The sequence below is a fragment of the Magallana gigas genome, chromosome 4 (genome assembly GCF_963853765.1).
Source record: "Magallana gigas chromosome 4, xbMagGiga1.1, whole genome shotgun sequence".
Classification (NCBI taxonomy): domain Eukaryota; kingdom Metazoa; phylum Mollusca; class Bivalvia; order Ostreida; family Ostreidae; genus Magallana; species Magallana gigas.
The window spans coordinates 52,928,494-52,982,492 of record NC_088856.1 but is presented as its reverse complement, the minus strand read 5'-3'; the positions used below and the strand labels follow the sequence as shown (position 1 = coordinate 52,982,492).

Here is a 53,999-nt window from a genome sequence, read left to right as displayed (position 1 = left end):
TATATCTACATTAACAATATATACATGTAATCTAAAACTACGCCTGATTATTTCGTTATTTTCTTTTTCCTTACTGTGTAAATTGTTAACATTTAGTTTGCCTATTTAATGAATCAGGTATTGTTATATCACTATTCAATAAATCAATTGACACCGTTAAGTATATAGGTACCAAATTTTAAAATGAAGTATAATTTTCTGATATGCTTGTGTGCGTTATTCATTTTTACCCATCGTTAACTTAGAGATGATTATAAGGTACTACCCCAGAATACAGGTTCTAATTATTTATGTAAGTTGAATTTTATTCCTGGACCTCTTCATTATGGATTGTTTTATAATTAGCTTTTTGGTTATAAAATGTAAAGAAATGTTCAGGCAGAGAGCTCATTGGTGGGCAATCAACTATTCGAACAAGATTTTCTGTGTGTATGTCTTGAAGAAAGATATCAATACGTATTAAAGTTTGCATTTTATTTTTAGACATTTTGACTTCCTACAAATACATGTATTATATTTGGAAACGCTACATGTCCTGTGCTTACTACCAGTTCAATGCTAATCAAGTCGCGCGATAAATGTACATTATGCTGAATTAACTCGTTGATACGTGTAGCTCACACATTAAACAAGTATATTCTGTGTTTGTTGTTTCTATTTGAAACATACTTAGAATATGAGTACTTTATGTTCTGGTGAGCCTAAAGGATATCATTTCTCCAGGGCACGACTTTACACATTGGCCTTGAATTTGAGCCCCGTTCGATATATCGAAAAATGATTTTAAAAATCTGTAAAAACACTCGGAAATGAATACGCCGTTAGATCATGTTCTTCTGACGTCAGTTTGACGGTAGAAATTCAAAACAACAAAAAGAATATTTAATGTAATAGCTCTGTGTGAAATATTAAATGGTAACATTTAAAATGGTTGATTTCTCTATTGTTCATGATGTTGATTAACCCAGTGTTCATTTTCAGGATACCATTTTTTTTTTTTCATCTTTCAATTTAATTGTAAATTTTTTTGAAATAATTTTAAGTTCAAAAATACATTTAAAAACTATTCACACATTTTTATTTTTCATTTTAAAATTTGTAAACAATTGTCATTTTGATATAAAATATTGATGAAATCAACTCTTTACATTTTGACGATTTTTATTCTAAATTTTAACATAATGTAATGTCCCACAAAAATGCTAATCGAATTTTGTTTTAAAAATATCAACCTTAGCATGTGGTATATGATATATATCAGAAAGAAGACTCTACTGCAGAAAGCGTCCCTACCCCTATTTTTTAAGACTTTTTGTCATGTGTCATGTAATTTTTTTTAAAAAGTCACGTGATAAACGTCCTGTCTCACATTGAATTTAGGACCTCGGTCAGTCACAGTGAATGGGAAATCTTGTTGCTATATCATATCTAGTCTACTAAACTAGTGTCAATACAAAATGAATTTAACAAATAAATTCTAATACTTAAGGGCCCGAGAATTCGGACTGGATTAGAAAAAAATCGAAACAACTGACCAGTTTAGATAAAAACCTATTTGGGCCCTACTAATATCAACGCGTAAAGTGAAGTGAAAAAAATATAACACGTATAAAAATAGTTTACTTTCAAGATTTATTTGGAGAGGAAAACAATACATTTAAGGCTTATTGTAAAGTTATCCTGTGCTTTCTCTTAACCTGAAACAGGGTAGTTTCCTACGTCATAGATGTTTCCTACAAATCCATAAGAATCGAGAGACCTGTAGCCATTGACGACCAAACCAAAGGGAGACGAATGCTTGATTTCTATTGATCCTGGAGAAACCTTAAGAGTGATAACATCATACGAAATGCCGACTATCATGACGTTTTCTTGTACAATTATCATGCTCGGGTCGACATTTTGCCCATTTATTAGAACACTCTGTGCCACATCTTTGAAGGCAATTACAGTGATGAAATTCTGTGGGTACCCGTCTGGGATCACCACCTTATACTGGGGTTTGTAGCTGTAGTACCCCGGGACAACAATCATGTACGGGTCGGCTGTATTCGCATCAACGTAATTCCCTCTTACAAAATTAGTTACCATTAGCGAACTATTGCTACTTTCAATGACAACGGTTTCGCTTATTGTTGAGTTTATGTCGTATGGTATGCCTTTAATGACATCCTGTGTAATTGTTTGGGACCCTTTTATAATAGTAATCGTTGTATTATATGCTGAAAGGATACGGATCAGTGAGCCATTACTGTTGATGTCCGCGGGGACAATAAAGAAATTTTCCCACTCGGCAGTGGGTGGGAGTTGTTCCATCATATGACTACAAGTCATTGATCCGGGAAACATATTGCATCTGTTTCCGGAGAAAACCGCTACTGGTTGAGAAGATTCAATAGTTGTTCCTGTCAGATCTGTATTGTGTCCAACTTGAAAAGTCTCGAGCTTATTCAGAGACATTTCCAAAGTGTCCGAATCGCTGTAATTTTTCCCGTTGATAGTAATAGGGGATGAGTTGTTCAGTAACTTGAATTTAATTGTAACGGTTGTGTCATCATTCAGAGAAGCAATGGCAAACACGCTAGAGTACACAGGAAATCGAGGGCGTAGTGGTTGAGTGGAGACCACCGTATAAGATGTAGAAAGCTTCTCTGTGGGCAAAATCATCGAACTGTCGTCAGAGGAATGGTAGTCGTTGTCAAAGAGCACCACGCTAACTGGCTCAGTAGATTTGATACGCACGGCTTTTGCCTCTTTTTGAAGTATTTGCCCTTGCAGTTCTGGCGGCAAAACGATTTTCAACTCAGACGTAAAGGTAACATTGCGATCGATTTGTGATTTTAAGGCGGGGTCTAGACTGTCAGAAGAAGAGAGCTGAACAGTTGTAGGGGAGTTGGTTGTAAGATAAACGTAGGATGGATGTTCGTCAGCATAGAAGTGGTTCCACATAATCAACAAAAGATATTCGTTTGTAAAACTTCCTCTAAAATCTAAAGCAAAAAAAAATATAACAAAAAAAACCTTGTACTGGTTGTTCAAGTTATGCAATGTCTTTAAATCAATCATGTAAAGCATTTATGATCATTCAATAATACATTGGGTATTGATTAGTTCAAATGTCATAACATAAGGAGAACATTACATAATGTATGTAGAATTTTAATTTTTTTTTTAGATCTTTAGATAATGTTTAATTAAATACCATGAATTTTAATCACGGAGAATTTTTTTCACATAACAAACAAAAAACCTGTATTATAAATTCTTGCCTGTGCAGTCTTGTCCAGACCAGTCTTCGGCGCACGTACAGATGTACGAATTTTCTGCGTCAGCACATAGCCCTCCATTTTGACACGGCATAGAAGAGCAAGCAGAAATTTTTACTAAAATTTATATATTATATATTTATTATTACAGATTTTATCAAATTACAGAAAAATTACAGACTGATTAGTGATCAATTGTTTCAAACAGTATATAAAGGACGTAAAGGACGGTTTTAGGGTGGAGCAAGCTTATAAAATATTTTGGTTAACTTAGGTACATTATTTTCCTATCCCACACACAAAAATTCTCTAATAATAATAGATTTCAAAACTAGAAATTCAAATATCTATCATTCCTGAAACTGTCAATTTTCTATCTTTAATCGTTTTTGCGAAAAAGGGAGGACAGGATCACTTTTTACAAAAAGAAAAACGAATATAACGGCCGACCGGAAGTGACGTCATCAACAAAAATGTACATGATAAAAGACCTTGATATTTTGTATTATTCGTGAAATTTTCATAAAAATCCACGGTAGCATATTTGAGATATTTGAGTTTTAAGAAAAATGTTAAGAAAAAAAAGAATAATAATAGTGAAAAATAGAGAAAAAGAAACCTAACAAAAACAATAGGGTCTTCCGTTGGAAACGGAAGACCCTAATAACACATAGTTGACAATGATGCTAGATATGTGTTATTCCTGCTGATTTCTTCCCAACGGTCGCGCGTAAAACATATCATTAAAGTTACTCGAACAAAATTTTATGACATTACTTTACCTGAGCAGTCCTCACCCATCCAGCCTGGTGAGCAGGAACACGTGTAGGAATTGGATGACGAGTCAGTGCACGTGCCTCCGTTCTGACAGGGATTACTGTAGCAGGGCATCTCTGTCTCTTGGGAAATTTACATAATAATTTGCGTAATAAAAATGGATGTGCAATACATTTATACGAAATGAATGTTTTGAATAATATATAATTTCGGGAAATCGAATATATCTTATATATTTATTAATAAGTAGGTAGGGTATATTCTCTAGAAAATAAGTATAGACCAGTCATATCTATTAGATATGCGCATTAATTTATAATACCCTCCCCTTCCCCCTGAAAAATCGATATAAAACTAATTTTGGTTATTTTGCAGGTAAAAAATATCAGAAGGATAACTGACTATACATATACTTACCCTGTGTGTCACAATGCGTCCCTGCCCAGCCAGATGAACACAAACAATAGCTAGAACCATCAGAATTGATGCATCTTTTCCCTTTATAGCAATATCGGCGGTCAATAAAGCACCCTCCTTTAGCTGTTAACATCAATCAAATCTATTTCGTTACTTGTGGTGTGTTACCATTTGAATTATAATCGGTTTTCCATTTATGCTTACTTTATTTAGAAGTTGAGATATTGACCAACTGTCTTTGTAGTCAAAGAAACTAAGTTCTCCTTGTTCAGGTGACCTCAGCATACACTAACTTCTTTTAATTAATACCACTTCATAATTATGAGTGACAATTTCACGAAACGAAGAAAATAAATCATTTCTCATTTTTCACATGATTATCTCAATTAACGGTGGATATCACTCATGGAATGAATTTTTGATATATTAATGTGTGTCCTTACTCCAGTGACGTCATAATTAAACACATAGCTTCAGGCGGATGATTGACGTAGAATGAAAAAGTAACGAAACCATTCAGTTGAAAAGTGTAACGTTAGATGTTGTTTTATATTTTTTTTTCCATGAATTGATAAAAACTCGAAAAGAGATGTTTGTTAATCTTTAAGGAACTAATTTTTACCGTGCGTAACGTTGTTGACGTCTTGTAGTAAGTGTGCTGGGCGACTCACGGATAGATCAACATGTATATTTTTCTAAATATAGGATCTTTTATGATTTGCGATGGTATATGATTTTTATCCAACTCGTTTTGTGTTTTCTATCCCCTCGCCAAGAGTTAGATATAAATCATATACCATCGCAAATCATAAACGATCTTATATTTATTCATTATGATGATCTATCAATCCTATATCAATCGATTGCGTAACAATGATCAATATATCTTTATTTAGTTGGTTATATTATGGTAGTCAGCAAATCAATCATCAATCGATTACAATAAAATGATATCAACAATTCATTAATCAATCGATTACAATAAGATGACATCAACAATTCATTAATCAATCGTTTATAAAACGATGATATCAACAAGTCACTAATCAATCGATTTTAAAACGATGATATCAACAATTCATTAATCAATCGATTATAATACGATGATATCAACAATTCATTAATCAATCGATTATAATACGATGATATCAACAAGTCATTAATCAGCGATTACTTACAATGATATCAACAATTTATTAATCAATCGATTATAATATGATGATATCAACAAGTCATTAATCAATCGATTACATTACGATGATATCAACAGGTCATTAATCAATCGATTACATTACGATGATATCAACAGGTCATTAATCAATCGATTATCATACGATGATATCAACAAGTCATTAATCAATCAATTACATTACGATGATATTAACAAGTCATTAATCAATCGATCATAATACGATGGTATCAACAAGGCATTAATCAATCGATTATAATACGATGAAATCAACAAATCAGTAATCAATCGATTATGATACGATGATATCAACAAGTCGTTAATCAATCGATTATATTACGATGGTATCAACAAGTCATTGATGAATCGATATCTTACGCTGATATCAACAAATATTAAATCAATCGATCATGATACGATGATATCGACAAGCCATTAATCAATCGATTATGATACGATGATATCAACAAGTCATTAATCAATCAATTTCATTACGATGATATCAACAAGTCATTAATTAATCAATTACATTACGATAATATAAATAACGCATTAATCAATCGATTATAATACGATGATATCAACAATTCATTAATCAATCGATTATAATACGATGATATCAATAAATCATTAATCAATTGATTATGATACGATGATATCAGTAAGTCATTAATCAATCGATTTCTTACGATGATATCAACAAGTCGTTAATCAATCGATCATGATACGATGATATCGACAAGCCATTAATCAATCGATTATGATACAATGATATCAACAAGTCATTAATGAATCGATTTCTTACGCTGATATCAACAAATATTAAATCAATCGATCATGATACGATGATATCGACAAGCCATTAATCAATCGATTATGATACGATGATATCAACAAGTCATTCATTAATCAGTTACATTACAATCATATCAACAAGTCATTAAACCAATCGATTATAATACGATGATATCAACAAGTCATTAATTAATCAATTACATTACGATGATATTAACAAGTCATTAATCACTCGATTATGATACGATGATATCAACAAGTCATCAATCAATCGATTATGATACGATGATATCAGCAAGTCATTAATCAATCGATTTCTTACGATGACATCATCAAGTCGTTAATCAATCGATCATGATACGATGATATCGACAAGCCATTAATCAATTGATTATGATACGATGATATCAACAAGTCACTATTCAATCGATTACTTACGATGTCATCAACAAGTTATCAATCAATCGATTATTTAATATGATATCAACAAGTCATTTATCAATCGATTACTTACGATGATATCAACAAGTCATTAACTAATCAATCGTTTATATTACGATGACATCAACAAGTCATTATTCAATCGATTATATTACGATGATCAACCATTATTCATCGAATACATTTCAATGATATCAACATATCACTCATTAATCGATTACATTTTGATGATATCAACAAATCAATTATCAATAAATTGCATTACGAAGATCAACCATAATTCATCGAATACGTTCGATTACTAACGAATCACTAATCAATCAATTACATTACTGGTTACATGCTTACCTCTTCTTTGTTCCTTGAACGCCAGAGATACTTCGAGAAAGAGAAGAAAACCCTACAAAATAAACAAAATGAACCCAAAATCTTTGTTTGATATAGACATTGTAAGCATTGTATAAAAAGTTGATACAAACATATTCAATATGTATTAAGTAAAAGATTTTCTTAGAGTTTTGCAAAAACCGACATAGTTTTGTTTTTATGCTAGATTTTTAATTGTTTTGTAGAACCACATCAGTTGCGTAGACATATTTTGGAAGGGGTTGAAACGAAACACAATATGAGTTGATACATACTTAATTACTTTTCGATGTTCAAATTTACTATAATGTCATCAATATACTGTGTATAACTCATGCCAACGGACTGAAGACGGATGTGAGGTAAAATGCAGTCTAACAAATCAAACCAAAGAAAATCAAAATGTTTCTTTTTTTCATTTTATTTCATCAAATCTAAAGTATAACGCTATATTTTTTTTATTTTTATTTTTAGAAAATTCATCATCTATGTATATATGAGTTAATTAAAACAACACTTCAATTTTTAAATATATCATATTGTGCTTATATTATTTGCATTTTCCTTTTCTTTTTCTTGGTTTTGTATGGACAAAAGTTGATTAAAAATATCTTAATCAAACAATTTTTTAAAGCAAGCTGGGGTTTCCTACAAATGAAACTGATATGAATTATGATACTAGTAGTAATCAATTCTTGAAGACAATTATGATTAAAAACAAATCTCTCTTACAAGTTATAACAGATACTCACAACAAAGGAATATAGCATCATTGTTGTCTTCTACCGATTACTGTTGAAAAATGCTCACTCTTCCCCATTATATAGACTGGCAAGTCACCATAAACTTTTCTGATTGGTCAAAAATCTCTAGATAATCAATTATGTTTATTGCTTTTTGTAATTGAATTATGATAATGTTCACTCCATATGCTGAAAATGGTAGAAAACAATTTATGAAATAATGAATATTTAAATTGAATGTGTGAAACATTTGTTCAATTAGCATTGTTATGATCACGTGGTGTATGTCTTGTTCGGGTTCCCTACAGTTCTGCTTGGTTTATCTTCCTCAATGTCTGTATATTTTCCATATTCAGCAATTGTCATTAATGTAACAATGTTACTACCCAATTCAAATAAAAAAGAAACCGTTCTGTCATATATTGTTTTAGGAATCTTTTTGTCTTACCGTGTTTATTTTGTTTCTTACTTTGTACTTCAAGTTTATACAAGCACGAGTTTCGGACATTAAGTTCAAGCATCGATCCTATTCATAGATTCATAAAGACAACCATCCTTCACAGAATGTCCTACTCAAGGAAAGGAAGTCTGCACCAGACGTTCTGAATAAAAATATAGATAGAAACTTTGGAATATTATGTTTTATCGACTTAACATGAACTTCAAATAGAAGACTTTATTTTGTCGTCTTATAAACCTAGAACTTGACCCAACAAAAACGAAAATCAAATCAAAAGTCGCATGAAAACCATTTGAAAATGAAAGCCAATAAAATTAAAATAAAATTGAATTCTACATTCATTACATTGTTTCAACATTTTTATTTTCCAATTTTTAAAAAATGTCTTTGGTATCATAGTTTATCAAAGCAAGATAAAACTAATTGTTTTGTAAAACATTAGGAAGAATATACAAATCGTGCAATCAGTTACCTGGTGACAAAATGCGTGAAATCTATTATAAAATTTCGTATATTACTTGTTTCCCTTTCAATAATCATAAAAGTAAAACATCTTTTTTGTCACCGTGTCAGCATAAATAAAGAGTCAATATTGTAGTACGCTCTTCTCGCCTCGTACTGCAACGAAGACCTACTCGTTGGAGCTTTGCTCTAATTCTTTTAATTTTTTTTTTTTACAGGGGGAAGGATCACAGCTACAAGTAATGGTTTTAAAGAATATTTAAAAGAGGTATGTTTGAAATTTTCCGATATATATTATTTCAAATTGGATAGCTAATAGGTAGATATAAAAAGATAACTAAAATATTAAGTTTTTTTTTCAATATTTCACTAACTGAAATATGTAGGCCTAATTAAAAGCAACATTTCAGTATAAACCGATAACTTGACCAAACAAAAACAAAAGTCAAAAGTCGCATAAAAACCATTTAAAAATGAAAGACCATGAAATTAAATTATATATTCATTACACTGTTTAAATTAACATTCTTATTTTCAATTTATAAAAAATGTCTTGTATATCATAGTCTATATAAGATAAAAAGCACCTAAAAATAATTGTTTTGTCAAACATTAAGAAGAATGTACAAATCATGAAATCAGTAGCTTAATTGTCATCCAAATCAAGCTGAATTTCTCTTCAGTGGTAAAATTGTTATTTGACAAAACATTTTATGCTTTGTCAGAGGTGCGTAATATTTCCATACATTTGGAAATTGAGTGACATGTTGTCTGTATGACGTTAGGTGATTTTTTTAACAAAAAGTCAACACCTCCGTGCCCAGTAGGTCAATATCGGGAGGGAGCTAGGGAGGTATGGGATTGTTCTGTCCTCAACTAAATTAATAGACTGTTGCCGAATTGTTTAACCATAATTTCTTCTATTATATTTAATATGTGGGGCGCCGGGCCGAATCGAGCACCAACTGCCACCGTGTGACATAAATTGTGCCTCCGAAATCTCTTGATAGCGATTCCGCACGGAATCCTTCCGAACTCCATGTGCCACTCACGACAAAGGCCCTTTTATTAATAGATAGGATCTTAGGGTAGTCTTCAAACAGAAATTTTATTTTTCTATGGTGTTTTTGTATTACCAATATAAGGTTTTTCGATAGTTTCTAAAACGTATCAATACGAATTAATTTGAGTAGCAAATTTTAATACTTATTTTACATTAATATTTGTTGTTGTATAATTATTATCAAGATAATTAAACAAGTGGATTTTTTAAATATATTGTCTTAAGTTCTGTAATATCAAGGGAGAGAAACTATTTGAATTTTATCACTCGGGCACGGAATTCCATTTCCACCGGAAGTTTACAACAAGATCTTGCACGTTGCTTGTTACAAATTGTTTTGTGTGGCATGTTCAAAACATTTCATTAAAACAATGAATGCTGAAGGTACCCAGGTGCTTTTGTCTGTAGAAGCGGAAGCTTATGTCGAACATTTAGTGAAATTTGGCATCAAAGATGTTGGAGGAAGAGAGTAAGTATTGATTTTATGAAGCGTTGTCATAGACGCTTGGTTTTTTGCTCCAAGTCTGTTTATACTGACGTTGAATAACAATTAAAAAAAATGATAAGAACTATCTAAATCGTTTTGATAATACATTTTGAATGAATTTAGAGTAGGCCAGAAAAGTAAAGGCATCATTTATGTATATTTACAGGTGTTTAAATTTAATATGAATGGAATTAAATGAATATTCAATAAATTCGTGTATCGTTGTTTGCAAATAAAAGTTACAGCCGGTTTAACTAAGCTTAGACTTTTGGCAGTACATGTGATTGTCAAACTCCAATTTCATGAAGACAGTGTCTTATAATCGCTGTGTCCAGTCATTGGCTACAAATATGAATTATACATTGGATGCAACAACATTTGTCCGACATCATCTGGGGCTGTATATTTCAGGTGAAACAGTGTCAATTTCACACAATTCGATCATATTGCAGACCTTCTGATTTTGACAGTCTATAAATATTGACATGCTTCTCTTAGTGAACTTTGTACACAAAATTTGACAGATCTCGAGCGCTATAATTAATGTACGTTTTGATGAGCAAACTAGATTGTTACCTCCCACCGAAAGTCCAAGCTATTGTTAAAATGGCTCTAAATGTGGTAGAGACAGGTAAATGGCATTCGTACTAGCTCTGGCTAGTGGGTTAACCCTTTAGCTGGATTAGTTAGAGTGCTGGACTGGCATGCCAGAGAACCCGCCGATTCAAACCCCAGCAGAGGCAAAAGTAAAGTGTTTTTTGTTACATTTGGTGCACACGTTGGGACTCGAACCCAAGACCATCAGATTTTTACTTTTTTTTTAAATTTAAGAAATATTTACCCATTACTCTCTATCTCTCTCTCTCTCTCTCTCTCTCTCTCTCTCATCTTGTGAGGTTTTCCCTTTTAATCGTGAACGTTATCACATGATTTACAGTTGGAGCAGACAGCATGAGAATATGGAGAAGCTCAACATGCAGGCAGTGCTTAATGCGACAGCTCAGGAAGATGAGTTCATCAAAGATTTCCTCATCTCGTGTGGCAAGGTCGGATTCAATTCATCAATAAGAATAGTTTTAGTGAAATATTCACTTATATAATTTATAAATACATGAGTATACATGTATGCTACAATTTTGTTTTTGACCTTTTTATGCAGTTTGTTCATTTATGGGTATTTCTGCTTATTTGAAACATCAGAGGGTTGAATTATGATTCATCATTGACCAATATTTAAGAAATACAGTTTTAACCTTCATTCCTATTGATTACATCAATTAACTGTTGAGAAAAAAAAAACAGTAGGAAAAAATTAGAAATATCATCTCAGTTTCATCAAATACAAAATATTTTTAACAGTGGATGCCTAAAATGATTTTTTGAATGTGATTTCAACAGCTCATTTGTCTAAGTTTTAAATGATTAAAAGAAATTAAAAAATTGTAGAGGACTTTAGCTACATAAGTATCTTTCATGTTTGATTTTTTTTTATTTCTGACTTCTTTTTCCTACAGGTCAACGTAGTTGTTCATGATCTGATCTTAACAGAAGTTTGGAAAGAGAAGATATTTCCCGTACTTGTTGACATGAACTTTGAACCCAAGACAACATTCCCTATATACATGGTGGTAAGTACTTTGTAAATTAATGCTATATGATTTTTATTCTCACGTTTGGTGAACTGTACGAATTAAATTAATATTCATTGCTTGAGGTTTGATAGTGTGAGGGGGGATTTGGGTGGAGTTGAACCATAGCAAAGCAACCAAGCATTCATGTAATGTACATGGATTATATTCTGTTCATGTAATGTATTCTACTGCAGTAACCATTGCAAAAATCAAATTAATGCTGAGTGAAAGTTAGATGATAGAAAACACAGTACATTGTAATACAGTATAGTTTTACTTGGACTAATATTTAAATGAATTCTTACTCAAATAATTAAGTTGCATGCCTTACTCAGTGTTTAATTCTTTTGGCATCTGGATATCCATTTCTCTTGAGAGAAAATAAACCATATGTCATGCTTAACCACAGCCTTATAACGCTCAAATCATTAGAAAATTTAATTCTTTGACATAGTGTGGAATCATTTAATTTTATGGGGGGGCCAATTTTCGTGGATTGTGGATTTTTTTGCTATTTGTGGGGATGTAATTTAATGGATGCGTCGGTTTTCAGTTTCAGTAAAAAAAAAAATCTTTTATAATTAGTTTTCATTGAGGATGTAAATTTGTGGGTGATGGCTACCAAAGAATACCACTAAAATTGAGCCACCACGAATTATAATGATTCCACAGTATCCTAACTGACATAAAATTTCTGAGATATTTAAATGAGAGATAACAGTGGAGTGACACCTCTCACACTTTGTTTACAGCTGTATGTGACAATTACATGATGAATGTTTTACGATTTGTTTGTAGCTATACCATGAGGCCACAGCAATCAATCTGCTCGAGACGACCATGTTTTATCGTGAGACCTGTGAAGCGGCCGACGATTGTCTGCCGGACCTCGTAGATTACTGCTACAGGAGACTGATTCAGCTGGCAGCCAGGTACATGTATATATATACTGTTATTATGAGGTCCTAGAAGACCTCTGTATCTACCTCACTACATGTATCCATCATTTAAAAGCCAGCAGCCAGGTACATGTATATATATACTGTTATTATGAGGTCCTAGAAGACCTCTTTATATACCTCACTACATGTATCTATCATTTAAAAGCCAGCAGCCAGGTTAAACTAAATGATTTTACGTATACTTGGTATTGTCAATAAATTTAACTTGTCATTTGTTAGAAATGAATAACTGTAAGTTTTATGTTATGCCATATGATATATTAAACTTAGAGAAATTCAGATTGTTAAACCTAACTATTTCCTTTTTTTTTGGCAAATGGTTACTATAGTTTCAACTTATTAACCAGATTGCGAGTTGGATTTTGTTAGATTATAAGATTTCTAATAATTTGTAATTTTAGTGATTTATCTTCATTATCCACACATATTTACATGTAGTATATTAATGGAAAAAAGAAGAATTTGTTAAAAAATGAATTGCTGATGGTGGATTGTTGTGTATATAAGGTCTGAAGAGGAGGAGGAGGAGGATGAACCGAATGACCCCACCCTGTCCCCCGAGACCCACACTGGAAACATGGAGGTAGGACCACGGTACCGTGTGGTGATTACACCAGGAGAGAGTAGGGGGGGAGGGGTTAAGTCATCCCTGTTACATGATGATAAAACGGGGCACTGGCCCGGGGCCATAAAACTTAGATGAGCTTACTTTTGATCTATGTCTCACTTTTACAAAGGAAATACAAAGGAAAAGTGAGACTGAGATCAAGAGTGAGCTCATCTAAGTTTTACAGCCCCAGGGCCAGGTATATGATGACAAAACATGGAAAAGTCAATTAATAACTGAGTTATATGGAAGTCACTAGCTATTGTAACTTTTATATTATGATGAAACTTGGAAGTAAGTTTTATTTATACATGATCATGATAAAACTCAACTAGGCAGTGAGTCAGTAAGTGTTATATGATTATAAACAACAATAACAGAGCACTGTAATACTGTAAACAATAGATTTGTAATCAGTTGTTAGATATCAATCTCCACGTAAAATTAGGAGTGGGCCCAATTGCGGATTTTAAAACCTTGCTGTAATTTTTTGACAGTTGAGAATTATATAAAATTATGATATATAATTAAGCATAACCAATTTTATTTTCCTGTGATTTTATACAGAGCAAGTGAAACTGAAAATAAGTATATGAACATAAAATATTAAGGTATGTCCAGTAATTGAAGAACTGAATTTGTAGCCATAACTATCATATAAATTGCACATATTGTTACCATAACTGTAAATTCCTTATTTTACGCAAGTACTTGATTCCATGATTCAACCGTTCTGCATCAAACCCGAGAATATAAAATCGCAAACGCCAAAAATATATCATAAGTTATCTAGTTTACATCCCTCCAAAAATTAAAAGCGAGATTTTAAAATCTGTGAAATGCCCTTCTCACAATTTTACGCGGATATTAATTCCTCATGATTAATTAGGAATCTACAGTTACTGTATCAAAACAATATTTAACTGGTTGACTTGTGTGTAGTTTAGAATACAGCTAATTTTATGGCAAAATGAACTGAAATTAAGTTATTTTTTTTCTTGTTTTGAACTAGGAATTGCAAAAACAGGAGAAGAAGTTGAATTTTGAGATTTGTCTCAAGGCAGTATCTCTACTGAGATATATAACAGACGACTTGGAGAGGTGAGTCGATTCTGTCGCAGATCTTTTTGCTACAAATACTGATTATCTAGCAGCTCAGTTGCAAAATTAATTTGTCTCAAACCATTTTCTAACGAAAATCATTGCAAATTTAAGTTGGTTTATAGCAGATCAGTTGGTGTATGGTTTAATCTTAGTCTCATGATAAGATTAAGTTTTTGAATTCTTATATGCATGGAATAGTTTGTGTGTTTCAAGGTTCTGTTTTTTTTGTATAGCCTTCCTTTGAGTGTCATGACCCGAATGTTGAACACCCTGGACATTCCCATCCTGCTGGTTCAACTGGTAGAGAACCCACCCTGGACCAAAAGGAAAGATGGTAAGAGAGAGAGAGAGAGAGAGAGAGAGAGAGAGAGAGAGAGAGAGAGAGAGAGATGAACCCACCATGGACCCAACAGAAAGATGTATAGAGAGAGAGAAAGAGAGAGAGAGAGAGAAATGAAGGAAAAACAAGAAAGGGAGGGGTAAGACAAGAGAAAGAAGGATGAATTTTTGCTGAGTAAATCCTCTACAGCTCTGAATAAGCTGCTTAAATACATCACTAGCTGGGAGACAACAAATCCTAACATTTGTACCATGCAGTGTGTTGTTCAGGGTTGGCATGTTTTCAGAGAAGTACATTAAGTGTAATATTGGTGGAAAGTGTATGAATGTAGAGCCAAAAGAATTGATACAATAGAACTGTATATGTATATTACTATAACAGTAACGTGATATAAAGATCGGTGCCAGACACATATCATCAGATCAAATGAGACAGATTTATAGATTTTATGAGTTGCATGATGTCATTTCGTTTGAGCAATCATTTTCTTTTTGTAGGAAAAGTATTCAAATTCATTGACAGCAAATGGCAGGAGTTGGATTTTCAGGAGAGTTTCAAAATCACAAAGATTGAGGGACAAGTAAGTATCAGCACTCCTAACTGTTATGTCATTAAATAAAGATTTGAGGGAAACGCCCCTGATGGTATTCAATTCAAGACACAACGTCCCAAGGTGGCGTTTAAATGTTTTGTTTAAATGTTTGTATCAGTTGATTTATTGAAATGTTTGGTACAGTATTAGCAAAAAAATAGTATCAAAAATTAATTATAATTTCAACAAGCTCAAAACTATTAGAAAAATAAATGTAAAAAAAATGCAAGGGGTACATCTTGCAATTTTTATGCAGATGTTTATTACTAACAACTGATAGGGAAATTAACAGTATGGGTAAATGTTCCAAATGCAATAAACATTTAACTGCATTAGACTGACCAATCGGTTACCTTTTTGTTGTAGGTGTGGCTAGCATTGTATACCTTACTGATGAATGGAAAATGTCAACAGAAATATGACCTCAATACTAACAGAAAAAACAGCATCCTTAAGGTAACCACCAATCACTGTACAGATAGAACATCATCCTTAAGGTAACCACCAATTACTGTACAGATAGAACATCATCCTTAAGGTAACCACCAATCACTGTACAGATAGAACATCATCCTTAAGGTAACCACCAATCACTGTACAGATAAAACATCATCCTTAAGGTAACCATCAATTACTTTACAGATAGAACACCACCCTTAAGGTAACTATCAACTACTGTACAGAGAGTACATTATCCTTAAGGTAACCACCAATCACTGTGCAGATAGAACATCATCCTTAAGGTAACCATCAATTACTTTACAGATAGAACACCACCCTTAAGGTAACCACCAATCACTGTGCAGATAGAACATCATCCTTAAGGTAACTATCAAACACTGTACAGATAGAACACCACCCTTAAGGTAACCACCAATCACTGTACAGATAGAACATCATCCTTAAGGTAACCACCAAACACTGTACAGTTAGAACATCATCCTTAAGGTAACCACCAATCACTGTACAGATAGAACATCATCCTTAAGGTAACTATCAACTACTGTACAGAGAGTACATCATCCTTAGGTAACTTTCAATTACCACTGTACAGAGAGTACATCATCCTTAAGGTAACCACTTAACACTGTACAGAGAGAACATCATCCTTAAGGTAACCACTTACCACTGTATAGAGAGAACATCATTCTTAAGGTAACCACCATTCACTTTACAATAAGAACATCCTTAAGGTAACCATCAATTACTATACAGAAAGAACAGCTTCCTTTAGGTAATCACCATTCACTTTTTAACAAGAAAAGCATCCTTAAGGTAACCACTGACCACTGTACAGAAAGAACAGCTTCCTTAAGGTAACCATCAATTACTGTACAGAGAGGACATCATCCTTAAGGTAACCACTTACCACTGTACAGAAAGATCCGTAAAGTAACCACAGATTAATTTAACCATTAATCACTGCACAGCAAGAACAGCATCCTTATAAAGGTAACCAACGTTCACTATACAGAATGAACAGAATCCATAAGGTAACAAGTAATAATTGTACAAAAAGAATAGCAACATTTAGGAAACCATCATGAATCACTGCACAGAAAGAGGCCAGCTACTGCAAAAACATTAGAATATGTGGGGGATAATTATTATGAATTTTGTTGGTAAATGGCCTTACCCTGGAATGTTCATTCCATGTGAATTTTTTAAACATTGTATTCATTTATCAAATACACAAGTAAATCCAACAAATAATTGCAAACGGCGCATGAAAGTTTCCACCCTTTGAACAGTGATGGATCATGATTTTGGCAAATATGTGGATTAATTTGCCCTAATTTGTAATATAACTATGTATAATGCACCATTTGTTGAAATTACATGTTTGATGGGTGACCAGTACTGAAAGATCACAAATCTATAAAGCCTCAAACGTTTTTTTGTTAGGTATTTCTAAAAATAGAATAGTCATTATCAGTGGACCTGTATGTACAGGTAACGACCTCTACCTGCACATTTCTTTACACACCTATCTTATCATTGTATCCTCTACCAGGTAAACTGTATAATTGTATTGATACCTGTATACATGTAAAATAGTACAGGTAACCAAGGTCTACCTGGTCCGTGAGTGCAAGGCAGGTAATGACCTAGATAATGAATGGCCCTATCTCCCACACTTCAAATCACTCGTCTGTTTGTCTGTGTGCACTTCCCTTCATCTTTTGTCCATGACTCTTGATTCACTTCATTTATTTAGTTCTGCTCAGTTTTGGCCTTGGAAGCTTGATATGTAGATGACTATATATAAAGCCTTATTCTTGATATCTTTGAGAAAGAAGCAGTTATTGCTGTGTAAACATGCTTGTTAGATTGAGGAGCATATGATTAATCATATACATGTAATACATTGTGCGCAGTTGACTTATAAGAAAAAAGGTGAGATTTTACTGCTGTAATGTTTGGCATTCATTTTAGAAAATAATCATCAAAATTTGTTTGAAAACTTATTAATGTAGATTAATATATGTGACAGTCACTTTTTAGCTCACCTAATTCAAAGGTTCAAGTGAGCTTATCTGATCACCTGTTGTCTGTCATCTATCCATCATCTGTCCATCCTGTCTGCTTGTCTGTCAACCCATCTATCTGTCTGTCCAAAGCAAAAATTTCTGTTGCTTTTTTCTCAGCAACTATTTATTGCAGATGCTTGAATTTTAACACACTCTTTTTTAAGGCATGCCATATTGTGGGATTCATTTTTGTATTAATCGGACATCAACTTCCTGTTAAATGAACACTTTTTGTTTAAGGTACTTCACTACACCGAGACTTATACTTTTTAAGACACTACGTCACAAGATGGCGATTTAAATGTTTTGTTAAACTGTTTGTATCAATCGATTCAGATGTATATTGTCATAGCTCAGTGGTTAAAGTATCAGACTTGTGAACCGCAGGTCATGAGTTCGAATCCACCTGGGGCTTTTGTTTATGTTTACTGTATGAAATTTTTGAAAACATCATTTTTTATCTAAAATTGTACATTTTTTCGCCTATTTGACATATTTACTTTTTATCCATCGATGCTTTCTGTCATAATCAAGTAATTTTTTGCTGATTTGAGAAACAATTTCATGGTGTAGTGAGGCACCTTAAGCTTAAATTTTCAAATAGATTTTTGTCAAAGATTTCTCACCAACTATCAATTGGGGCTTATTTGACTTGACTTAAGCCTTTCTCACTCCCCTGTGGAGCATAGGCCACAGACAATTCTTTTCCACTTCTCTCTGTCCTTTGCTAGTTAGTGGATGGTGTTCCAGCTGTGTCCTTTCTCGGCCATTTCGTTTTCAAGGACTCTTCTCCAGGTTAGTCGTGGTCTTCCCCTTTTCCTCTTCCCTTGTGGTGTACATTGGAGGGCTTGACAGGTGATGTTAGATCTGCCTTCCCTTAGTGTATGACCAATCCATTTCCATTTTCTCTTTTTAATTTCTTGTGGAAAAGGGATTTGGTTAGTTCTTCTCCAAAGGTCTTCATTTGTTATTTTGTTCGGCCACCATATCTGAAGGATGTTTCTCAGACATCTGTTTACAAAGGATTGGAGTTTTCTGCTGTTGGCCATTGTGAGGCTCTATGTTTCCGACCCATAAAGTAGCACTGATTTTATGTTGCTATCAAATATCCTGAGTTTGGTCTTGATTGTTATGTACTTGGACTTCCATACTTTTCTTAGCATACCAAATGCAGTATATGCCTTTGCTAGGCGTGATTTTACATCTTCCTCTGTGCCTTTACTATCGTTAACAATACTTCCTAAATATATGAATGATGTAACATACATCAAGTTGAGTGTTATCAATTTCTATGCTGTTGATGTTGTTTGTGTTTATTCTCATTAGTTTTGTTTTTTCTTCGTTAGTTCAGAGCCCAGTCTTTGATGCATTTTCTACTAAGATTGATGTTTTTTCTTGCATTTAGGCATATGTATGGGATAAAAGAGCCTAGTCATCAGCAAAATCTAGGTCTTCAAGTTGGTTCATAAGGTTCCACTGGATTCCATTTCTTTTCCCTGCTCTTGTTTCTCTCATAATCCAGTCAATGGCCAAAAGAAACAAAAAGGGGGAGAGCAAGCAACCTTGTTGTACACCTGTTTTGATTTCAAAATCTTTACTTGTATCTCCTCCATGTATCACCTGGTATTTCATGCCACTATGTATATTTTTTATCAAAGTTATAAGTTTTGTTGGTATACCATAGTGGTCAATTAGTTTCCATAAAATTTCTGTATCTAGACTGTCAAATGCTTTTTCAAAGTCTATAAAGTTGACATAGAGGGAGCTGCATCAATTGTAGATGCTTGAAATTTTAACACTCTCTTTTTTAAGGAAGGCAATACGGTTGGTTAATTTTTTAACAAATTTGATGTAAACTTCCTATTAAATTTCTTCTTTGCTTATTTATTAATTCACATCAGGGCGGAGGTATCACTAGGGAGCATTGGGTCACAGATATCTTGTTTTTTACAGTTGAGGTCCCACTTGAATGAGGTGATGTTGGACCAGCTTCCAATCCTTGTGGAGATGCAGAGGTACCTGGAGCACCTTTCAATGATGGACCCTCCTGCCCCCGCCCGGGAACTCATTCTAGAACAGGTGCCCCCTTATCTAACTCAAAGTTCAATGATCTATCCATGTTTTATTTTAGTGTGTAAATATGCAAATTTTTAGAGGTTAATATATAAGCACAAGTTTTTGTGTATCATGCATTTATGGTAATGTAAATTATTATTTTGATTAATGTTTTTCTGGTTTTATGAATCGCCTTAATACAGGGTGTCTCAAAATATGTCATACAATTTGAAATTTGTATAAATAATATTTGGCCAAAACTTGTAAATTTTGAGTCAAATAAAAAGTGAAATCATTTAATTTTTTCCCACATAAAATTTTGGAAGAAAAATGTGCTTTTCTGTAAAATTAACTACCGGGGTATATAATTTTGCATTATAAATTGCATTATATTTCTTTGGTTGATGCTAAAACAGACAAGAGAGCAGGAATCTTTCAAAATTTTTTAGATTGTTTTATCAAAAACAGACTCCAGATATAGTTGTACAATTATGAAAAAGAATACCCTGGAGAAAAACAACTTAACAAACAACAGATTCTTTAAATGCCAGTAGTGAGATCTGAGAAAATGAGGTCCATACAGGGGCTGTGTGAGAAATTTTACTCATTGACTTGTAGCTGTCATTAATGAAAAAAAAGTCTCAGATATCATTGGGAGCACTCGGTAAATTTGATGTGTTTTTATAAACAAAGCCAAATTTGTCAAAAACGTATGAATGTTTGTGAAATTTGTTGAGTGAAAATTTCCACCATATACATTTGTGAAAATGTATTTGTTTTTTTTTTATTAAATAAATTCAATCAAAAGTTATTCAAAGAGAAATTGGTATCAGATACTCTGGGACACCCTGTACAATGCCTAATATATAAACTTTGTGATGCAGTATTAAAATATATTGCTAGAGTTCCATTTGCAGATCAGTAATTTTTACCATTGGTGCGAATGATTTACCCCATACAATATTGTTGATGATATGCAGCCAATAGGTGTAGCCATAGTGACAGGCTTAGATACCCAATAGGTGTAGCCATAGTGACAGGCTTAGATACCCAATAGATGTAGCCATAGTGACAGGCTTAGATACCCAAAAGGTGTGACCATAATGACATGTTTCCTTTGACAGGTGCCTGAGATCAGAGAGAAGATACTGACAGACAACAAAGGGAAGTGGAAAAAGATTGCCAAGAAGCAGTCTCAGACATGTTTCAATCCCTCCACGGCTGATGTCCAGGCCCAGGCTAAACGGTTGGTTGTCAGCAGTCTACTGTCCTTAAAATTCCTACAATCTTTTAACTGCTGCATGAAGCTACATCATGTCTCTTCACCGTACATACCCACATACTCCACTGTAGCTACATCATGTCTCTTCCCCATACATACCCACATACTCCACTGTAGCTATCTCATGTCTCTTTAGCATACCTGCCCACATACTTTACTACTGTAGCTACATCATGTCTCTTTACCATATATACTTACGTACTCCACTGTAGCTAAATCACGTCTCATCACCATACCTGCCCACATAGTCCACTGTAGCTACATCGTTTCTTCACCATATATACCCACATACTTAGCTGTAGCTACATCGTTTCTTCACCATAACTGCCCACATACTCCACTGTAGTTACATCACGTCTCTTCACCTAACTGCCCACATACTTAGCTGTAGCTACATCGTTTCTTCACCATAACTGCCCACATACTCCACTGTAGCTACATCACGTCTCTTCACCGTACATACTTACATCCTAAGCTGTAGCTACATCAAGTCTCTTCATCATACCTGCCCACATACTCCACTGTGGCTACATCACGTCTCATCACCATACATACTTACATACTCCAATGTAGCTTCATCATGTCTCTACAGCATACCTACCCACATACTTTACTGTGGCTACATCATGTCTCTTTAGCATACATACCCACATACATAGCTGTAGCTACATCATGTCTCTTTACCAAACATACCCACATACTCCAATGTCAACATCTTTTACCAATTGTCATTTTGTTTTAGCACATACGATTTTGGGCATAAATTGGTTGTTTTACATGTTAGCATGGATTTGAAGTAGCATATATATTAAGTTCATACATATATATGCATGACATTTTGCTATGTACTTGATTTAGCAAAAGCCATGACATCTTTCTCAAAAGACTTTAAATTAGAATACATATCCAAATGTAATACATTTACAGTAGTACAGATATATACACTGCTCGTATTATAATGTTACAGGTGGGCAGACACCTATAACTTTGACGTACTGGAGGGACTGCTGACTGACCCCCCTAAGTGTGCAGTGTGTGGGGCGGAGGCCACCAAGAGGTGTTCACGATGCCAGAACGAGTGGTACTGTCGCAGGTGAGACACAATCGATACATGTCAATACAATGTACATTTTATAACAGACACACACAGTCATGTGATAACAATACTGTAGATTCCTCATTAAACGCGAAAGATTAATATCTGCAAAAAATTGCGAGAAGCAGTACATCTTAAATGAAAAGTTGCGGATTTTAAAATATTGAGCTTATTTTTCAGACAGATACAAACTTAATGGAACTATGATAAAAATTCGGCATTTGGGATTTTATGTTCTTGCGATTTGATACAAGATGTTTGAATCACGGAATTAAGTTTCCATGTAAAAAAAAAAGGAATCTACAGTATCATATAACATTGAAACACAGTCATGTCATGTGATTATAATGTACGTTATATTTAGTTGCTTTTCAAATTTAGATATACTGCTTAAAATCTAGGATATTCTGTAATTGCTATGAAAAGTTGCTGTGAATAATTGCTCCCAAAGCGCAACTTAATTCATTGCGGATTTTGTTAACCACCTTAAGTTTGTAAAATTGCAGCTCTGTATGTGACATTAGTATACATTGCAATTTTAATTCATTATGATTAGGTTGAAACTAAGATGAGATTACAGAATGGTCTAAATATTATTACAAAACTATATTACACCATGTCAAAACTGTGGTAACAATTCTTTGACAAATGATGTAATAACAGATGATAGATTATAATTATTACAATAAGTGTATGAAGTGATTGATGAAGTATGTGTTCAGTTAATACATGTAATACTTTTAATTTTTCCACAATTAGGACTATTGATTTTAAATGTTTTCACCAAAGTGTTCATGTTTCACTTTTTTGTCTCCAATATCGTGTTTTATACTTAAAGTAATTTTCTTTTTCATTTTTCAGAGAGTGTCAGGTTTCTCATTGGAAAAAGCACAAGACTGCATGTGATCTCATTGTTGAAACTAATGAATCTGTGAAAGCCAAAGGATAACTATAGTGAATGTAGGGGAGATAACCAAGTCCAAGAAAGGGAGATAAACAGGCAATAATCAGAACACTGGCTCTAAGATCTCGGGTGACATAATGATTACTGCATGTTGTTTGTCATCCAAACCAAACCAAAGCATGAAACATTCCAATATATAAAAAGGGCTGATGTGGTTGTATGCATGTTGTCAACACTTTTTTAAAAGTTTATTGACGACGAAAAATTCATTACTATAAATCATGTTGCAGTTTCCTCTCAAAGAGGAGGTCATGATTGTGAGCTTTTATTTATTTTTTACTCATAAATGTACAGATATTTATCGTTTTTCATCAGGAATAAAATCTTACAAAAGTTTGTCCTATATTTTTTCCTCACATTTATGAGTATACCCGTGTCAGGGTTGTAAACCATGGCCAAACTTTATGATCCTCCCCCATCTCTCTGGGTCTGGTGGAAGGACAGTTGAAAGAGATCATCACATAGCAATGTAATTAAATTTACTCAATACCATTCAAGATTATAGGCGAAAAATGATCATTGATGCAGTCTTTTAATTGAATATTCGATCAATCCATGTCAATCTCTCTTAGTCTAAAATACAAAGAAGTTAAAACTTATGTGTGAATGTTCAAATTAATGAAATTTGATCAAGATGCCATGGTGGACTCCAGATCAAGAACTGCAGAAAACGAGTGTGTGTGTGTGTGTGGGGGGGGGGGGGGGGGCACTGATCGTAAGATGTGTTCTTAGAGACTCAGAAATAAGTATATGAAGACACACTGTCAGACAGACTTTGGTGGGATATGTTCTGCTCAGGCCAGGCATCTGGTAAAATACACATAATATACTTATAAATTATTGATAATGTATATTATTGTACCCTTATTGAGATTTGGACCAGTGTGAAAAATTCCACCTTTCCACCAATTTTGAAAATCTTGCACCACCACGCAATAATTTAGTGATTATATGAGTAGAATGTGTGTACCAGAGACATGTATGCGTGCGTGATTATTTCAGACAATGCAGTTTTATATTATATATTGTTATACTTTCATGTTAAATACTGAAATCTGATTGGTTAAGACGCAGTTAAAAATATTTTCTATTACCCGCAGCGTTATATTAGTAACGCACTTAGCAACGGGTAACATTAAAAAATGTTACATGCGCGAAAATTATGCGCGTACGGTTCGCTGTATAATTCACGTTATTCCTATATAAAAGCAGTAAAATTTTCTTAAAAATTAAGACATTCAGTATAACAAAATAAATAGTGCCTGTTTGGGAGGATAACAGTTGAAATTGACACCCCTCGAAAACCATTGTCAAACTCCGCTTCGCGTCGGTTGACAATGGTTTTCTCGGGGTGTCAATTTCAACTGTTACCCTCCCAAACAGGCACTATTTATATATTATTATCTGTACATTATAAACTCCTGTGATTTATGCAAATTGTGGGTGCATTGCCTCAAGGGATGGAAGCACTTACTCGGTATTTCTGAATATTACTGGATTATATAATCAAAGTTATACGGTTGAATTAACACATGATTTGTGTACCCACGGTCTATAACATTATCTCAATTAAACGGATTATTCAAACAATCAATGATGGCTTTCAGGTAGGAGTATTCATTCATTATCTCTTTAATTAATTAATCTTGCTAATTAAATACTTGTAATGAAGTTGTAAATTGTAACAATTGAGTCAACAATTTATCTTACAAATAATTACAATTCCATGGCATATATCTTGGTTCCCTCACATTAAGTACATGCAAGCATGATCGAATGCAATATTTTCAGTATATATGTCATCAATACAAAAGTCAATTTAAGCTGTTTATAAAAAAATCAATGATTAGCATGTACACTTACAAATAATTTTAATAACCATATAATCGGGATTTTAAAAGATTTTTTCTGGTAAAAAAAAAGAAAGTTTAAACACAATGCCATATGGTATATACCAGCCTTACATTGTAGGTTTAATGAAGAGCAATACCAGTGGGCATGCAAGTTGTATAAAGGCAATAAAAAACAAATTCATTAGAATCTACTTGTATTTTTTTTCAGATGTCGTCCTTCCTCCATAATATGCCTGGCTCTAACTTTCTGCATAGTTGTGTTAGTCTACCTTCACTTGACTTCACCTGAAGAGGTGTCAGCTCTCAACACAAATGCAACCAAAAATAAAAAATACACAAGTCAACTGAAAAATACAGACACATTCAAAGAAGCAATAAGCAAGAAATTATCAGAGTTGCGTAAAAAAATTCCAGTAGTTGCAAGAGACAAGAACAACCGACCGAAGCAAGATGGGGGAATGAATGAGCCTGGTTCAGAATATGTTGATGTAGTACAAGGAGATGGCGGTGCCTCCCTGGGGACAAAGATTTTGAACCTGTTTCAGTATTACGTTGGCCAGACCAGGAAGCTGTTTGATCCAGGTATGGACAAATCAGAGGTTGAAGAGGAAGTAGAAGCATTTAGGGAGTGGCACTCGTTAAGGAAGTCCTAAAAGGAAGTCCTAATTAAATGTCCTGAATAGACTTGGATTGATATGTTAATTTGTTGTATTATACATCATCATGTGATTTACAGCTTCGTGATAATTTTTACATCATATCCTGTGATCTACGTAATCAGGAAATTATGGATTAATGTACACAGCTAATATAATATAACATTATAAACATATAAACTGGAGAAATATATTGTGGTTTCTTATTAAAGGATTATTATTATGTGATTTGAAGGAGTCATGCATTAAATAACATGTTTCACCATATGACTTGAATGAATCATGATTGGGATACTTTTAAAGTATCATCACATAACTATGGGTATCTTGTGATGAAGTGGAATCAAAACACAATTTCACTAGACATCTAAAAGGGCCTTGTTTAAATAATGGAAGCTAGGATAAAAAGCATTTCAGAGGACTTTGCTTTGACCTTGACCTAAAAGAATTCTAATTGGCATAGAACTTTAATAATTCAAACTCACTATACCCAATACCAACAGGCATTTTGGGGGTTTTATCTGAGCAAGATTAATTAAGCGGATGAAAAATAATTAATGTTCTAAAATTGGATTTTAGAGGTCTGCCATGACCTTCAGATATGACCTAGCTAGAGTACTGAACTTGCATGCCAGAGGACCAGGGATCAAACCCCAGCAGAGGCAATATATGTCTTTGTTATATTCAGTAGTATATTCTCACTATATAACTCTATACAGACAAATAGGCAATAACTGTAATATTTGCTCGTCCGAAAAATATTGACCGGTCAATATTTTTTTGATATTGACCGGCTAGGAATAATATCTAGAGAACATTCCCTCTATTTCAGATAATCGCCTCTGATTTGTTGACTCGTAAACGATGACGTAAATAACTCTTCGCGATTCCAAGACAAGGTGACGAAATAATAGACAGTCAGTCAAGGCAAGTAAACAACTGACGCGCAATGCGACGGTTTGCTATCATACCGGATATAAAGATTTGCGAATTCCTGTGAAGTAAAATAAGGTAGAACATATGTATGTTAATTCTTATGGTCGGCGGAATATCACCAGTGACCATTTGATGCTGAGGATATTTTGGAAATGAACTTTGCATAAAATTGAATTCGTGAATTTTTTGTTGAGCTGAGAAAATTACGGCGATCTGTTTTCAATTACTTTCTTAAATTTTGGTTTGTTTCTTCATATAACAAAACAAATGTTGACTGTGTTTTCGGGCAACATTGATTATATTAGCCCCCTTGGGACGAATATATATTGCCCTCCGCTTCACGTCGGGCAATATTTCGTCCCTTGGGGGCTAATATAATCAATGTTGCCCTCAACCCCAGTCAATATTTGTATACTGTTACAAATGCATCAAAATAATGCTCATTTATATGTATTAGCACAAAACATTTTATCAAATTTTTACATGAAGCTTTAGGTGCATCATAAACATTCGGTATAGTGCAAAGACTGAATAATGCAAAAATTGCTGGATATCTCAAATGGAATCAACTGTGATTGGCTATTGAATGATGAACACAAAAATAATGCAAAATTAATCAAATAATAAATCACAAATGAATTTTTATGCGATATTTATTTAAAGCATAATAAAGATTATGAAATACATTGACAATTATTCTTACTAATGACTTACAATCAAAAGTCGCCCGTATAATATATATATATATATATATATATATATATATATTATATATATATATATATATATATATATATATATATATATATATATATATATATATATATATATATATATATATATATATATATATATCTTTTAAAGGGTAAAATTAAGTATAGAAGTATCACATATCCTAATAAAAAATGTTACAGACAATATATCTCAGAACTTAATAAAGAATATCCAAAAATAAAACAAAAGGAATCTCTATAACCTGAAGGCCATACAAAATAATAAACAAATTGTCCCAAGCAGATGTATCTCATAAGGCTCTACAAAACATACTGAGTAAACATAGATTCTAACTTTCTTTAAGGCATTTCCCCACATAGATTCCCAATTAAACAGTTTAAGCTATATATAAACACAGTACTAAGTTATTATTTAAACATTGAATAATCTTTCCATAGGTGCAAGAACACACCTCATGCTTATTTTTTCACAACATGCAACACAAAACTATTGAAGCCAAGGGACTTGGACACGCTTTGAGCTCAAAATTTTCAATTTGATTTTTTATTTTTAATGTTTAGAATTGTTAATATGGGTAATTTTAATGCTTTGTCAAAATTTGAAAGTCAAATATTGAGTTATAAGCAAGATACAGAGTTTGGAGTTCTTTGTTTTGTAAAAAAAAAAAAGAGCTTGCGCCTTATTATTGTGTTTTATTGGTATATAATTCAACCAAATATTGCTTTCTTCTGTTGATAATATTATTTATGATCACATTGAATCAGTTTACCTTGTTTAATTGCCACAAGGGTTTTTGTTAAAGAAATGTTTATTCCATACTTTACATTTCTTGTAAACAAATATAAGACTCAAGCTTTGTTTACAAAACAATGAATTCTTAACCTCTGTTTCTCTCTTATAAATTGACTTCTAACATTAAATTTTTGTCTATCATTCATATTGCGCAGGTAAACCATTTTTTGCATAAAAGAAATATGAAATAAAAGTTTTATATAAAATCTTGTTCAAGTCTCTTTAACATTTACAAAAAATAACTCACAACATACATAAAACCAAAGAATTTATGTAATATGGGGCTGGGAGAATTATCACAATTTATGGATTTCAATTAAGGAATAAGGAATCATTCTTGGAGTATTATGAGGTGATCATTTTGGTCAGGCGTGATCAAATACAATAAAGTGTTAAAGATCCCACCCTGACCGAAATTATCACCTCATAATATTCAAAAAGTGATTCCTATTAACATATATATATATATAATTTTTAGCAATTGTATGATGAAATATTTGAACGTACATAAGCAAACCCCCCTTGCGCCCCGATCATACGATATTTGAATTTATTGGACTGTATAGTACAAAATCAATACGTAGTGTTATCACAGGCAAAGACACTGAAAAATGTAAATATCAGTGAATAGCACACAAGTACTGACAATTATGTTTGAACAAGTATTCAAATAATAATTTTTACACAAGAAAATAATATATTCTTTTTTTTTAAATAAGAAAATCATCTAGTATGAAAAACTAATCTTATTCCAGTTGCTCGACATTACAAAATACTTCATACAACATAGACAATGCACAAAAACTCCAAACTAACATTATATTATATTGTGTTACAGATTAATTTTCTTCTTTAACTGCATATACTTCGAATACATATAAGTTTAACTTAATACAATCTTTAGGTACATGTAACCATCTACATAACTGTTGATTTCCCAATAAAGAAATCACAACAAACCACTATACAAATAAAGCAACTTATTCTTAATATAATAAATAATAAAATCTAACGCCTAAATGTCAAAGTTCATGGCACACCATTTTATCACCAAATTGAATGTTTATGGAATGTATTTATTGGATATCAGACATTGAAAACAAAAACCCCCCACAAAATAACAACATATTAACCCCTCCTTCAACACTTCACAAATAATTGACTGAAACACATTTATTGAGTACAACAAGGATTGCATATTGTCTGAAACCATTCAGAAACATTGACAAAGGCCACACCAATATAATTTCTTGTTTGTCGGACCATACATGCTTGTATTTTAATAAAACTCTACAAAGGATATAATTATTTCCCCCATCCGGAAATTCTGTGCTGTTTCCTGTTCTATTTCTGCTCTATTTTTCGTATTTTAAATAGTTTTGATATATAAATCAAACAAGTATAAAAGATATAACCATCCACAAAAATTTATTTATATACCGCCTAAAAATTTTGCCTACAAAAAAAATAATTTTAATATTTAATCGCTCGCCTGCACGTTCCTTTTTTCATTGGATGTTCAATGAACAAGAAATTATATTGGTGTGGCCAAATTTACACATATTTTACCCAAGCTGGAATGAACACACAATATGTGTTAATAGAAATCAAAATATAACTCACACTAATGAAATAGGATGCTTCTACAACAAAAGCTAAATTGCTCACTGATATAACAGGGACATTAACTTACCCAAATTAAAGTATAAATTCTGATTATACAGTGCAAAGATTATATGTATAAAATAGTTTGTTAATAATTATGTCAGAATTTGAAATTTTCCTTGGAAGATATCGCAAAAGTTTTCATTGTTACAATTTAATTGCTGCATATCATACAAAAAAAGATCCTAGCTGAGAAAGTTTACTTGGAGAGAAAACTCAGAATTTCAAGTAATTTAAAATTCCATTGCTGTAAATTATAATCTCTATTACATGTACAGTAAAACTCGGTTATAGCAAAGTCCTATGGACCAGTGGATTTATTCAGTTATATCTGTAATTTATTAATTCTGTATAACGAATTTGTAATAATAAGTCCAACGATTTCCCTATATATACAGCTTACTCCACTTATATTGAACTCGCTTATTTTGAAATTCCGCTTATTTTGAAATAGAAATAAATCCCCAGTTTTTACCTCTCATATTCTTTGCATTGATTTCACGGATATAATGAAATCGGTTATTTTGAAATATCGCTTATATTGAAGCCACTGATCGGTCCCCAAAGGTGATAATTAGTTGTTTTTATAACGGTTATATTGAAGTTCTCCCTGGTGGCTGTCGTCACGGTTGGTGACAGTAATTATGCCAGACTGACCGGTTGATATACAAAGGTGTGAATTGATAAGTTCTCTTCATGTGTGTTTTTATACTTTTATCAAAAAGTAAAATTTATTCACTGTTTAATTTTTTGTTTTTACGAATACGGATGTATTGAGGCTAGACGTAATATGGAAACCCCACGGAAAAGAAATACCTTATCTCCGGACGCTAAATACAAACTAGTTATGGCTATTGATGAAAGAACAAAGCCTAAATTCGAAATAGCTAAGGATTTTGAGATAATCGCGTGTACACTTACGATGATATACAAGCAGCGTTCAGCAATATTTGAAGCGTTTGAGTGCGGTGATTTTTCTTTAACTTTTTTTAAAACGTAAAAGAATGCGATCCGAGATTATGATGAGGTTTAAGATAGTAACAAAACAAAACTTTCGGATATAATTTTAATCAAACTTTCAAGGAATAATGTTCCATGTAATCCGTTTATTGTAATAGATAAATAATGATTTAATGATTTGTTCGGGTTTGGTTTTCTATGCTTAAATCGGGATTGAACTTTCAAAAATGGCGGCTTCACGTCAGTCAATATCGCTTATATTGAAATACGGATATATTGAAATAATTTGCATGGTCCCCTGAATTTCAATATATCCGGAGTAGGCTGTATATATATATATATATATTTTACATGTTTTCTTCAAGATGATTACCGGTTGTGGTTACTGAGGCATTAAATAAAGTACTTTCTTTAGAAACCTTAAATAAATGGATGGTAAACATATATCCTTTTTTGCATGTTTTGTGAGATTAAATTCATTCAAACAATGAGATTTCACTCTATCCATGTTTGCATTAAATGATCGAGTTTTACTGTACATGTCCTAAATAATGCATTTAAAACTTTGAGGTATTAAGTGAGAAAGTTGGTGCTATACTTAAAACTGTCCTAGTTTTTGACCCCGAGCATTCGGAACACCCAGGCATGTTTACATGGCATCGTCCCGTCAGCAAACTCGGGTAGCATGATAGTGATTCCTCCCTGTCCCCCGGGGGAGAACTTCACTTGTTGGCGGTATCCCAGCAGGTACACCACCCCAGAGCTGTCCATTTTTGGGGCCCCCAGCTGAAGTTTGCCGTTGGTTGGCCAGTCCAGGACTATAGCATAGACTGCCGTGGTACTGCTTATCTTAGTCTTGGTATACCTGTCCAATCAGAAAACAGCTAGTGCATTATGGGAGGAAATCAAATATCGGGTACATGAAATCAAGGTCAGAATTTTAGAATGTATTAATAACATCTCAGAATATTATATATTGAACAACTTGTGTGTTTTGTGATGGGATGGAAGAAATAATGACGGACCAGATCGGGACTCCAACCTGGCCCCCTGAATGCACTAGTCCATGTACCTTTTGAGCTACCTTGCTATTACAACAAAATTTTGTACTATGGATGTCAGAAAATATTAGTGATGGAGACAAACAAGCAATGTTTGGATGACAGATGTTATAGGTATCAACGTACAAACATTTCAAAACAAAATCAACAAGACGGAAGCAGCTGGGTGTCAGGACAATTGACGATTTTATCAAAGTGAGGAAAAAGAGGGATACTAACAACTCAGTCCAGGTAGAGCAGCTATTATCCCTTTAAAGCAAAGTGCAAAAAATTGTAAAGAAAATTGGAACATTCGTCATGATTGTAAAGAAAAAGTTGAAGGACTGCAAAACAAAATCATGCATAGTGCCCAAGTTTACCTGTTGCCCTTTTACAGTTGATGAATATTGAATCTATGATAAGTGTACATATTATATATTTGGAAGCTGAGGTAGGGGCTAAAAATTCAAAATAGTTATCACCATTAGCTTAGTTGTATCTCTATATTCTCTAATCCATTCATTTTAGAATGTATTTTTTTCTAAAAGGCCTACTATAGTTTATTGTGATGCAGACAGAACATATTCAAAACTGAAAGCAATATAAGCTGCAATTTTCATGTTGAAATTTTTTTTTGAAGAAAATGTTATTTTCTACTAAGGCCAGCATTTTTTGAAATTTCGATTTACAAACCCGCCGACCCTATTTTTTTAAAAATTCAAATAAAAATAAAAGGACCAGAACTAGCTATTAATTTTATTTTTTCCTCCGACCCGAAATTTTCTTTCTGGTAAAAATAAAAATAATGTTGATGCAATCACGTACGTGTAGTCTGAATTATTGTTTTTCATGCATTGATTAAAAAGACCAAGTTCTTTCCGATCAAGTCACAGGCACTAGAAGTCACAAAAAAAACACCATTGGGCCTACTCCTGTTTGCTTTCGTCCAACCCTACAATTTACGACCCTATTAAGTTTTGTGATCGGCAACTTAGCCAGAATTTCCTCAAGAAAGCGAAGTTGAAGTCTTTTTCTATCACAATTCCGTAAATTAAAAAAAAAAAACCTCATTGGCGCAAGAAAATGATAAGTTACTTATTTAAAAAAAAACATTTTTTGCAAAAGAAATTCTAAAATAATCATAATTTAACCGTTTGGAAATAGATCCTCTACATAACGGTTGTAAGTGGGTCATAGGGTTGGACTAATAACCCTAAACAGACTGAACACAGGAGCCTTATGACTGAAGGAAAGAGAATGATTTTATTTGTCATTAAGCTAACAAAATAACGAAACATTTCCTTTATTAAAGGTATAATTACATAAATAAATAAAATTTTAAAAATTAGTTCGTCTTTTTTAAATAAAAAAAACTTGTTTGATTTTTTACTGACATTTATGGACATGCTTCTAATCCAATTTATTTTCAGTAACAATATTTTATATTTTGAATTTGTGAATAGCATTGTTAACTTAATCAGATGAATGATTTCTCAAACTTCTTCCTATTTTTCTGCAAGGAAGAAGTGAAAACTCCCTTAATTTTTTTGGTCTTAATGTATAGGTACAGTATGTACTTGTATATATATATACATGTAATTATATATATAAAAAAAAAAACCTTCGTTTTTATACATGCATATACAATATATTAACACAAATTTTTAGTGCCCATGGATAAAATATGTTATGATAAGAACATCATCAACAACCAAAATTACTTATATATTTAAAAAATGGCAGCTCCTGGACATGTGTTCTTATTTTAAAAATAAAAAAAATATTGTTGAAAAATTGTTTTATTTTTATTTTTTTTCTCGACGGACAAATTTTTCAATTTTATTTTTATTTTTTTTCCCTCCTCCTACCCAAATAATTTGAAAAATATTTCGTAAATCTAAAAATTAAAAAATGCTGGCCTTATGACAAAAAATATCATGGTTTTAAAATTTCTGTTAGCTCTGTTTTTGTGGGAAAAGCCATTAAGATGCCTTAATTGAAGCAAAATTGAATTATTGTCGTCCTGTACAAAAATGGATCTGCTATATATTCCTTATAAGTGAAAACTTTCTCCTGACAAAAATTAATGATTTTTTCAAATCTTATTTATCATAAAAGTTTAAGTTACAGGCAGACTTAGTATACTAGCAGGTTTTTGCTGCAAAATAAAATTCTAAAAAATACAGCTCATATTGCTTGAAGAAATTATATTTTTGCTTTTACAAGTATAAGCAGAACCATCGGACTTTGGCGACAGCACGCGAACCATCGGACTTTGGCAACAGCACACAAACTATCGGGCCTTGGTGACAGCAGGCGAACCAATGGGCATTGGCGACAGCAAAGGAATTATTGGACTTTGGTGACAGCAAGCGAACTATCGGACTTTGGTGTGTCAAACCATCGGGTTTGGAGCACACCATCGGCATTTGCCTTGACCACCATACTTTAGAGTCCTTCATATACATATAGCATTACATCCAGGCAATACATGCACTTAAATATGACCAAAACATTTAAAAATTATTATAATAAGTCAAAATTCAATAAAAAATTTCCTTCAAATGTTTGCTTCTTTTAATAATTTTTATATTGATAATAAATGAATGATTACAATTATTCATGCATGATCTTCAGATATAATTCAAAACTAGTGTTTTTAACATTTAGAAAACTATTCAAATATTCTATATCTAAAGACGTTATAATGTGCAATGCATTAATTAAGCTTCAAAATGAAAATTGAAGTGACTATATATATATAAATGATTGTGTATGATGTAACTTACAACAGGCATTTTATTGTTGTAATAAATTTGCCCATGCATGCTACACAGAGAGTTATTGTACAAAGAATATCACAAATATCTCCAGACCAAAGATTCTCAGAGCACCTATTATAAGAATACACTCATCAGTCAAGGGACAACAAGCTGCTCTGCAACAAGCATTTTCATTGGCTGATCAATCACTGTAACACGCCTTGAAATACAAAAGTCCAAGCCCACTGGCAGGGCAACTCCTGTGGAGGTATCTGGGGTACCTCTAAGACGACCCCTTGGGGGTGTAGAGTGGTAAAGTTGACCGGACCTAAATCCTCCCTCCCCACAAGATACACGGTCGTCCACTCCGCTGTCTTTGGTACTCCTAAGTGGATCGTTTTATTGGTGGGCCAGTCTAGAAATATTGCGTACAACATTTGTTCCATGCTTATCTTTAAAGATGTATACCTGTTCAAGAAAAATTTTGCTTCACTTTGTGGAGGTGAACAGAAATTTGAAGATTTTAAAAATAGGTGTGTGAAACTACAAGTAGCTGGGCATGACCAAAGGAAATTCCAAAGAACCCTCACTCAATTTTCATGTTGAACTGTTACATTCATGCACAGTACACACACAATACAAGAATAACAAACACTTAAGTCACGAGTACAAGCTCTTTCATTTAATCAAGGTTTCAAACTATACATGTACATATTGTAATTGTATTTAGCTCTGTAACTCCAACTTGTCTAGGTTATGTGGTACTGTAATGGTATTTAGCTCTCTAACTCTGACTTGTCTAGGTTATGTGGTACTGTAATTGTGTTTAGCTCTCTAGCTCCAACTTGTCTAGGATACGTGGTACTGTGATTGTATTTAGCTCTCTAGCTCTGACTTGTCTAGGTTACATGGTACTGTAATTGTATTTAGCTCTCTAACTCTGACTTGTCTAGGTTATGTGGTACTGTAATGGTATTTTGCTCTCTAACTATGATTTGTCTAGGTTACTTGGTTCTGTAATTGTATTTTGCTCTCTAACTCTGACTTGTCTAGGTTATGTGGTACTGTAATTGTATTTTGCTCTCTAACTATGATTTGTCTAGGTTACTTGGTTCTGTAATTGTATTTTGCTCTCTAACTCTGACTTGTCTAGGTTACGTCATACTGTAATTGTATTTAGCTCTCTAACTCTGACTTGTCTAGGTTACGTGGTACTGTAATTGTATTTTGCTCTCTAACTCTGACTTGTTTAGGTTACGTACGTACTGTAATTGTATTTAGCTCTCTAACTCTGACTTGTCTAGGTTGCGTGGTACTGTAATTGTATTTAGCTCTCTAACTCTGACTTGTCTAGGTTACGTACGTACTGTAATTGTATTTAGCTCTCTAACTCTGACTTTTCTATGTTAAGTACATACTGTAATTGTATTTAGCTCTCTAACTCTGACTTGTCTATGTTACGTACCTACTGTAATTGTATTTAGCTCTCTAACTCTGACTTGTCTAGGTTGCGTGGTACTGTAATTGTATTTAGCTCTCTAACTCTGACTTGTCTTGGTTACGTGGTACTGTAATTGTATTTAGCTCTCCAACTCTGACTTGTCTAGGTTATGTACATATGGTAATTGTATCTAGCTCGGTAGTTCCAACTTGTCTAAGTGACTTGGTTCTGTAATTGTATTTTGCTCTCTAACTCGGACTTGTCTAGGTTACGTACGTACTGTAATTGTATTTAGCTCTCTAACGTTCATTTTTCTAGGTTACGTACCTATTGTATTTGTATTTAGCTCTCTAATCTCTAATTCTGACTTGTCTAGGCTACATACGTATTGCATTTGTACTTAGCTCTCTAACTCTGACTTGTCTAGGTAACATGGTACTGTAATTGTATTTAGCTCTCTAACTCTGACTTGTCTAGGTTACGTGGTACTGTAATTGTATTTAGCTCTCTAACTCTGACTTGTCTAGGTTACCTGGTTCTGTAATTGTATTTAGCTCTCTAACTCTGACTTGTCTAGGTTACCTGGTACTGTAATTGTATTTAGCTCTCTAACTCTGACTTGTCTAGGTTACGTGGTACTGTAATTGTATTTAGCTCTCTAACTCTGACTTGTCTAGGTTACGTGGTACTGTAATTGTATTTAGCTCTCTAACTCTGACTTGTCTAGGTTGCGTGGTACTGTAATTGTATTTAGCTCTCTAACTCTGACTTGTCTATGTTACGTGGTACTGTAATTGTATTTAGCTCTCTAACTCTGATTTGTCTAGGTACTGTACATACTGTAATTGTATTTAGCTCTCTAACTCTGACTTGTCTAGGTTACGTGGTACTGTAATTGTATTTAGCTCTCTAACTCTGACTTGTCTAGGTTACGTGGTACTGTAATTGTATTTAGCTCTCTAACTCTGACTTGTCTAGGTTGCGTGGTACTGTAATTGTATTTAGCTCTCTAACTCTGACTTGTCTATGTTACGTACATACTGTAATTGTATTTAGCTCTCTAACTCTGACTTGTCTAGGTTGCGTGGTACTGTAATTGTATTTAGCTCTCTAACTCTGACTTGTCTAGGTTACGTACGTACTGTAATTGTATTTAGCTCTCTAACTCTGACTTGTCTATGTTACGTACATACTGTAATTGTATTTAGCTCTCTAACTCTGACTTGTCTATAATACGTACGTACTGTAATTGTATTTAGCTCTCTAACTCTGACTTGTCTAGGTTACGTACGTACTGTAATTGTATTTAGCTCTCTAACTCTGACTTGTCTATGTAACGTACATACTGTAATTGTATTTAGCTCTCTAACTCTGACTTGTCTATGTTACGTACATACTGTAATTGTATTTAGCTCTCTAACTCTGACTTGTCTAGGTTGCGTGGTACTGTAATTGTATTTAGCTCTCTAACTCTGACTTGTCTAGGTTGCGTGGTACTGTAATTGTATTTAGCTCTCTAACTCTGACTTGTCTAGGTTGCGTGGTACTGTAATTGTATTTAGCTCTCTAACTCTGACTTGTCTATGTTACGTACATACTGTAATTCTATTTAGCTCTCTAACTCTGACTTGTCTAGGTTACGTACATACTGTAATGGTATTTAGATCTCTTACTCTGACTTGTCTAAGTTATGTACACATTGTAATTGTATTTAGCTCTCTAGCTCCAATTTTTCTATGTTACATATGTCATGGTGTGTAATTTTGAGTAACGTGTTTTGAGTTAACTCATGCCAGATGACAATTAATTAGCGAGGGTCAGTCTACTCTCCTAATTATCCCCAATTAGTCAATGTAATTGTTCTGAGTAATTATCATGAGTACTGTGCCTCACTTTCATTAATTATCTTTTAGAATATAAATACAGTTAGAAATTTATTCAATTCAGTCAGAAACTTTCGACCGCTACCTCATGTTGCTTATGTCTTCATACTGACTATCTAGTTGACTGTCCACCAGTCTGTCAGTAAGACTAAGCAACATCGAGCTAAATTTCAATCTGACTCATTTCGGCCGCTACCTCATGTTGCTTATGTCTCCATACTGACTATCTAGTTGACTGTCCATCAGTCTGTCAGTAAGACTAAGCAACATCGAGCTAAATTTCAGTCAGACACTTTCGGCCACTATCTCATGTTGCTTATGTCTTCACACTGACTATCTAGTTGACTGTCCACCAGTCCGTCAGTAGACTAAGCAACATTGAGCTAAATTCAAACCTGACTCATTTGGCTTTTTTAAGAAATAATTATTTTTATCCTGTAATTTTGACTTTATTTTATTTGATTATTGTTGATATTTTATAAGTTAATTAAAATCACTTGATCAATAAATTGTGAAACCTGCCTTCGAGTTATAGCTCTATGCATATTCGACTTAGAGGTCAATTTAAGCCTATTGACTAGGCTGACCCCCTGTCTCTTGGGTTGGGCCTATACAAGTTAATTCCCCTTATTCTATAGTGCCCTTTCCCCTCGGTGACAGATGTGGTGGAGAATCCGGGTATGCATAGTTGCTTTATGCTGTAGCTAGAAGGCATAGTCAATAGACAGGATAGTTTTAGTGTATAAAGATACTTCCATGATGGAGATGAAATAGAGCCAGACCTATCCAAACAGGAGCTACACTACTGAAAGATAAGTACAACTTTGTTGATATTTTTCCAATTTCAATTGTGTGAGAAATAAAAAGTGTACACTGTGTAGATAATTCAAGTTCATTTCGTCTCTGACTTCTATGATAATTGCTTATAGAGAAATGTAAATGAAGTGCAAATTTCAGTCCAACTCGGCTTCCATGATACTGACTACTCTCTTATAGTTTCAGACTAGCTCTAAACTTGAAGTCAGTCATGGGACGAAGAAAGATTTCCCAGGGATGGTTATGTCAGAAAAGGAGATGTTCTCAACTTTCCTGCATGACCCAAGGGACACCAGAATTACAGTTCACTGCAGCCATGGAAAGGAACTTTGTCGAAGCCAAACTACAGAATACACCCATCAAGAGCTTGGTTGACAGTGGAGCTTCCATTAGCTGTATAAGTAAACACCAATTACAGTGATTACAACATAATGCAGACATACAAGATTTCTCCATAACTAGTGCTGTTGGTGTCTGTGGAGAAGTCCATCCTGTTCTTGGAGAAGTTATGCTGGAAGTAACTGTGCATCCCTCAATGATTATAAAAAATTCATGTCATCATGGAACTTTTGATATAATATCATGTTTATTGTTTGTGTAATGTAATTTTAATCATGCCTGACCAATTGCAAAGAAATTCATCTGCTTAAATTTCATTCTACTCTTGTAAAACACACTTTTTTAAAAGTACACAGTAGATATAAGAAATGGTATGAGTGCACACATATTATTCCTTATATTTACATGTACATGATTTAAACTTATTAGTTACAATAATTATTTATTTCTCTTTCATGCCATAAATTTCTTTCCGAAGGTTATATTTATACAATGTTGCGTATTCGCATTCATGTTTCTGTATAGCATATGTTATTTTATTTTTTCACAGACATGTCAGACTGCATATATCTACTTTCACTTGTAAATTTTATGTTTGAGGACAAACATTTTCGAGCAGGGGGGAATATGTCATGGTGTGTAATTTTGAGTAACGTGTTTTGAGTTAACTCATGCCAGATGACAATTAATTAGCGAGGGTCAGTCTACTCTCCTAATTATCCCCAATTAGTCAATGTAATTGTTCTGAGTAATTATCATGAGTACTGTGCCTCACTTTCATTAATTATCTTTTAGAATATAAATACAGTTAGAAATTTATTCAATTCAGTCAGAAACTTTCGACCGCTACCTCATGTTGCTTATGTCTTCATACTGACTATCTAGTTGACTGTCCACCAGTCTGTCAGTAAGACTAAGCAACATTGAGCTAAATTTCAATCTGACTCATTTCGGCCACTAACCTCATGTTGCTTATGTCTTCATACTGACTATCTAGTTGACTGTCCACCAGTCTGTCAGTAAGACTAAGCAACATCGAGCTAAATTTCAATCTGACTCATTTCGGCCGCTACCTCATGTTGCTTATGTCTCCATACTGACTATCTAGTTGACTGTCCATCAGTCTGTCAGTAAGACTAAGCAACATCGAGCTAAATTTCAGTCAGACACTTTCGGCCACTATCTCATGTTGCTTATGTCTTCACACTGACTATCTAGTTGACTGTCCACCAGTCCGTCAGTAGACTAAGCAACATTGAGCTAAATTCAAACCTGACTCATTTGGCTTTTTTAAGAAATAATTATTTTTATCCTGTAATTTTGACTTTATTTTATTTGATTATTGTTGATATTTTATAAGTTAATTAAAATCACTTGATCAATAAATTGTGAAACCTGCCTTCGAGTTATAGCTCTATGCATATTCGACTTAGAGGTCAATTTAAGCCTATTGACTAGGCTGACCCCCTGTCTCTTGGGTTGGGCCTATACAAGTTAATTCCCCTTATTCTATAGTGCCCTTTCCCCTCGGTGACACATACATACTGTAATTGTATTTTGCTCTCTAAGGCCATATAAAATTAATATTTAGATTCTCATTCTGATTTGCAAAAAATATGGGGCGGGTGGGCGGATTTTATTTATTATTTTTTATTAAAAAAAAAAACCACTTTGTTCACCATTTTTGTTCTAGAAATAACAACTGCTCTATTCTCTTGAGTTGTTAATGCTTATGCGAGTACACAAACCTACTTGTAATCTTTAATTCTATGTTATTTTGACTTAACTATTAGTGCATGAAGACATTCGTATCCTTATGATAACAAATATGACTGGAATCCGCATATTTAGGCAGCCATTAAAATGTTTTGGAATTTTTTGTAGACCGATCTAGATTTTTTTCCCCGAATTTTTTCTCCACACAATTTTTTTTTCAAAATGAAATAAAATGCATTGGGGCGAGCCATTTTCAGAGGGGGGGCGGGGATGAGAATCTAAAAATTAATTTTATGGGGCCTAACATTGACTTGTTTTAAAAACATTTCTTATTTCCTTCAAAATGGTTGTTCTAAAGAAAAAATTGGGGGATGGGGGTGGTTTCTTTTTAATTACATGTACATCTGAAAAACCCATTGTGAATTGATGGAGTAGATTTTGTTTATAGAAGCTTTCATTCTGACTTACACTCTACAATTTGACCACTTTTTTGTGGCATCAGAGCAGAACTGATCCATATTTTTGTAAGGCTCAAAAAACTAGATTTTTCTTTATAAATTGATTTAAAAACTATGCAGAAAATATGTGACTATTGTAAAATACATGCAGCACTTCATGCACTAATACCAGGGTTAGTAGAAACATACACAGAGAAGCTTTGTAAGTAAAATTCAAACCCATGCAGGCTAGAAATCTTTAAGTGCTATACCGTGGTTTCATTGACATTTGTGGGCATCAATTAGCATGGATTATGTGTAAATCATAGTCACTGTGGCAAAGATACGCAAATTCTTTGCCAATTATGCTATAATCTGTCCCAAGATATTGCTTCCATCACTTTTTGGTGATTTTTAATAAAAATATCACATACCTGTCAATAAAATTCAATTGAAATCGATAAAAGGGAAAATATCCAAGATATCTTCATTGACACATAATCATTTTTCACTTGGAAAAATTCACAGGAACGAAAACAGATTTCTTACGGAGATTTATAATTGGGAATGTTCACATCTTTTCGGAACTCTTTAGGAACACCTCGCACAATTTTTCAATGTTATCATCCAGGCTATTTCATGGCTGATGCAATACAAATTCCACGTAGACTTTCTGTTTTAGGTTGTTTATTGAAACTTGAAGTGGTAGAGGGGGAGTTTCAAAACCGATTATCTGGACTTTTTCATATTTAGTGGATGAAAGAAGATTGGGCGCAAAGGAATTCATGATCATCGAAATATCAAGCAAAAAACAGTGGAAGCAGAAACTTGGGAAAGAGTATAGCATCAAAGCATTAAATATTCATTGCATATTGCACTTCTTTGAACATTTCATTTTGTGCATCGGTTTTAAATCAACAAATGTTGATGAAACCATGGTTAGACATGATGATATAAACCCATCACAGAGTTAAGCCCCTTACCAGACATTGGGGGTCACAGTGTCATTCTGGTAAGTCCAGGGATGACTTCCGTAAATAGCCTCTGAGTTGACCTTGAGCCACTGACCCAGTTCTCGCAGCCTCTCTTCAAACACAGGGATTATCTTTCCATCACTGGTAGGGCCTACATTCACCAGCATATTTCCACCACAGCTGAAGAAGATGTATAATATACAGTACTGATCAGACCCAACCTAACAGAAAGTAAACCCCAACTAAACCCTGGGTTTACTTTCTTGGTTATTTCTGGGTTTACTAAAGTGGACCCAGAGTAAACCAAAAGTAAACCCAGAGTGGACATAAAGAGTAAACCCAGTCAGAAGTATACCCCTGAAACAGACGCTAGTATTTGGAATGTACAAAGGACAGGAATTACAGACAGCAGGATCGTAGGATAAAAGACGGGTCTGCTTCGCACTTCAGTGCGTACAGTTGACCTCAAAAGCAATTTCCAAGTAAACCCAAAGTACACCTAAGTAAACCCAAAGTAAACCCCAACTGGACCCAAATTTTCAAAAAGTAAACCCAGAGTAAACCCAAATTATTTAACCCTTAGAGTAAACCGGGGGTTTGTTTAGGATTTACTCTGGTGTAAGGTTGGGTCTGATCCGTACTGTATTCTCCTGATAAAACAGCTAAAACAAGCATTCTGAGAGTATTGCATAAACAATACACGTCCCCTACTGCTTTTGTATTCCGGTATTTTATGAAAGCTTTGAAGCATAATTCTGATTCAGAATTATTGTTTTAAACGAGGCGTACGGACCAACAAATGGACAGAGAGATGCAGAGGAAAGCTATAGTCCCCTTTGGTGAAATCGGTACGGGACTAATAAAATCATATATTTACATTTTCCAATGTCTTTGCCTGTGATAACACTACGTATCGATTTTGTACTATATAACCCATAATACAAATGACACCAATTGAGGCGCCAGTGGGGTTTGCTTATTTATATTTAAATATTTAATCGTACGATTGCTTAAAAGTCGGGGCGTGATCAAATCTATCATAAAGCCCTTCTGGCTTTATTGGATTTGATCACGCCCCGACCGAAATTATCACCTCATAATACTCAAAGAATGATTCCTTATTCCTTATATATTATCATTTCCTTGACAAAATAATAATTATGTTAAGCAGGACCCAGTGACGGTGGACCGTTGCTTAATATAGTACCGGTAGTACTATTCGTTATCCAGGTCCAATCAAGGGTGTACGTGGATATAAAGAAGAATGCCGTTTAACCTTAAATGCATACAGGAGGAGAGTTACTGCAGCTTGTACTATACTAAATATCCCATTATGCTTACACACATGGCTTTCTGAAGCCTCGTAGTTGTGATGTTTCTGGAAGAACATCATGACTTATTTATTTCATTTAGTTAGAGCTAATAACTCCAATACATTCATTGCAAGGTAATATTTATTTGCTTTAAAACATTGCTTTTTCTGGATTTTATTTAAGAATAGCCCATTGTTAAAATAAAAAGAAAAATACTGCATCCTTTTTCTATGAGATAAAAAGAAAACATTATCGCCGCCCGATCACATCTGTTTTTGAAAATGTTGGCCTGAGAACCAAGAGATTTTTTATGGCCTTATATACCTGTGTGACAGTGCCTATTTATGGGTGGTATTTCTCTTTTTAAATTAATTGACAAGTACCTGACTGTCTCCACCAAAGTGCCAACCAGTTCATCTGTCGTCAAGAATTCTGAAAGCTTTGTGTTTCTACGGTAACCCCAAGACTGCTTATCAATTGTCATGGCATTTTCCCACTTCCTCTTCTGTAGTTTTCCTATGAATGCAAAAGTCCAAAGAGAAAACTTTCATAAAGAGGTAAGTTTTTACTGTATAAAGTTGCAAATACATGTATGTGTATCCATTAATGGGGAACAACTAACCTGGGTTATACCTATCAGAGCATGTCAGAAATCCTCCATGCTTGCACATGATCCCCTGACCCCACCTATCATTGGTCACCACAGAGTCTTTTACAGGGCTGTCAATAAACCAATAATCTTCAAATTACAGTCTTTTACAGGGCTATAAATGAACCAAAAATTGTCAAATTACAGTCTTTTACAGAATTGTAAATATACCAACTATCTTCAAATTACAGTCTTTTACAGGGCTGTAAATGAACCAACAATCTTCAAATTACAGTCTTTTACAGAACTGTAAATATACCAACTATCATCAAATTACAGTCTTTTACAGGGCTGTATATAAACCAACAATCTTCAAATTACAGTCTTTTACAGGGCTGTAAATGAACCAACAATTTTCAAATTCTTTGACAGGGTTGTATATAAACCAACAATATTCAAATTACAGTTTTTGACAGGGCTGTATATTAACCAACAACCATCACAAATTTGAACATTTCCTATACGAACATCTTAACACAAAGCGTTCTCTTCTAAAGGAGATAAATATAGTCTTAAATGGCCACGACCATCGAGCCTTCTTTATTTAGAAGGAAAATGTCCAATGACCTATCATTGTATAACCAGGCGATGAAGTTGGTAGAGTTCCAGTATGTATCTGGTGCTTCCCAATCACCATCCGACCAGATCACATCTGGTTTGTACCGGTTCACTATCTCGTAAAGCTCTGGCATAGTTTTGCTCTACAACAGTTTAAAAGTACCATACTAATTAATTTATCTGAATCTCTCACACAAACCTTTACCCTAATATATAAAGTTATCTTCCAATAAATTAAATGTCGAACAGCTTGTAATTATTTTATTAAATAAAGGAAGCCATCTTTCATAATTCCAGAATTGTTCATTTCATATTTTATCATAACAAGCAGAATAACAAAGTTACAAAGAAGAAATAGTTGATTTTGTTAAGGCAAAGTGAAATCAGTATCTCAGTTGACTGAATGGGCAGAGCAAATTTTGACAAGTGTCAAGCACTGTAAGTCCTGTATCCCGACCCATTACTTGTAGGTATAACCACAGCTTACTATACAAAACTACAAGTCACTCACTGTAAATTCCTTTTATTAGGCGAATACCAGTACTTAATTCCATGATCCCGCAGTTTTGTATCAAAATCACAAATGCAGAAGTTTTCTCCTTTTTTTTCTCGTAGTTTTCAACGCTCAGATAATAATTGCAAGAATTTAGAAAGTGTGCAGGGTGCATTTAGCGATTTTATGCAAATATGAATTCTCTGAATTTAATTGGGAATCTACTGAACTTACAGTACCAACCAGACTTAACTGTAAAACTACGTGTAGATTTGCTCTCCACGTGTATATGACTACATCTTGAATATGTTGAATACCCACCTCCACAAACTTCTGGGTCTGCCATTTGTTTGCTTTGTCTTGTAGATACAGGGGATGGAACCATTCAAACAAAGAGTGGTACAGTCCAAAGAACATGTCTGTGTTATTTCTGATGGCTGCCGCTAGCTCTCCTACAGACAGACACACATACAGTACTGAATACATTTTGTACTTAATTATTCATCAACATTTATTTATTTGATAACATTGGTAAAATAAAATTTCACTCAATTAATGAATCGAAATATTCATTCATTTAAAGAACGTTAACTTCAATTCAATATTCTACTTAATTTTTGCTTTGACCAATTATTACCCCCTTCCCTAACCCCAACCTAATTTATAACCCCCTCCCCTCCCCTTCCCCCATCCTCTTACCGACAAGATCCCGGGCAGGTCCCACATCCTGCGAGTTCCAGTTGAATGAGTACCGGGAGGGCCAGTTGGTGAATCCCTCGTGATGTTTACTCGTTAGAACAATATATCTGAAAAACGCAATATCAATTATCACATAGAGACATATGAAAACCTTAAGGTGGAATGGAACACCTCCGATCATGACATATTCACATCAAAATAAACAATCAAATCAAGCATAATTTTAAATTAAAATGTTTTCTTCCTCGAAATTGTTATCTAACAAAGTAGCCCAGTGGGTTAAAGCAGTAACTAGGAATCTGTAAGTCATGAGTTCAAACCCTGCTGGGGCTTTTAACATTGTTTTCTTAGTTTCAAAAATCTTTTTAAACATATTTTTTGGTCAAACATTGTAAAATTTGAAAACTTTAAAACAGTGAAAGTAATTTTTTTTATAATATCCTTTTTGAAAATGACCTTGGATCTAAACCTATTGTAGAAACAAAACTCTATACACAAACACAGAAAAGCTTATTTAAACATGTTGTTGTTTTATCTGTTAATATACAACCAGAAACATTTTGTTTGTTTCGGAACAAAACGATTGTGTTGACAAGATGCTTCTTCCATTGATTTCCCCATTGTACATGTTATAAAAGGGAATAAGTTAGGCCTAACAAAAAAATTTGTGTGTTTCGGGTAACCCGACCTAACCTACAAAAATGGCCCGATCCTACCATTTTTAGACTGTTTTCCCCAGGCCGATTTTGCATGGCGGTACCGCCATTGAAGATCCCCCGCCATGCATCACACAGTGCCGCCATGCTTCCCGCTATGCATGTTTATTTCAAAGCAAAATTCTTTTTCCGATTATTACACATCTTAACTGTAATTAGTAGATATAAAGTTATCGTTTATCCGCTCAAACTTCAGAAAAACACTTGCACCCGCAGTGAGCGCAGTTAATTTCGACATCGATCTAAGCAATGGGGCACACGTGGTTTACGGTTTAAGAACTTAGCTTATGATTAAGATATATTTAAACTGAGTTTATCAATTGGTGATTAATGCATAAATAGGGACGTGATTACTTCTTGTTTTAATATAATGTGCTTTTTTCGACATCTCCGCCATTATCGAATGTTGTGGATTTTCCAAGATCTAAAACTAGCACAATGTTCACTCGATGGTGTTAGCTTGGATTCGATATGCTTGAACTCTTTATTTGCCGCAAGGATATTGGAAACTTGAAAAAATGTACACAATAAAGAAAAAAAAACTACAGTTATTTGCAGAAATGCACAGAAGCGATGTCACATGACTAGAAACATCATATATTGTATGCCTATTAAAATGATTGACTGTACATACATGTAAACGGGGAAGGGGACTGGTGTCAAGATATCACAGAAACTTTCATATGAACCCCCAATTTAAACAAGAAATATTAACTGCCCAGAATAAGTTGAATCAAGTTTGATGTAATTGTATGGACTTGTTCTGCCTATTTCTTGTTCAACACCCCCTTAAAAAAATCTCTTCTATAAGGAGTGGGAGTGAAGTGGGACAGAAGCTGATGTTGAACTGCCATGTGAATCTATATTTCTTGTGTTTTGTGAAAACTTGTGAGGACCAACCTCTTAAAAAACTGATTTTGAAAAAATGTTATTAGTTTTTCAAGAAAAACCCCCAGAAAAATTGTATATTAAATATACACAGATATGAAAATATAATTATGAATTGAAATGATACTTGTTGATGCAGATTTCATGAAAATGCATCGATTATAGTACATATCATGTAGTACGTTTCATCAAATGGTTATATTTTTACGCACAGTGATTTTGCCGGCTTAGGCGCTTTAATGCCGCACCGCGCACTTACTCTGACAAACTTCCCCCCATGCTTCAAAAATTTTCTGGGGAAAACACTGTTAGATGTCTGATTTTATCTGATTGTGAATTTTATCTTATTTCCAATAAAAATTACGTTTTTAAATATAAAACAAAGAAACATTCTTATGATTCATACAAAAAAAATATGATAAAATAAAAAAAAATCCCTATCTACCTAACCTAATTTTTTCATCAGTTTTACCCTAAACACACAATTTATTTTTTTAGGCCTTAGTAAAAACATAAAACTGTCTTAGGAATCAGCTGTGACACCTTTAACATGTTTAAGTTCATGGATTATTTTCACATCTGCTCTTACAGTGAGATAAAAGTCAAATAAACTCATCTACAGGCACAGAATCAATAGCCCAAACAAGGATCTGCTTATAAACCAAGTCCATCCATATACAAAGGTTTATTCTCTGGCATCACATTAGATATGACCCCTGTGAATCATCTACATGTACAATGTATGTTTATCAAACATGTACCGGTAAAATATAAGCTTAATCATGTCAATTCTACGCCAACATGCTAGATATACCCCTGTGAATCATATTACACATAAGTAGAAGTGAAATTTCACTATCAATTATCCTTCCCATGCATATAATATTGTTTTCGTTTCCATGTATGGTACAATGACTACTGGTATATAATTCTAAAGTGTTTGAAAACATGCAAGAACTGTCAAATATACAATTTAAGAAATCAATAAAAGTTCTTAACCTCATTCCCATACCCATTTTGAACAGATATTCGACATCAACACAAAAAAATCCTCACACATTTTACTATAGTCTGTCCCAAGATATATATGCAGCACATTTGGATGATTTTTTATAAAAATACACATACCTGTGAAAGAAGTGCATTTGAAATAGTTGAAAGGAATAATTTCCAAGATAATTTCATTGACATTTATCATCTTTCACTTGGACAAATTGACAGTAACAAAAAAGATTCCTTACGAAGATATATAATGGGGAATGTTTACATCTTTTCTCCATTAGGAATACACTCAGAATACACTGCGCAACTTTAAAACGTTATCATCCGGGCTTGCTGCAATACAAAATCCCCGTACACATCACATTTTTTAGCATTGTATTGAAACCTGATAAGCTAACAGGGGCGTTTGGACTGAGAAATCTTGGAAATTTTTCATACTTTTGAATGAACATCGTTTGAACCCTGGGGTATTAATAAATATTATGCAATTAAGGAAAATGTGAAATCTAGGATATCTTGGGACAGAGTATACCTCTAGATGTCTTTTATAAACTTACCTCTAAATTCTTTCATGTAATATGATTTATCAAAGATTCTTCTGACTCTCACCTCTAGTTGCTTTTATACTGTGACATGTGTAGGGGGAGCCTTCCCCCAAACATTTCACAATTATTATAATAAAGTGGCCAAAGTTTACAGACAGAGGAATCTCGGATTAACTTGGGATCTGCTCATGAATTTAATTTAGATATTTAACGTACTTCACTCTCTGAGGTCAGTAAGTGAGTATAAGAGAAAGTCTAATTAATGCAAATAAGTAATGATGATACCTGCAGTGGTAAAATGTCCAAGAAATTTTTGGGCAGAGCGTCATTAAGCATTTCCACACAATATGTGTTTGAAAATAAACAAAATTAAATATTCAGTAACCCATTCAGCATAAGTTTTTTGTTTACTTATTTGGCCCCACCTGTGGCGCCCGGTAATGGTATATAGAGCCATGAATTTCACAATTTAGATTCCCCTCACCATAAGAATACTTCACACCAAAAGCCTTTCAAGATTTCAAGAAGTTAAATGAAGAAAAGATGTCCACATTTCCCATTATAGATCTGTTTTCTTTCCGGTGAATTTTTCTCAGTGAAAAATGATAATGTGTCAGTGGAGATATCTTGGACATTTTCCATTTCAATTAGTTGATTTCAGTTGCACTTTTTTCACAGGTATGTGTATTTTTATTTTAGGGTCATCCACACTCCTGGAAAAAGTTCTGCATACAAGCCCATTTTTCTAAATTACTTTAAGATATGAATTTTAAGCATGCGTTCGACTTGAAAATGACCCCAAAAAAATCAATTTTTAGGGAAAAAATCAACTTTTTAAAATTTTACCGCTGTTCATGAAAATAAAAGTCCCTGCAGGATTCGAACTCGGGACCTGCGAGTAGGTAGACCGATGCAATACCCACTGCACCACAGAGATAGACAATGATTATATTATTGGCGATATAAACAGTTTCACAATGCCCTAAAATTGCCATGTTGTGACGTACCAATATCATAAAAAGTAGAAGTCAGGGGGTGTCCGCGAGGATCCTTTTAAAAATAAATCATCCAAATGTGCTGCATAAATGTTTTGGGACAGACTATTTAAACATGAACAATAATGTGTTTCGTGTGTCATGTGCCAACAACTGTGTTCCTTGCTCAACCTTATTGCCCAGCTGATGTCAGATAATTATATATGTGTGTCATGTTTTAATAATTTAGGTTACACAGAATATGGTTGCATACATGTGACCATGCAAGCTTACTGTATGCTGCATATAGTATTCTCTTTTGAGAAGTGGACAGGCATCCATGGATGTAGGCTATGCCTGTCCACTTCTCAAAAGAAAATATGCATATAGCAGCTGCATAATCATACTTAGCAGCTGCTTAGTTAATACTTACTGCGCCCCAGAGGCTTGAAAAATGTCCGCCCATTCGGATGCATTAAAAAACTCCGCTTTGAAATGTTTGGCAAAATCGGCGTAGGTGAAATCCGGAGGATAGTTGGCTTTCATGAAGTCGACAACGGTTTTGGTTTTGGCACCCTCCCAATCCCACCAGAACCATTCTGATTCTACTGACGGGACGGAAAATACCCCCCAGTGTATGAAGATCCCTATCTTTGCGGCATCGTACCAAGCAGGCAGAGGGCGAGAGTCGAGGGAATCCCAGTTTGGTTCATATCTCACTGACACAACAGAAATAATTGTCAACAACAGAAAAGCGAGCAACACATGATACACCATTTTCCGCGCCATATTCGATTCATGTGACCAAACATCTCATCACGTGAATCATGAATCGGCAAACCCAAATGGACCCAAATGGACCCAAATGGCGATGCAAATGGAAAATAATCCCAATCAGATCAATGTTATAACTAATTTATGATGAATTACATTATGAAATTATTTTGTAAATAATTCTATAAGGGGATAGTGTACGTTATCGGACACGTACAGTGGCGGATTGAAGGGGGCGGGGGCACCGGCCCGGCCCGCGCCCACTAAATTTGTCAAAATAAAGTAAAATCATCCTCCTTCTAGCAAAGAAAATGTACAATTAACCTGCGAGTCTTAATTATCAACTCTTGAAAACTCATGGGGTTTCTATACCAGGCACGTAGCATCGTTTTTGAAAGTGGGGGGGGGGGGGGGCAGACTCATCCAAAATAATCTTGACAAGCTTAAAAAAAAAAAAAAAAAAAAATAACTATCCAAAATCCTGAAAATTCTAAACCGTTGGGGGGGGGGGGGGGGAGAAAAAGTTACTTTTAACTTCAGTGAACTTATTTTCAATCCAAATTTTTACATGGTCCCTTAAAAGTGGGGGGGGGGGGGGCAACTCCATCTTAATTCAATTTTTTGTATACATGTAGATTTAAGAAAAATCTTTGCTGCCCAAAAAAGTGGGGGGGGGGGGGGGGAGGCCCACCTTCCCCCCCCCCCATGCTACGTGCCTGTATACATTGGGCTAATTTCAACGGAGTAGTATGAAGAAAACAGAGAAAAAATGAAGGGAAATGCTTCTTATATTTCCTTATACTTCTGCAAGGCAGGGGTTATTGATGGGATTACCTGATGACTGCCCCAAACCTCAAAAAATTGTAAACAATTAATTGTTTTACTTTAAGTATAGTCACGAGAAGATATATCACAAAAGTCTAAATTTGAAGGCTTCATTTTTACCCTACAAAATCTCTAGTATCCAGGAGCATTTTTTTAAAGGGGGGGGGGGGGAGGCATTAAATTTTTCTTTAATGCTATTTTGTTTAATAATTTTTACATCCTCCGAGAGAGTACATGTGTGGGGGGGGGGGGGGGGGGGACTAACCTTCGTTCACGTGAGAGAATTTGGTCTCGGAATATTCGAAAATCTGTTTAAAGAGAACGAGATTTTTTGAATTTACCGGGTGGCAGTAAATACAAAATTTACAACATTAAATTTTGTATTTACTGCCACCCGGTAAATTCAAAATTTACAACATGACAGAATATTAATTGATTTATTTAAAATTAATGTTAGTTAATTAACCTCTCCCAATCCGCGTATTTTACGATGCATGGACGCTGTATTTTATACGGATGGAAGGGGTGGGTTGGATGGTGACAAAGAAGTTGATGGACAAATTCAAAGTAATCTGACTATCTAACAAACTATTGAGTGTTTCCTAATATAGAGATAACGATTATAATTTAGTTTCTTTGATATAAGAACAACACATTCAAGCTATAGGAACAGGAACGTAGCATCAGCAGGGGAGGGGGGCACCCCAACCCCACTTTTGCTCGGAGCAAACATTTTTTTTTTTTAAATTTACACATGAAAAAGTAAATTAACATGATATCCCCCCCCCCTCGCTTTTTGGGAGCATGTAAAAATTGAATTGAACGGGAGAAAATAAACAGTAAAAGTAATGATATATGAAGCTACGAATTCGGATTTTCATGATTTTGAGAAGTTCCCATTTTCAAAAATGATGCTACATGCATTTGCCTGAGGATTACCTCACATATTTTTTCAAGTTTCAAATGTCAGCAATGTGTGTCTGTTTGTGTATATATAAATTGTAATCAAAGTAAGTATAGTTTTGTTATTTACAAAGTACAGAAAGTAAGGTGGTAACTTCTATTTAACAGAGAGAGAGAGAGAGAGAGAGAGAGAGAGAGAGAGAGAGAGAGAGAGAGAGAGGAGAGAGAGAGAGAGAGAGAGAGAGAAAGAGAGAGAGAGAGATCCCCAATTAACAAACAAGGTTTATGGTGTATCCCCTTCCCTCTCCACCCCCTAATACATACTGATAGGCTTTATCACACCTGCTGTCAAATTTAAACGGCCGTGTACATGTATACACGAGAGCTACTGTTGGTGTGTGTATACTACATGTAACAACAATACACACAGGGGATGTTATAATTATTGTGAAGGGATTCTTATCATACCTTTATTTAATGAATATTTTGGATGCAATTAATCACAAGGTGTAATTATGAATAAAAACATTTGTAAAATTTTTTAAGGCATCTAATCTATTCTTCGCCTATTACATTTATTGCAAGTTCAATTTTCAAATTTTCTCTGGCTGTATTTATAACATTATATCATCTAGTTTGTACATTAGTTTGGAATTTTTCATTCATTTCCACCCTATAAATTGGACTAGTAATGTTAATATAAGTGTTAAGATTTGAATTGTTAATTTATAGAATATATTCCAAGTTCAGGTACGTAGGATCGTTTTTAAAACTGTGAATACATGTAGCAAGTAATTTGAATCACACATATTTCTCCTTTATAGTGTTAATATAAGTTAATGGTTATCTTTTTAACGAAATAAAGTGAAATGTATTTCAATTTCTGTTTTAATATCATTTTACATGAAAGTAATTTGGAAAGTTTCTGGTCAAAACAGCTAGATGATTTAAGGCTATCTGATCACTAAGAGGTATACACATGTTTCTGTACAATGTACGGTTTTCGTTAAGAGGGCTTGATGGCT

The 53,999-nt window shown here is 33.9% G+C and overlaps 3 protein-coding genes and 1 non-coding gene across 5 annotated transcripts; 1 reads left to right on the top strand and 3 right to left on the bottom strand.

Moving 5' to 3' along the window:
* Positions 1-1,630: 1,630 nt before the first annotated feature.
* LOC105332443 (uncharacterized) lies at positions 1,631-8,592 on the bottom strand. The gene is made up of 6 exons (XM_066082934.1): positions 8,004-8,592; positions 7,234-7,285; positions 4,461-4,583; positions 4,049-4,165; positions 3,270-3,383; positions 1,631-2,990 (listed from the first exon to the last, which is right to left on the bottom strand). Exons 1-6 carry the CDS (start codon positions 8,022-8,024, stop codon positions 1,693-1,695), a joined length of 1,725 nt encoding a protein of 574 aa, XP_065939006.1. The 5' UTR covers positions 8,025-8,592; the 3' UTR covers positions 1,631-1,692.
* Positions 8,593-9,853: 1,261 nt separating this feature from the next.
* On the bottom strand, positions 9,854-9,984 carry LOC117686529 (U11 spliceosomal RNA). The gene has a single exon (XR_004599693.1). It is a non-coding gene; the product is annotated as a U11 spliceosomal RNA (small nuclear RNA).
* A 277-nt stretch (positions 9,985-10,261) lies between these two features.
* On the top strand, positions 10,262-23,968 carry LOC105332441 (zinc finger MYND domain-containing protein 10). The gene is made up of 13 exons (XM_011435051.4): positions 10,262-10,448; positions 11,404-11,512; positions 11,981-12,094; positions 12,896-13,029; positions 13,567-13,642; positions 14,679-14,767; positions 15,004-15,104; positions 15,608-15,690; positions 16,069-16,158; positions 20,187-20,312; positions 21,413-21,534; positions 22,538-22,663; positions 23,528-23,968. The coding sequence occupies exons 1-13, from the start codon at positions 10,351-10,353 to the stop codon at positions 23,613-23,615; spliced, it is 1,356 nt and encodes a 451-aa protein (XP_011433353.2). The 5' UTR covers positions 10,262-10,350; the 3' UTR covers positions 23,616-23,968.
* Positions 23,969-28,467: 4,499 nt separating this feature from the next.
* On the bottom strand, positions 28,468-51,318 carry LOC105332438 (alpha-L-fucosidase). 2 transcript variants are annotated; one of them, XM_011435048.4, is made up of 8 exons: positions 50,906-51,317; positions 46,348-46,454; positions 45,970-46,100; positions 45,165-45,298; positions 44,571-44,668; positions 44,332-44,464; positions 42,645-42,815; positions 28,468-32,092 (listed from the first exon to the last, which is right to left on the bottom strand). In XM_011435048.4, the coding sequence occupies exons 1-8, from the start codon at positions 51,259-51,261 to the stop codon at positions 31,837-31,839; spliced, it is 1,386 nt and encodes a 461-aa protein (XP_011433350.2). In that variant the 5' UTR covers positions 51,262-51,317; the 3' UTR covers positions 28,468-31,836. The 2 variants fall into 2 exon arrangements, with proteins under 2 accessions (XP_011433350.2, XP_011433349.3); XM_011435047.4 differs by lacking the exon at positions 28,468-32,092 and adding an exon at positions 34,831-35,497 and having other exon boundaries at positions 50,906-51,318.
* Between the last annotated feature and the right edge of the window lie 2,681 nt (positions 51,319-53,999).

Bases quoted from the DNA above. Each gene is read 5' to 3' on its own strand.
- LOC105332443 (XM_066082934.1), bottom strand. From the start codon at position 8,024: ATGATGCTATATTCCTTTGTT. The intron at 7,286-8,003 runs GTGAGTATCTGT...TTTATTTTGTAG, and splicing joins TGATGCTATATTCCTTTGTT to GGTTTTCTTCTCTTTCTCGA. The intron at 4,166-4,460 runs GTAAGTATATGT...AAATTTCCCAAG, and splicing joins GACGCATTGTGACACACAGG to AGACAGAGATGCCCTGCTAC.
- LOC105332441 (XM_011435051.4), top strand. From the start codon at position 10,351: ATGAATGCTGAAGGTACCCAGGTGCTTTTGTCTGTAGAAGCGGAAGCT. The intron at 12,095-12,895 runs GTAAGTACTTTG...ATTTGTTTGTAG, and splicing joins CATTCCCTATATACATGGTG to CTATACCATGAGGCCACAGC. The intron at 16,159-20,186 runs GTAACCACCAAT...TGTTTTTTACAG, and splicing joins GAAAAAACAGCATCCTTAAG to TTGAGGTCCCACTTGAATGA.
- LOC105332438 (XM_011435047.4), bottom strand. From the start codon at position 51,261: ATGGCGCGGAAAATGGTGTATCATGTGTTGCTCGCTTTTCTGTTGTTG. The intron at 46,455-50,905 runs GTAAGTATTAAC...TGCGTTTTTCAG, and splicing joins TTTCAAGCCTCTGGGGCGCA to ATATATTGTTCTAACGAGTA. The intron at 35,498-42,644 runs GTAAGGGGCTTA...TTTCTTGAACAG, and splicing joins ACTGTGACCCCCAATGTCTG to GTATACATCTTTAAAGATAA.